Source organism: Arachis ipaensis, chromosome B7, assembly GCF_059453495.1.
Source record: "Arachis ipaensis isolate K30076 ecotype BB chromosome B7, ASM5945349v1, whole genome shotgun sequence".
In the NCBI taxonomy this organism is placed as follows: domain Eukaryota; kingdom Viridiplantae; phylum Streptophyta; class Magnoliopsida; order Fabales; family Fabaceae; genus Arachis; species Arachis ipaensis.
Genome location: NC_142442.1, coordinates 25,222,354 through 25,294,442, shown reverse-complemented (window position 1 = coordinate 25,294,442; position 72,089 = coordinate 25,222,354). Strand labels below are relative to the sequence as shown.

At 35.2% G+C, this 72,089-nt stretch overlaps 1 protein-coding gene, 1 non-coding gene and 1 pseudogene across 3 annotated transcripts; 1 reads left to right on the top strand and 2 right to left on the bottom strand.

Moving 5' to 3' along the window:
• Positions 1-24,898: 24,898 nt before the first annotated feature.
• LOC148550618 (uncharacterized) lies at positions 24,899-31,217 on the bottom strand. The gene is made up of 2 exons (XM_088494556.1): positions 29,364-31,217; positions 24,899-25,081 (listed from the first exon to the last, which is right to left on the bottom strand). Exons 1-2 carry the CDS (start codon positions 31,215-31,217, stop codon positions 24,899-24,901), a joined length of 2,037 nt encoding a protein of 678 aa, XP_088350682.1.
• Positions 31,218-56,355: 25,138 nt separating this feature from the next.
• Positions 56,356-59,185, bottom strand: LOC107609807 (APO protein 3, mitochondrial-like; annotated as a pseudogene). Its single transcript, XR_015891971.1, has 3 exons — positions 58,720-59,185; positions 56,813-58,176; positions 56,356-56,705 (listed from the first exon to the last, which is right to left on the bottom strand). The product of XR_015891971.1 is annotated as an APO protein 3, mitochondrial-like (transcript).
• Positions 59,186-61,918: 2,733 nt separating this feature from the next.
• Positions 61,919-62,048, top strand: LOC148550617 (U6atac minor spliceosomal RNA). Its single transcript, XR_015895231.1, has one exon. It is a non-coding gene; the product is annotated as a U6atac minor spliceosomal RNA (small nuclear RNA).
• The last annotated feature ends 10,041 nt before the right edge of the window (positions 62,049-72,089 follow it).

Sequence of the window (72,089 nt, the reverse complement as noted above, 5' to 3'; positions counted from 1 at the left end):
CACCTAAGGTGGAGCTTTTTAAAGTTGGCTTGTACTTTTCAAAATTTAAAAGTCTAATATAACTTCATATATTAACTAATTTTCAAACTTAACGCTTAAATTTATGTCTCTTATAGTATTTTTAAATTTTAAAAGCTATTTTACTAAACGAAATTATTATTACTTATGTTTATTGAAAGTCATTTTTAATTTAAGTTACCAAACATAAATGCTACACTTTTTAAAAAGTTATCTTTTAAAAGCTTTACCAAACTAAGCCTAACTAGAATAACTCATAATATATAACTCAAGTCTCATGTATTTTACTACTTCTTTTCTTTTTTTTTTCAAGCTCAGTGAGCAATACATGAGATATTTTTCAAAATAACATAAATTACCAAATTAAACAACTAAGCTAGAAAGACAATAAAATACTACTAATAATCTTGCAAAGGCTTCGAACAGATAACAGAAAACAAGAGATAATATAATAACCAGAAAAATAGAAAATAGATAAAGCAACAGATAATGAAACTCAACCACCTCAGTCCTGGTGGCTGCTCCCTCCTGGGAATCATCTCCAGTGCCTCAGCTCCTCCAGCTCTTGCCTCTGGCTCTACTGTTCCTCCACTAGCTGATGGAGAAGAGTAGAGTGGACCTGATGCTCGATCCTCACCTAATCGACAGAAGACGTCAACTGCCTAATAGATGTAGTCAACTGATCCCAATAGTCACGAGGAGGGAAATAATACCCGTGAGGCATCTCAGGCTGCTCCTGCTTAAGAGGGGGAACTAGCTCGTGAGGCGGTGCTCGTCCAAGCTCCTTGGCATACTACATACCCCTCTGAGTAATTGGCCTTTCAATGTCAACAGGGGTGTCTCTATCAATGCGAACTCGAACGGCCTCACATAAGCGGAAGATGAGGTGAGGGAAGGCCAATCTAGTAGAGGTGGAAGATTTCGTGGCTATGTAGTACAACTCTAGAGGGATCACACGATGCACCCCCACCTCATTACCGAGCATGATGCAGTGAGTTATCACAGTCCGGTTAATAGTAATCTCGGGCCGGTTACTCGTAGGGATGATGGAGCGCTGAATGAACTCCAACCACCCCCTAGCAACCGGCTTCAAATCATGCCTTCCCAGCTGGTATAGATGCCCTCTAGCATCCCTTCTCCACTGTGCTTTGGGGAGGCATATATCAGTGAGGATCTAGTCCAGTCTCTAATCAATGGTGAGCCTGTGATGGTAAGAGTAAGGGTCATCTCTGGATGATGGTAACTGAAGTATCGCCCTCACTCTCTTTGGACTGAACTCTAGGATCCTCCCTCGGACCATAGTACGCCAGGTTTTAAACTTAGGATTCAGATCCTTGACATGTTTGTAGGTCACCCGGGCATTAGCGTAGAACTCCCTGACCATCAGAACACCTACATCAGTTACAGGGTTGCACAAGAACTCCCAACTCCTCCTCTGAATCTAGTCCCTGATTTTCATATACTCATCCAGTTGCAAATCAAGTCGGACCTCTGGGATTACCTTCTTTTTGCTCACAATGTCATAGAAATGATCCTCATGGATTTTGGAACTGAACCAGTTACTATCAAATGGACCGGTTACGGGAGCTTTTTTCTTTTTTTCCTAGAAGAGGATTCTCCAGTTTTGGGTACCATATGGAATATGATAAAGAAGAAAAGTGAGGTACCCCAACACCAAACTTAAAGCTTTTGCTCGTCCTCGAGCAAAGAAAAGAGAACAAGAGAAACAAAGAGAAAAGGTAATAGGTGGTTAAAAGAAGAAGGTTAGGGGGAGTAAAGGAAAACAAAGTGGAATGAGATGGTGGGGGTATGGTGAAAAGGAAAGCAAGAAGGTGAAAAGAAAGAGAAGGGATGGAAGATGGTGAATGGAGGTATGGTGAAGAGTGGGAAAGAAGTGGGTATTTATAGAGAGGGGGAACTTGGTTGTATTGGAGAAGGAATGGGGTTGGGTAAAGTAAATTGGTTGGTATATAGGGAATGGGAAGGAGAGATATGGGGGAGATTTGATGAGATTTGATATGGTTATGGGGTTGGAAAATTGAATGAATGGATTTAGGGTGAAATATGATTTAATAGGGGTTGAGGGGAAGGAATGATGGAGGAGAAAGAGGAGGGTTTGGAACGGTCCAAAAGCGAGTGGGTGAGGTTGTTACCAATGCAAATTTGAATTCCCTTTGTTAATACTCAATTCTGCGTTGCCGGCGCTAAACGCCATCTCCAGCATTTAGCGCCACAACACTTTGAAATTTGTGCCCTCTGGGGCATTAAACGCGAGTGCTTCCATTTTTTTTTTTTTGAGGACGAGGTCTCGCACTAAACGCCACCTGGGTGTTTAGCGCCCTATGAGCCATGGGCTTCTTAGGTTTTGTGCCATCCAGGACGTTAAACGCCCTTCCAACATTTAACGCCAGCACCCTAGCTACCACTCCTGGCGCTAAATGCCCAGCTCGGCGTTTAGCATCCAAATCGACGTCAATCTTCACCTTGAATTGTGTGCTCCTCGGCACTTCAGTGAGCTCCTTGAGAATTGTGCCATCTCTGGCGCTGAACGTCCATTCTAGCGTTTAGCGCCAAGGCACTCGAGTAAAATACACTCCAGGGTGTTCTGTTTCTCTTCAAGATTTCTCCTGTTCCTGTTCTAAACATTTTGCATGACCACAAACATACGTAGACCAATGAAAACTATAAATAGAAGTCATAACTAAATGGGAATTAAACTGAAAACAAAATCAAAGGATACTCAGGGTTGGGTTACCTCCTAACAAGCGCTTCTTTACCGTCACTAGCTTGACAATCAGCTCTACTAAGGTGAGGGTTGGTCAAAGTGCTTAAGCTCCTCACCTCTTACTGTGAATTTTTTCTTGTGATCTCATGGATTAACTCTATATGCTCAAGAGATAGGATCCTGTTCACTGTATGAGGTAAGATTGGACTTTTAGTCAACACCACTTTCATTCCTGGTGAGAAATCTTCAATGGGGATCTTCTTGTTTCTCTATCCCTTGGGTATCTTCTTTTTGGGACCTTCCTCCTTGGTGGATAATGCACACCCAACACCAAACTTAGGTTTGATGTCAAGAAAAATGGTATTAGTTCTCCCACCTCCCCCCCAAAAGAGACTTGAACTGTACACCCTGCTTTACTTCAGTCAGGGATCCTTGGAGACTTGGGTTAGTGAGTTCACTCTTCATGCAAGTGCCTCCTTCACCTGAGTGATGTATGGGTCTAAAAACCTTGAGACCAAATAATCCTCATGCATCCTCAGAATCAATTCAACTTTTTCCACATCGATTAGAGCTCTCCCAATGGCCAGGAATGGTTTTCCTAGGATTATAGAGTGGTTTTCATCCTCTCCCATGTCAAGGATTACAAAATCTGCAGGGAGGAAGAATTTTCCAACCTTAACCAAGACGTTCTCCACTATTCCATGTGCATGTGTCAGAGATTTGTCTACCATTTGTAAGGCTATCCTTGTTGGTTGTGCTTCTTGGATTTGCAGCTTCTTCATCACAGACAAGGGCATCAAATTAATACTTGCACCAAGATCACATAGGGCTTTGTCAAAGGTGATGCTCCCAATAGTGCATGGAATCTGAAAGCTCCCTGTCTGGCATCTTCCTTGGTAGTTTACTCTGAATTATTGCACTGCATTCCTTGGTCAGGACCACTATTTCATCTCCTTTCAAGGTCTTCTTCTTAGAGAGTAAGCCTTTCATGAATTTGACATAGAGAGGCATTTGCTCTAAAACCTCAGCAAAAGGAAGTTTGATTTGCAACTTTATAAAAACTTTCAAGAACAGTGAGAATTGCTTGTCCTTGGTCTCTTTTTAGAGTTTCTGAGGGTATGGCATTTTCGGCTTGTGTTCAGGTGCCTTGGCTGGGGCGTGTACTATGGTACCCTCAGTCTTTTCTGGAGCTTCTGTTTCCTCTGATCCCTTAGCAACTTGTACTTCCTCCTCTGTCACTGATTCACTTAACAATGTGATAGTTTTGCACTCTTCTCTTGGATTAGGCACTGTGTCACTAGGAAGAGTGTTAGGAGCCCTCTCAGGCACTTGCTTCCTGGTGCGGATTTTAAAGTCCACAAACAAACCGGCAAGTGCACCGGGTTGTACCAAGTAGTACCTCAGGTGAATGAGGGTCGATCCCACGAGAATTGATGGATCAAGCAACAATGGTTGAGTGATTGGCTTAGTCAAACAAACAAAAAATAGTGTTTGGGTCTCAATTGCATCAAACAGTAAATTCAGAATATCAGAAAAGCAAGTAGTAAAAAAGTTGTGAATAATATATGGAAAAACAGTTAAGGCTTCAGAGATATCTATTTTTCCAGATTGACTTTTCTTACTAACTATTTTAATCATGCAAGATTTAATTCTTGGCAACTATAAGTAACTAAACCCTAATTTCTTAGACCTTTTTAGTCTCCTCTAAAATTCATCAACCACCAATTCCTTGGTCACTTAATTCCAATTAGAGGGTGAAGTTCAATTCTAGTTATATGCCACAAAAATCCTAAATACCCAAATATAAGAGAATTATATGTCACATATCCCGTTAAGTCCAGATAATTAGAAATTTAGGAGAAATTGTTTTCAAGTTGTTGTTCAAGTAAAGAGCTTTTCCAAGTTATACAAGAACTCAATTAGAACCAAGGTCATACTTCCGTTCCACCCAAATTCGTAAAATAAAGAACGAAAATAATTCTTGAATTATAAATTAGTACATGAATTAAAATAGAAAAATAATAGTATCAATCCATGCAATAGACAGAGCTCCTAACCTTAACAGTGGAGGTTTAGTTACTCATGATGCAGAGAGAAAAACTAGGATTCATAAAACTGTAAATTGTGGAATGAGGTAGAAGAGAAGAGAGAGCCCGAAGGGCTGATTCTTTTTCCCTTTTATATCTAATCTTAATTAATGTAAATTATAATTTATAAAACTAAATAATATCTTTTCCTATTTTAAAATAAAAATTAAGCTTAATCAGAATAAATAGGAGATTGCGTGCTGGGTTTGAGGAGAGCTGGGGACCACTTGAATCATTAATAACCCACGCCAACTTGAGAGTGAGCTGCGCCTTACTTGAACATTTGTTGCACCTTACTTGGAATGTGGGCAACAAAGAATGGCATGGAAGGCTTGACATTGGCGCCTTACTTGAGGGAATCATGTGCCTTACTTGAAGTGTGGTCCCTCCTTGTGTGTTGTGCCTAACTTGGAGGAAGTTGTGACTTACTTGAAGTGAATGAACATTACTGGCGTGTTGTTGTTGTGTATTGCACCTAACTTGAGAAATCTCAAGTTAGGCGTAGCCTAGGCAGAACTTCTTGGACGCTTTTCTTTCATCCTGGCGCCTAACTTGAGATTTCTCAAGATTTCTCAAGTTAGACGCAGCCTTGGTCAATGGAGTATAGTTTATCTTGGCGCCTAACTTGAGAATTCTCAAGTTAGGCGCCACCCTTGCTGAGTTGGTGGAGAAGAAGTATGGACTATTATACATCGTTCGAAAGCTCTGAAATTTAGCTTTTCAACGCCACTGGAATCACGTCCATTGGACCTCTGTAGCTCGAGATATTCAGGTTTGAGTGCAGAGAGGTCAGGGTTGACAGTATCATTCACCTTCTTCTCTTTTTCTGCGAAAACTCCATCAAATCCAGCCGAACGCTACCTAAAATAAATAGAATTGCACACGAATCAAAGTAGCATCCATAGTGGCTAAAAGATAATTAATTCTTGATTAAACTCAATAAATTGAATGCAAATTCACTAGGAAAAGATAGAAAAGATGCTCACGCATCACTTGCTTAACTGACCCACCTGAATCTCCAAGTTTCTGAGTGAAGCTCTAGTTTCTTGCATAAAACTATGTTGATTCTTGGAGAGTTCTGTAACAATAGATGCCAAATCAGGAGTACTCTGAGATTGAGAGGGAGCCTGCTATGGCTGAGAGGCTTGAAACTGATGGTTGTTGAAATTATTCTGATTAAAATCGCCCTGAGAATTATTGAAATTCAGTTGCCTCTGAGATTGGTCTCTCCATCCAAAATTAGGATGATTCCTCTACCCTTGATTATAGGTCTTAGAAAAAGGGTCATTGTTGGAGGGTCTAGAGGCATTACCCATAAAATTAACCTGTTCAGAAGTAAACTGGCCATAGTCATAAGTCTCACCTAGAGGAAAGCCACCACTCATGTCATACGAAGTATCTTGAGTACTAACAGCTCAGACTTGCATTCTACTTAAGTTTTGTGTAATAGCATTAATTTGCTGAGACATAGCCTTGTTCTGGGCAGGAATAATATCTAAGGCATCCAACTCCATGACTCATTTCTTCATAGATGTCCTCTCATAAGAGTATAAATACTAGTTGTTAGCAACCATCTCAATCAACTCCATTGCCTCATCAGGGATGTTCATGTGAAGTGACCTTCCTGCAGAATTATCCAGAGATATTCTTGCGGTCTCAGAAACTCCTTCATAGAATATCTACAACTGTATCCAGTCTGAGAACATATCAGGGGGACACTTCCTGAGCATCAACTTATACCTTTTCCAAGCTTCATAGAGAGACTCTCCCTCCCTCTGCCTGAAGGTATGAATGTCTGTCCTCAACTTAGCCAGCCTCTGAGGTGGAAAGAACTTGGTCAAAAACCTGTTAACCACTTTATCCCAGGTATCCAAGCTCTCCTTAGGCTGAGCGTTAAGCCACTTCTTAGCTCTGTCCCGTATAGCAAATGGGAAGAGAAATAGCTTATAGACATCAGGATGGACTCCATTAGTCTTTACAATGTCACAGATCTGCAGAAAATTAGAAATAAATAGATTTGGGTCTTCCTGTGGGAGTTCGTAAAATTGGCAATTCTGCTGCACCAGAGAAATCAACTGAGGCTTCAGCTCAAAGTTGTTATTTGCAACAGAGGTACAATAATACTATTCCCATAGAAATCAGGAGTGGGAGCAGTGTAAGAGCCAAGTGTTCTCCTCAGTTGTTAAGGCATATTGGGAGGATTAACAATATTGGCATTAACCGCATTGTTATTGTTGTTGACCTCCATAGTGGACTCTTCAGCTTCCTTCTGAAAGTTATCCCTGAGATTCTCAGTAGCTCTATAAGCTCTAGCCTTCTGCAAACGCCTTCTTGCAGTCCTCTCAATCTTAGGATCAAAGTCTAGAAGGAGTTCTTTGTCCATGTTTCTGCTCATAAACAGACAGAAAACAAAGAGAAGTGGAAAATCTCTACATCAGAGTGTAGAGAATTTCCAGTAAGATATCCTATGTAACAGAAATAAAATAAAATGAACTAAATAAATAATAATAACAATTCAAAAATCACACAGAAAAATAGACCACCTAAAATCGAAAATAATGAAAAGAAAAATCATCAGGAAAATAAAATAAAATTACCAAGGGGGGACACCAAGCTTAATTTCAGAAATTAAGGAAAAACTTTAACTAAAATAAAGCTTAAATTTTCAAAACTTTTGAAGAGCAAAACAAATAAAAATCAAAAGCTAAAAATACCTAATCTATGCAATCAGACAACGGTTAGTTATCAATCACAGTCAAATCCCCGGCAACGATGCCAAAAACTTGGTGCGGAATTTCAAAGTTCACAAACTAACCGGCAAGTGCACCGGGTCGTACCAAATAATACCTCAGGTGAGTGAGGGTCAATTCTACGAGGATTGAAGGACTGAGCAATAATAGTCGAATGAATCACTTAGTCAGGAAAGCAGTAATTGGTGTTTTGAGGTTCAAAAGCATTAAACAGTACTTCAGGGAGTAGGGAAAGCAAACAGTGAAATTGATGTGAAATATATGTGAGAAAATAGTTAAGGTTTCGGAGTTATTTACTCGTACAGATTAAATTTTTTTACCAACTATTTTAATCATGTAAGATTCATTTCATGGCAAACTGTAATTAACTAAACCCTAATTCTTCAGTGATTTAGTCTCCTCTACCCTAATCAATCACTAATTCCTTAGTCACTTAATACAGATTAGAGGGTTAGGTTCAATTCTAGTTTATTAGCCACAAAAACTCTAATTACCTAAATATAAGAGGATTATATATCACATATCCCGTTAAGTCCAAGTAATTAGCAGTTTAGGAGGAATTTACTTTCAAGCTAGTATTCAAGTGAGATAACTTTTCCAAGAATCACAAGAATTCATATAGAACAAGGGTTGTTCTTCCGATATACCCAGATTCATAAGATGAAAAATGAAAGTAATCCTTGAAACTGAACCAATACATAAATAACAATAACAATAATAACAATAACAATAACAATAATAACAATAACAATAACAACAACAACAACAATAACAACAACAATAACAACAACAACAACAACAACAACAACAACAACAATAATAATAATAATAATAATAATAATAATAATAATAATAATAATAATAATAATGATAATAATGATAATAATAATAATAATGATGATGATGATGATGATGATGATGATGATGATGATGATGATGATGATGATGATGATGATGATGATGATGATAATCATGATAATAATAATAATAATAATAATAATAATAATAATAATAATAATAATAATAATAATAATAATAATAATAATAATAATAATAATAATAATAATAGTAGTAGTAGTCTTAATCCATAGAAATAAACAGAGCTTCTAACCTTAACCAAGGAGGTTTAGTGGCTCATGACTCAGAGAGAAAGCTAGGTTTCAGAAGATGTGAAGTGCGGAAGTGAGAAGATCCTCCCGAAGGGCTAAATCTTTTCCCTTTTATATCTAACCTAATTTGATTTGAAACTAAAATAAAATAATAAATTCTAAACTTAAAAGATTTTGTTTGTAATTAAAAGTAACTAAAATAAAATAAGATATAACAACTAAATGCTAAATCCAACAAAAAATTCTCCATTTGAAAAGTGTGATTTGGACCATTTGCGCTAAACGTCAGCCCTTGTGGGCAGAAGCTCCCCCTTTGATTCTGAGTTCCTAGCGCTACACGACAGGCTTGGTGTTTACCACCCCAATGACAGAGGGCTTCCACACATTTCTGAGTTACTGGTGTTAAATGCCCAGGTCCGCGTTTAGCGCCAGCTTGGTAGCTTCCAACTCTTCTCTTTTCTTGCACATGAACTCTGCCAAACCGATCCAAACTTTGCCTGAAATAATTAAAATACCAAAGCAACTCAAAGTAGGATCCAAAGAGGTTTTAAACACTAAAATTTGATTAAAACTCAATAAATTTGTATCTAAAATAAATAAAAAATAGAGAGAAGATACTCACACATCATTTAACTACATTAAATTGAATAAATTTTAATATTATATTAAAATTAAGGGTTAAGTACAATTTAATCCATAAGGTATACGCCAAAAATTTTTTCGTCCCCAACTTTTCTTTGCATACAAAGTCGTCCCTAAGGTTTAATTTTTAATTCTTATTACCAAATTACCCCTAACCAAAAATTATAAATAAAAAAGGAAAAAAAAGAAAAGAAAGAGAACAAGGAGGGGGAGGGGAAAGGGAATCGCGGGGGGGAGGGAAGAAGAAGGAGGAGGAGAGGGGAAGAATAAGGAAAGAAAGGAAAAGGGGGAAGGGGGGACGGCGCTGGCGAGGCTTGGAGCAGCCATCGCTGTCGGGAATCAGAAACAGAGGGAGAGAGAGCTCGCGAGGCAGAGAGGAGTTTCTGGTCTTTGCCGTCACTTCTCGTCCTCGCAGCTGCTTCTGGTCCTCGCGAGGGGAGAGAGAGGAGTTTTAAAATTGCGAGGGAGTCGCCGTCGCGCTCCGCCACTACTGCCGCTGCCGCTGCCGCTGCCGCCACTGCCACCAGTGTTTCTGGTCTTTGCCGCCGTTTCTGGTCTTCGCCGCTGCTCCTCATCACTAGTCCTCCCTAGGGTTTTGATTCTGTTTTTTATTTGTTCTACTTCTACTTCTAATTTTGATTTTACTGTTCTTGTGCTTCTGATTCTGATTCTAATTTAATTGTTCTTGCGCTTCTGATTCTATTTCTTTGATCTTATTGTTGTTGCGTTTCTGATTTTATTGTTCTTCTGATTTCATTGTTCTTCTGTTTCTTTGATCTCTTTGTGTTTTGTTCTTCTGATTGTTTGTGTTCTGATTTCTTTGATCTTCTGGTGCTTTACCAGTAGAGTAAACAAGCTGCGATGCACAGTACCACATTTCTCTGAGCTTTGTATATCTGAAAAAACAAAATTAATTCTTTGTATTTCTTATTCTATTTTTTATGTTTATTTCATTGGTTTTGCTTTTGATTTTATTGTTGTTGTTGCTGGTGCTATGACAAAAAAAAAGAAAAGGAAGAAGAGATGCTGCTCGAGAAGAAGAAAAAGAAGAATAAAAATTGGGTATTTTTGTGAAGAAGGTGAATGGTATTTTGGTCTGAAGGGCGATTTTAAAACTAAGTTAAATCTTAGGGATGATTTTGTTTGGAAAAAAAGGTTAGAAACGAAAAAAATTTTTGACATATACCTTAGGGACCAAAATCGTATTTAATCCTAAAATTAATTAATTTAAATTTAATTTTAAGAATTAACTTTAAATATAAAAATAATATTACATTTATAAACAATATGAAGACTATGTCCTTGATTGATGTGAAATTTATTACGTTTAATTCTTTTTATGTATTTGGCATGTGAAATTGTGATCCCTGGTAATGAATTGTTGTTCGAAATTGATTTCCTGGCAATGGCACCAACAACGGATGCACAGAACCATGGTCTAAACATATCTTCACAACTTTGCATAACTAACCAGCAAGTGCACTGGGTCGTCCAAGTAATAAACCTTACGTGAGTAAGGGTCGATCCCACAGAGATTGTTGGTATGAAGCAAGCTATGGTCACCTTGTAAATCTCAGTCAGGCGGATATAAAATAGTTATGGAGTTTTCAAAAATAATATAATAAAATAAGGATAGAAATACTTATGTAAATCATTGGTGAGAATTTCAGATAAGCGTATGGAGATGCGTTCGTTCCTCTGAACCTCCGCTTTCCTGCTGTCTTCATCCAATCAGTCTTACTCATTTCCATGGCTGGCTTTATGCAAGGGCATCACCGTTGTTAGTGGCTACATCCCCTCCTCTTGTGAAAATGGTCCAAGATGCCCTGTCACGGCATGGCTAATCATCTGAGGTTCCAGATCATGCTGGAATAGGATTCACCCTCCTTTTGCGTCTGTCACTACGCCCAGCACTCGCGAGTTTGAAGCTCGTCACAGTCATTCAATCATTGAATCCTACTCGGAATACCACAGACAAGGTTTAGACTTTCTGGATTCTCTTGAATGCCGCCATCATTCTAGCTTACACCACGAAGATTCCGATTAAGAGATCTAAGAGATACTCATTCAATCTAAGGTAGAACGGAAGTGGTTGTCAGGCACGCGTTCATAGGGAATGATGATGATTGTCACGTTCATCACATTCAGGTTGAAGTGCGAATGAATATCTTAGAAGCGAAATAAGATGAATTGAATAGAAAACAGTAGTACTTTGCATTAATCTTTGAGGAACAGCAAAGCTCCACACCTTAATCTATGGAGTGTAGAAACTCTACCGTTGAAAATACATAAGTGAAAGGTCCAGGCATGGCCGAATGGCCAGCCCCCAAAACGTGATCACAGGATCCAAATACAATCCAGGATGTCAAATACAATAGTAAAATGTCCTATTTATAATAAACTAGCTACTATGGTTTACAGAAGTAAGTAATTGATGCATAAATCCACTTCCGGGGCCCACTTGGTGTGTGCTTGGGCTGAGCTTGAGTGTTGCACGTGTAGAGGTCATTCTTGGAGTTGAACGCCAGTTTGTAACGTATTTCTGGCGTTCAACTCTGGTTTGTGACGTGTTTCTGGCGTTTAACTCCAGACAGCAGCGTAGAACTGGCGTTCAACGCCCTTTTACGTCCTCTAAACTTGGTCAAAGTATGAACTATTATATATTGCTGGAAATCCCTGGATGTCTACTTTCCAACGCAATTGGAAGCGCGCCATTTTGAGTTCTGTAGCTCTAGAAAATCCATTTTGAGTGCAGGGAGGTCAGAATCCAACAGCATCAGCAGTCCTTCTTCAACCTCTGAATCTGATTTTTGCTCAAGTCCCTCAATTTCAGCCAGAAAATACCTGAAATGACAGAAAAACACACAAACTCATAGTAAAGTCCAGAAATGTGAATTTAACATAAAAACTAATGAAAACATCCCTAAAAGTAACTAGATCCTACTAAAAACATACTAAAAATAATGCCAAAAAGCGTATAAATTATCCGCTCATCAGTATTCCCTAGCCCATGAGGTTAAAAATTAATACGATGTGAGATCTAAATTTTATTTAAGAACTTATCGTTGGTTAATAAGTTATTATTTGTATAAAGTAGAATTTAAATTTCTGTCACTTGTTTAAACAGATGATCTGAGATTACATAAAACGAAAATGACAAAGCTAGGCCTGGATGTTATGATTCCAATGCCTGTAATAATTTCCTTGTCCACTCCATAAATCAAAGGTATCTGCAAAGCACTCCAATACTTTCGTTAGTAAGAAAGGGTATAAGTAAGGGTGTACATGATTAACATTAACAAACAAAAAACAAACCTAATTTTAGTTAACCAAAAATTTGGTTTAATAATAAGTAGATGACTTGGATTCAAGTAGGGTATGAATTGGATTCAAATTACCTAAGTATTTTAGGTATTTATAGAAGTGGAGGATATAGATGACTTGGTCTTCTTTTATAAAACCACTTTTTAATGAAAATAGATAGTTATTCTTCTTATTTTTTCCCATTAAATGTGTGGTTACTGCAGAATTTAATGATGTTCTGTACTCTGCATGTTGAACCAATGAAGTAGAGGAATCTTCTAATTACTCCCTAAATCGGGTCAGTTAACCCCCCTAAATCGGGTCAGTTACCCCGCAAAATCGATTCATATATGTTCTGGGTATATCAGTCCACCAGCTAGCTAAGGATGGTTTACGTAGTACATTGCTCAACATGTTTGGGCCCATGTAAAAATATCGGATAAGTGAACTAACCACACTTAACTAACTCAAATTGTTTTGTTTAATTTCCTTCTTACCAAACATAATATATGTTACAGTTGGGCTACACATCCAAGCATTTTCGTATCCAAATCCAACCAAGTAGGTCCAATACCAAAAAAACCAATTCTTATTAATGAAACGCGTGTTACACGCGCCGGAAACCCCCAAACATTACCAATTCAATTCGCGCTAGAATATGAAAAAACGTTCCTTCTTCCAACTCGAAACTACAACCAAGTAATTGCAAATCTCTCTCAAAATCTCTCAAAAATCATTCATATTCTCTGCAAAAACTACTGCAGAATCGGGTGGAGTATTTGAATTCATCAACGAAAAATACACAAAAACAAGAACAAAGATTCCGCAAGGTACTGCGAAAAATATTGTTATTATGTTCAATTAATTTCTCACAAATCTTGCGTTTCTTCTAGTTCAATTTAAGTTTTAGTGGATTGAGTTTGTTCATTTAGTAGATCGAGTTTCTCTAATTCCATTTTTTCTTCTTTTCTCTGTAACTAGGGCATCGAATGAAACTGTGTTGTTAGTTTATTGGCTCTGATAAATAATTCGGTTCATCACTTAGTTTAATTAAGTTTATTTGCATACAGAAATTAATTGAAATGTGCTTTTGTTGCTGATTTGTGAATTGAGTTAGCTTCACTTGATACTACTGTTAAGTATTCACTAAATTTGTTATTCCTTAAGAAATTTGGTTCATCTCTTAGTTTAATTGAGTTCATTTGCTTGCAGAATTGAATTAAAAATGTGCCTTTTTTGCTGATTGAATGTTTATCGCTTTTTATTCAAATCTGAACCGAATTAGGTTCATTTGTGAATTGAGTTAGGTTCACTTGATACTACTGTTAAGTATTCATCAAATCTGTTATTCCTTAAGAAATTCGATTCGTCTCTTAGTTTAATTGAGTTCATTTGCATGCAGAAATGAATTGAAAATGTGCTTTTCTTATTGATTGAATGTTTATCACTTTTTGTTCAAATCTGAACCAAATTTGGTTCATTTATGAATTGATTTAGGTTCACTTGATACACACCAAATCTGAACCAAATTTGGTTCATTTGTAAATTCAGTGAGGTTCACATGTTGAGTATTGACCAAATTTTTTGTTCCTTACAGTAAAAATGAAAAAGATGACCATCTCAAAAAAGGAGAAGCGTATTAGAATGTAAGCATATACACAATTAACTCTATTTTTGTATTATAGATATATCATAACATAATGTTTCAAATTCTTGCAAAAAACTCACAATCTGAGATACTCAACAAAATCAATAGCTAGGGTGTTCAAAGAATTGAGTATAAAAAAGAAAACCATTATTGAAGAAATGGGATTCGGTGCACTGGGACATATCCCAGAATTGAATGTCTCTCACACGCTCTTGAGGGAATTGATTCGTTGCTTTGATGTCTATCAGGAATGCTTGGACACTCTCTATGGCAAAATCTACAAAACCCTTGCCAAGATAAGAGATGCGTTGGGTATAAATTTCGGCCGTATAATACTTTCTATCTTTTACATTTGTATTTTTCCTTTTTGATATTTTTCTTATTGCTTAAGTAATTTAAGTTTATTCCTTAGTTTATTTGAGGTTCTTTTGAATACGGAAAATAAACTGAGTCTTTTTGACTGATTTGTTTATATTAAAATATTTTAGGAGATCATTTTCCTAAAAGAGTTGCATACAGCAAACTAAATGAATAATAGAAGGAGATTGTTGACAGCTTCAAAGGTGCTACTTTGGCATCTTTGACAAAATATGTGATTGATATGAGTGTTGAAGGGGAGGAGAACTTGCTGAAATTCAAGAGGACTTTCGTCGTCTTCATCCAGAAGTGCTTCTCATTGCCAACAACAGTAAGCACAATCTCCTCGGTTCACAAGCCGCCTGTCCTTCATGTGGAGATAGTCTAACGATGGAATTGGGCGTCTCATGTGCTGAGCTTCTTGATCAAGGGGATCAAAACCCAGAGAGCAGGAAAGAAACTTTTGGTTGAGGCTGCGCCTTCGTGTTAATATTAATATATTTCCATGAAATGAATTTTCCTCTTCCAAAAGCAGATGACGCTCCTGGGCCACCATGGGTGGCGTACTAGACACGGAGGAGGTTGGTCGACCGGATTTCTTTGGAAATAAGTAATGAAATGGTAAATAAAAAAATCATTTCTCTTGAAATTTTAGTTCAGATGCTTCTAAATTATTGTGCTAACTAAATAAATTTCTGTTTTAGGGACTTGTGAAAAAAGCAGAATTGAAGGGGGGAGATAGAAGAAAAGAAGGGAAAAAAGAAGGAAAGAAGAAGAAAGAAAAAAAAGAAAATTGTCATGTTGCATTCGTTTTCGTAAAAAGAAAGTTTTTCTGAATTTGAGTATACTTCTCACCATCACTTATCGAAAACTATCTATTTATTTAAAGTTTTATATTGTTATTTTAACAAAACTTTTTGTATATGTTGCAAAGAAGAAGAAGAAATGGAAAAAACACCGCCAAAGAAAAGAAAACAACTACAAAGAGTGGCGAAAAAATAAACCAAAAAAGGAAGATTGTTTTGACGGATTCGGAAAGCAAAACTAAATTCGAAGATGAATAAGATTCGAAAATGATTATTTTGTTGTTATAAATATATATTCTAGAACTAATTTGTATTACTTTCTTTATCTAGTCTCTTTTAATCACTAAATAATTTCAGTTTATTTGTGAATTAATTGAGGTTCACCTGATGATGTGATAAGTATTGACAATTTCGGTTCATTTATAGGGTTATTTGAGGTTCATTTAGATTAATTTCATTTGGATTTGCTGAAATTTTTCATGTGTGCTTGTTAAGTTAGTTATATACCTATGTTTCAATTTACTGCTTGACTCTCTGCTTGTTTTCGAACATGGATTGTGCGTTCAAATCATTTAATAATTTTGGTTCATTTTTTTAATTAAGGTTCATCCTTATTTTAATTAAGGTTCAAATCAAACTTTTTGTATAAATTGTTAGAAGTAAAGAAGTAGAGGAGAAACAAAAAGAAAAAAGAATGATGAGAAAAAATGATGGTGCTGAAAAAACAAATGTTGCTCCGGATGACCGTGACTCGACGGACGTGCGATATGATTTATCGCAGACGTAAGATTCAGTTTCTTATATAAAAGTTCTTATTCTTTCTCTGCTAGCTTTTCTTAAAACCTCATGTAATTTCTTTGGTTTTACTGAATAATATATTTTTTTTGCCTAGACTGCCGACTGTAAATTTGGGCAGTGAAAGTGAACCTGTGTTACAAACACAGACGAGCTTGTCACGGTTTATAAATGCGCCGAGCAATACCAAGTAATTCCTCATAACATTTATTTACTTCTTCTAATTTTAATTAGAATATCTTGGTTGATGATTTTAATTTCGTATCTTTTTTATTAGAAAAATACCCCTGAAGACTCGGTAACAGTTTTTAGAAGAAAAAATAGCATAAAAAAGAAAAATAGAGTTTACAAACTCCAACTATGTAAGTTGAAATACTTACGTTGGTATTTTAAATTTGGGTAATAATTTTTATTTAATTATTGACACAAAAATTTTGTTTAATTATCAGTAGCCCAATACCTGATCCTCAAGAACAAATCGTTGTGGTTCGAGAAGAAATTCAGTCTCAACCTCTGGATATGTGAGTTTTCTTAGTTTAATTGAGATTTATTTTGATCCAAAAATAAATTGTATGTGTTTTTGTTGATGATTGAGTCTTTATGACTACTTGTTGAAATGTGAAGTAATTTTGGTTCATTACTTAGTTTAATTGAGGTTCATTTGAATTAAAAATGAATTCAATGTGTTTTTGTTGATGATTGAGTTTAATTTTGATTTATTTCTTAGATTAATTGAGCTTTATTAGAATCTAGAAATAAATTTGGTGTGTTTTTGTTGATGATTGAGATTTCATGATTGCTTGTTCAAATCTGAACTAATTTTGATTCATTTGTTGGATTAATTGAGGTTCATTTGAGTCCAATTTACTATCATATTCTAATCAATGTGTAGCTTTCACTTAGTGTAGATTTCCAATTTACTTTCCTATTCTAATCATTCAACATTAACTCATTTCTTGTTTACCTTCATCAGAGTTCCTATTGCGATTGCTCTTCCAACTTCAATTGTGGAAGATATAAAACAACAAAAAACCTTTACCTTTGTCCCTTCAGAAACTCAAACAAAAGAAGCTTCTATTAATAAGTAAGTTTTACTTAAAATCCTTTTTATTAGTTTTGATGGCATATAATAAAAATTTCGGTTCATTATTGAACTATTTTCTGTTTAATACAGCTGCCCTCCAGAATCCCAACACCAAGCCTGTGAAGAAACTCCGGCAAGGCAATCGGAGTAAGAAGCTCCTCTTAATGTGTAAGTTCCACTTAAAATCCTTTTTATTAGTTTTGATAGTATATAATAATAATTTCAGTTCATTATTGAATACTTTTCTGTTTAATCCAGCTGCCCTCCGGAACCCCAACACCAAGCCTGCGAAGAAACTCGGAGCAAGAAGCTCCTCTTAATGTGTAAGTTTTACTTAAAATTATTTTTATTAGTTTTGATAGTATATAATAATAATTTTGGTTCATTATTCAACCCTTTTCTGTTTAATACAGCTGCCCTCCGGAACCCCAATACCAAGCCTGTGAAGAAACTTTCGCAAGGAAATCGGAGCAAGAAGTTCCTCTTAATGTGTAAGTTTTACTTAAAATCATTTTTATTAGTTTTGATGTTATATCATAATGATTTTTGATTATTACATAAAACTTTTCTCTGCCATCTTACAGTTCTTCCCGTCTTCGACATTGGAAATATGATGCACCTTCCTTAAGTCTTTGCATAAGTCCCCCGACCTCTCAACCAACAGTAACACAACTTGAAATGTTGGTAGAGGTGGTGATGGATGTTGGGGTGACAGCAGCATTGCAATATGCTGAGGAAACAAGTGCAGAACCGAGTTTGAGCACCCCTGAAGGGTACAAGACTCCGGTGAAAGAAAAAGAAATAATAGAAGAGTTGAGGGAGAAATGTTATCAGTGGATGACACAAATAAAGGTTAACAAAGATACAACCAATGAGTTTGAAACAATATTTATGTTGGACCAGAAAGCGCATTTAGAGGGGGATAGATTCCACTTCATGTCTCTAAGACCCGGAAAGATGTAGAAAATACGGTAAACTCTTCGGCTATTACATTAACATTAATGATTTTTCTAAAAAGTTTTATTCCCATATATCAAATAAATTTTCATCTTATAGGTGGTCTCTATAATGTGTATGCTCAACAATAAAGAATGTCACAAATTTGATGAAAAAATATACTGCGTGCCGATAGATGTTGTGGTAAGCCAAATTTTTATTCATTAAATAATTTCGGTTCATTTGAATCCAGAAATTAATTTCATTTATTTTTGTTGATGATTAAGCTTTTTTTACTACTAGTTCAAATCTGAGTAATTTTAGTTCATTTCTTCATTTAATTGAGGTTCATTTGAATCCAGAAATGAATTCAATGTGTTCTTGTTGATGATTGAGCGTTTTTTACTGTTAGTTCAAATATGATGTAATTTCGGTTCATTTCTTAGTTTAATTGAGATTCATTTGAATCCAAAAATGAATTTGATGTGGTTTTGTTGATGATTGAATCTTTATTACTACTTGTTCAAATCTGAAGTAATTTTGGTTTATTCCTTAGTTTATTTGAGGTTCATTTAAATCCAGAAATAAATTCAATGTGTTATTGTTCATGATTGAGTTTTTTTGATTGCTTGTTCAAATCTGAAGTAATTTCAATTTATTTGTGATTTAACTAAGGTTCATTTAAATCCAGAAATGAATTCGATGTGTTTTTGTTAATGATTGAGTCTTTATTACTGCTTGTTCAAATCTGAAATAATTTCGGTTTATTTCTTAGTTTATTTGAGGTTTATTTTAATTCAAAAATGAATTTGATGTGTTATTGTTGATGATTGAGATTTTTTTACTGTTTGTTCAAATTTGAGATAATTTCGGTTCATTTGTGATTTAACTGAGCTTCATTTTGCAGAATTTAATGTTGGGGAAGCACGATGTTAAATACATTTGTTGAGCTAAGTTTGATTTTGGGTTTTATATAAATGATGACAAACATTCTTTAGGTTGAAAGCCCAAGTTTATTTAATGTTTGTGCTAAGTGATGCAAGCCCAATGTTCACTTCTTGACCTAAGTTAATGTTGCTTCAGCAAGTTCAAATGTCATAGTGCCAAAGCTTCAATCCATTACATCTTAAATGAGAAACAAATCAGTTCCTATAAGCCAAGAGAGAGAGTTTTGAATGGTCATGGCTTGAACAAAATAATAAAAAGGTAAAGGAACATTTGGCACTATTATGGGATAGCTGGGGCTCTAGGAAAGCAACAAAGACACAAGGACAATACCAATACACAAAGGACATCAGTAAAGCAATATGCACATAATTGGGTAGAGCAAAACAAAAACGCAGAGCTATCGACAGTAGTTGGAATGGATCAAATATGGAAATGCTATGCATGCCAAGAAAGACAGCAGATCTAAGGATAGCAGAGTTAGTGGAGTAGCTCCTCAAACAAGCAGAGTTAGTGGAGCAGAATAGAAAAAGCATTGCATGCCAATAAAGACAATTTCAATGGGAAGAAGGTACAAGGAAATGGAAGAGGCAATGAAGAAGAATTGGAAGAGCAAGCTGCATCTATAAAGCTGGCCTCACTTCAACATGGGAAGACAAGGAAAATAGAGTGACACAAGAGCATCATCTCAAAATACTTGAACTGAAATCATTTTCCTGCAATTTGTGCTTCATTTGAGATTTTCTTTGTTATGGCTATCTAATATCATCTTTCTGTATTTGAGAAAAAGGCTTATGAAAATGAGTTGAAAAAGTCATGAGAGAAGAGGCAAAAGAGATGCATGAAAAAGCCAAAGAAATGTTTCTGTGTATTTAATTTTGTTGAACTAGGATTAGTTTCCCTTGTCAAGTTGGGATAGCACTTGGTGTATTTGAATCTGGTTAGGTTCCCCTTCTAAGTTGGGACAATACTTGGGTAGCTAGGTTTTGGGGTAGAAAGCTTATACTAGATGAATTAGGTTGTAATTCATTAGTATTGGTGTTTGTAATCAGTTTGATTATGTGAAAATTCTACCATGGTTGTGGTGGAGACTAGATGTAGGTTTTATGATACTTGGAAACCAAACCAGGATACATGCTGACCTCATTCTCTTCTTTCCTTCTCTGTTTCTATCTGGTTTTAGAGACAACACGAAAAAAATCTCCTACATAATTAGTTTCCGCAAAAACAGAGTATAAAACTTCATTTTTGAGTTAACTTGATTCAACCCCCCTTCTCAAGTTCTAGCAGTTCCATCAACATTGATCCAAACACTAGAAAGGCCTACCGGATCAGTAAATTTGAGGACTTCCTGCCTTTTCTAGAAAAAAAAAACTGGTATCGCATCCATTTGTAAGATGCGATTTCTAAAACTTCTTTAATAATTCTTTCGTTTGCTATCATTTAGATTGTAATATTCTATTCTTTTTCCAAACTTCAGCTGTTTGCACCAATTTTGAATGGAGGCCATTGTTGGTTGTAGATTACTGATGTTAAGAAGAAGGCCTTCCATGTGCTTGACCCCGTCAAGAAAAAAGATATACCTCAATCAAGAACAGCTTTGAAGAAATTTGTTGTAAGTTATTTACATAATACATATTTTTGTTGTAAGTTATCTCTTATTTCTACCCATTATCAATCACTCATTGTGCTTGATTGAGCGTTGTTTGTGGGCTTGGTTTTCTTCAATTATTACTAAATTGAAGTACACTTTTTGTATCTTTTTCAGGGCTTAATAGTATCTCAGATGAGGGTTTATACTGAGGAAGAACCTTTGGTGGACAATAAAGAGGGCGTTGAAGCATTGTATATTACGATCTGCAATCAACAAACATCGTAAAATCTTTCTTTTCTATAGTGCTATTAATTATTAATATGTTTTATTGTGCTATTATTAATATGCTATGTCTCTCCTATTAATCATACTTTACTTTCTTATTTCTTTCTTAGTTATGATTGCGGAATATATGTAATGAAATGGCTAGAAACAATTGATCTTAAAAATATAAAAATGAGAAATATAAATGCAAAAACTGGAAACAGGTATGTAATTTATAAATTAATAAATTTCGACTCATTTCTTATTTCACTTTAGCTCAAATTAAGTAATTTCTTTCAATTGAATTGTAGGAAGAAATAGATGCTTTGAGGCGGGAATATAGTCCAACCATTCTCTTGGACAAGATAAATAAATTGAGAAACAAAGCCGTTGAAGCATCTAAAGCGATAAGACTCCTGTTCCGAGGGTTACCTAAAATTGTAGATCGATCTCGGTCGAGATCTTCTGTACTGGTCGGAGATGACGTGTCCGGTTGGGGTAGCGGCCGGAGCTGTCATGTCCGACTTGTTGGACTGGCTGCACTGCTAATCTTTTGTCATCGGAGGGTGGGGGTACCTGCAAGAGACTCCGATGCTTAAGTTAGCATGGGTATTAAATAGGTTTTTAGTAGAATCAGAGTATGAGTTATACTTGGGTGCTCCAGTGTATTTATAATGGTTGTAGAGTGACTGCTTTTAGATAAGATAAGTTAGTTATCTTATCTTATCTTTATCTTTGAGTTGAGGTCAGCTTATCTTCAAGGGAACCGCCCTTATCCCTATAGGTTTGGATTGCTTTTGGATTTGGGTCGTATTCCTCTATTTGGGCCCTTTACTGGGCTTTTCTGTAGATTCGTCCGACCTCTTTTGAGAAGAGGTCGGATAGCCTGACTTGAAGAGGTCGGTCGCTTTATTACAGAACATCCCGGATCGGATAGCTCGAACCAGGGTGTGAACAGTGCCCCTGCTTGAGCTCGGTCTTCTGCTTTGAGGTCGAGTCTTTGACTTCGAACTTTCTATAGTGAAGCTGAACTCGAGCATTTGTCGACTCCTTTCTTTGTAGAACCTTTTTGAATATAGAATGATTTCCCCTAAAAGCGCGCGCTTTGCATTAGCGCTCTGTTCTTGGGAAGGCGCAAGGGTTTAATACCCTCATTTATTAGCTTTTAATGCCCCGTTCCCCTTTTTATTTTGAACTTTACGCACAGAAACGGTTTCTCTTCTCTGTTTTTACTTGAAACTTCCCTTTTCTTTCTCCCTTTTTGTTTTGCGATTTTCATATTTCTTCCCTGCAACGTCTATTTGCTACTGCTTTCTGTGGAAGAGGGGTGATTATGGATTTCATCTTCCGTTTCCTACTTTTGGCGAATTTTTCCGTTTGAGGAGTGATTCTTTCGCCTGCCGCTTCTGATCTTCAGCTTTCTTTTGAGGTTTTCTCATATTTCTCCAGGTTTGATTTTTCTTCCTTTCTCTTTTCCGTGTCACTTTTTCATGTCTGATTTTGAGAAAGTTTTGATTTTGTTTGGATCTTTCTGCTTTTGCTGTGCTTGATTGCTGTTGTAATGTGTGTTCTGGGAGTTTCTTCGCTTTTTTGCATGAACCTTTTCTCCTTTTCTGTTGGTTGATGCTTTTAGGGCTTTTGCATGTTATCACTGTTTTTGTTTGTGCTTTTGATGATGGTTTTGTTTGATTCTGAAAAAAGGTTGTGCCTTTGACGATTTCCTCTTGGCATGTTTGATGTTTGGCAATGTTTTTTGCTGATAGACTGTAAAAAGATAGTGGCTTTGATGACTTTTTGCGTTTTGACAATGGTTTTCGAAGTGTTTGCTATTGGAAATCTTCTTTTCTTGTTTGAGGGATGCCGGGACGTAAGCTGTAGATTTTTCCTGAAACCTTGCTTTGTTACTACCTCCAAAGGATCCCCAGGACTTTGGCTTGAGTCTTGGGTTTTTCTTTTTCTGTTTCGTTCTTCTGTATCGTATTAGTCGAGTTGTTATGCCCCTCGTCCGAAGTGATTTTTAGTAATCCAATCTTCTTTTCTTATTGTAGGATTAGTTGGCCTCATGTCTTCTCGCAATAACATTGTAGAGATGTCTTCTAAAGTTCCCGAGGGGATGTCTGATTGGCTGGACTCCCTTGTCTTAATGTGTGTCTCTGTGGTGGATGCTGATTTTTGTGTAGAGCTGAGGAAACGTCATAGGATTTATGGTAGCAGTGCCCGGGAGAGGGATTATGAGCTTGTAGCGCCCGACTCTGATGAGAGGGTTTGTTTTCCTACTTCGGTCGCGGGGGAGCATCCTTTCTTCTACGCCTATGAATATTTCTTCAGCCAGTTGGACATTACTTTTCCATTTACTGCTTTCGAGACTGACTTGTTATGGTCGTGTAACATTGCCCCATCCCAGCTTCATCTAGATTCCTAGGGTTTTATCAAGATCTTTCAGCTGCTTTGCCAAGAGTTAGGCGTAACACCTTCTCAAACTCTTTTCCTTTATCTTTTTGTTTCTGCCAAGCCTGGTGCCTCTTCCAAAAAGAAAGCTTCCTGGGTTTCTTTTAGGTCTGCCCAGGGTCATAAAGTTTTTGCCATGTACGATGAGTCTTTCAAGGACTTTAAGAATTATTTCTTTAGAGTCCGTGCTGTTGAGGGGGTTCGCCCCTTTTTTCTTGATGAGAATGATGAGCCTGCTTTCCCTCTAGAGTGGCAGAAGGATGTGAGAGTGTCTCGTTATACATGGGAGATGCTTGACGAGGTTGAGCGGGCCTTTATTATTGTTCTTGAAGATTTATGGGGGAAACCACCCCATCTTGATACAAAAAGGTTTTTGAATGACCCGTCCCTGGTTCGAACTGTTTTGGGTACACTCTGACTTGTTTCTGTACTTGTTTCTTAGTTTTGTTTCTTCTTTTTGTGATTGTGACCTTTTACTGTGGTTGGTTCTGTATTTTCAGAGATGTCAAAAAACAATGATTCCATGAAGGCCTTCAAAAAGGCCAAAAAGGCTGCTGCTGCTCAAAATATCTCGGCCAAGGCAACGGGAGAAGGATCTTCTCAAGTTCAAGTAAAGCCGCCCGTGCCGAGTTCTCCTGGGCCGAGGAAGGTGATTCCCACTCCTCGGGTTTGCCTAGCCGACCCTCCACAGTCTTTCGCAGCTACTTTTGGTGCTCCTCCCAACAAGAAGCAAAAAACAATTGAGCCTTTCAACCTTGATGCCCCTGATTTTGACGCGGTCGAGTTTGTAGATCAGCAGATCGGTCCCTACGGTGTCCTCCCCATGGATGATGTATCACTCCTTTGTCATTTGGATTTTATAACTCGAAGTAGTGTAAAAATGGCACATATGGGAGCTGCCCTGTACCGAACTGCTCAAAATCTTTCCCTCCATGCCACCAAAGCTTTTATGGAAGAGGCAAAACAGGAGTTCGATCGGATGAAGGGCTTGAAGGAGGAGCTTGAGGTGAAGGTGGCCAAACTGGAGAAGGATTTGAAGAATGAGAAGGCGAGTTCCCTTGCTCTGGCGGCTTCTGTGCAATTGGTCGAGGACACGGCATTGAGGCATAAAGACAGCTACGTCACATCCTATCGAAAGGGAATGCGTTTGAAGGAGGAGTTGAAGAATGCCCGAGCTGATTATTCCGAGCTCCAAGGTCACCTTGTCGGCAGCGTGAATGCTGCTTATGAGAACCTGAAGCAGCAGGTTCAAGTTTTGGCTCCCGAGGTCGATCTGTCTCTCTTCAGCCTGGTCAATGTTGTGAGGGATGGTAAAATTGTCCCTGATGACTCGGATGATGATGATGTTGAACCTCCCCCTGCGCTTGCTGCCAAAGTGTCAGGTTCTTCAGTTTCTTCTGCTGAGGCCGGTCATCCCGTATCCGATCCGGACTGTCAAATCCTGAATCGAGATGATGAGACCGTGGATGCGGTGCCCCTTCAGACTCGCCCTCCTTCTCCCCGTGCTGATGCTACTGGGAAGGCTTCTAATGTTTAACTGAACTTTTTCATCTTTGGTTGTGTAGATAGCCTGGCTTGTGGGCTTTTAAACTCTTTATTTTGTAGTTTGAATATTTTGCTGACTGTTGATACTCCTTCTGGTTGCTTGTTTAGCAACTTTTTATTTTGAAAAAATAACAAGTAACTTTCAAGCTTTTGGGCCTGACCCTGAAGCTTGTTATAATATTGTATTTTTATATCATGCTTGTTTGCACTTGTCTTGGCACCTTTCTGGGTTTTGAGAATGCTGGAGCCTTGCTGCTCGGCCTCTTTGGATTGCTTTGTACTTATTGCTTGTAGCTTGGATCCTTTGAGGTTGTGGATGTGTGGATCCAACTGTCATTTCGGTTTTCTCGATCTTACTTATATTTATTTTTAGCAATCCATAACCGATTTCTTTATGTTGGTCCTCTTTCCAGTTATTTTTGTAGTCCTCTTTTTTGGACCTTTGTCAAGTCTCTTTCAGGGACTACCTTTATAACTTGTTTGTGGAAGACCGACTTCTTTACGTCGTCCTTTTCCAAGTTATTTTTGTAATCTTCTTTCTTGGACCTTGGTCAGGTCTCTTTCAGGGATTACTTTTATAACTTGTTTTTTGTAGGAGACCGACTTCGTCATGTCGATCTCTTCTAAGTTATTTTGTAATCCTCTTTCTTGGACCTTTGTCAGGTCTCTTTCAGGGATTACTTTTATAACTTGTTTTTCGTAGGAGACCGACTTCATCATGTCGATCTCTTCTAAGTTATTTTGTAATCCTCTTTCTTGGACCTTTGTCAGGTCTCTTTCAGGGATTACTTTTATAACTTGTTTTTCGTAGGAGACCAACTTCGTTATGTCGATCACTTCTAAGTTATAGCAATTCCTCTTTTACAAGGTGGGCCAGACCTCTTTCCAGGAATTTGCTGATAACTTGGGTTGACTCGGTCCGACTTTTTTAATGTCGGCCAGTCTTTAAGTTATTATTTAGCAATCCATTAAGACCTCGTCAGGTCCTTTCTCCGAATCACTTTCGATAACTTCTTGCATTATTCTGTTTTCATCTTTGCTGATTTGTAGAAAGTGGATTAAATCCTCGTTTAGTCGACCTTTAGATGAATTTGGTTTTCATCTCTCTTGGTCTTTATCGTGATTGGACAGTGAATTTGTTTTTTACTTTTTTCCAATCTGTTGCTTTATAATCGGACGATGAATGTTTCAGATTAACGCGTCTTGAAAACTTGTAGAATCGTCTAATATATTTTATTTAAAAGACCATGAAAATATGTACATATATATTTTTTATCCTTTTGAATTGGATAATTTCTGGATCTCAACATGGTGCCTCATTAAAAAACCTTTTCAGGAAAAAGAGTGCATCTCATGCTGGTATCCTTTATTTCTAACTATAGTACCTTCTTAAGTTGCAGGTGTGCCACGATCTGGAGAACTCTCGCCCGTCGAGTTCGGATAATCTGTAGTAGCCCTTTCCAAGTACTTCTATGACTCGGTAGGGTCCTTTCCAGTTTGCCGCTAGCTTTCCTTCTCCGGGTCGAGTTGTTCCTATATCATTTCGGATTAGGATGAGATCATTTTTAGTGAAACCTCTTGGCACTACTTTTTGATTATATCTCGAAGCCATTCGGCACTTTAGTGCTTCTTCCCTGATCCGAGCTCTTTCATGGATTTCCGGAAGTAGGTCGAGCTCTTCTCTTTGAAGTTGAGAGTTGGCTTCTTCATTGTAGTGGACTACTCTAGGCGACCCTTCCTCGACCTCCACTGGGATCATTACCTCCATTCCGTACGCTAATTGAAATAATTCGTTTGTGGTGGAATGTGGCGTTGTTCGATATGCCCATAGGACTTGTGGAAGTTCTTCGGCCCAAGCTCCCTTTGCATCTTGCAGTCTCCATTTCAGTCCAGCTAATATGACTTTGTTGGCCGCTTCAGCTTGTCCATTGGCTTGGGGATGTTCGACGGAGGTGAACTGGTGTTTTATGTTCAAGTCGGCTACTAACTTTCTGAAGCCTGCGTCTGTGAATTGGGTGCCATTGTCTGTAGTGATGGAGTATGGAACCCCAAACCTTGTGACGATGTTCCTATATAGGAATTTCCGACTCCTTTGAGCAGTGGCGTTGGCTAGGGGCTCTGCCTCGATCCACTTTGTGAAATAGTCTACCCCGACTATGAGGAATTTAACTTGTCCCGATCCCTGGGAAAAGGGTCCGAGAAGATCGAGTCCCCATTTTGTAAATGGCCAAGGTGAGGTTACGCTGATGAGTTCTTCCGGCGGGACGATGTGAAAGTTGGCATGTTTCTGGCATGGTGGACATGTCTTTACAAACTCTGTAGCTTCCTTTTGTAGAGTTGGCCAATAAAATCCCGTCCGGAGTATTTTTTTTGTGAGAGCTTGTGTATGCTCCGAGATGATTGCCACAAATGCCACTGTGTATTTCCTCTAAAACTTCCCTTGTGTTGGAGGTCGGCACACATTTTAATAATGGTATTGAAATCCCTCTTTTGTATAAGGTGTTGTTTATGATAGTGTAGTACTGTGCCTCCTGTTTTAATCTCTTTGCCTCCTTTTCATCTGTGGGGAGTGTTTCTGTTTTGAGGTAATTAATTATGGGGGTCATCCATCCTTGATCCTGACCTGTTATGGCTAGGACTTTTTCCTCTTCCGAGACTGACGGGTTCTGTAGCATTTCCTGGATGAGGCTTCTATTGTTGCCCCCTGGTTTGGTGCTGGCTAGCTTTGAGAGCGCGTCAGCTCGGGCATTTTGTTCGCGGGGTATGTGGTGGATCTTATATTCCCCGAGTTGTCCGAGCTGTTCCCTGGTCTTATCCAAATACATTCTCATGGTGGGGTCTTTGGCTTGGTAGCTCCCTGTTATTTGTGAGGTGATTACTTGTGAATCACTGAAGATGTTGAGTTTTTGAGCTCCCACCTCCTTAGCCAGCTTCAAACCAGCTAGTAACGCTTCATATTCCGCCTGGTTGTTTGAGGCCGAGAACCCAAATTTGAGGGAAAGCTCCACTTGGGTTCCTTGGTTGCTTTCTATTATCATACCTGCACCGCTTCCAGTTTTATTCGAGGAACCATCCACGTAGATGTTCCATTCTGTGGGGGTTTCTAGGGTGTTAGTGAATTCTGCAATGAAGTCGGCTAAGTACTATGATTTGATGGCTGTCCGAGCTTCATATTGGAGGTCGAACTCGGATAACTCGACTGCCCATTGTAAAATTCTGCCTGCTAGATCTGTTTTCTGCAATATCCCTTTTATGGGTTGGTTGGTCTGAACCTTAATGGTGTGAGCCTGGAAGTACGGGCGAAGTCGTCGAGATGTCAGTATGAGAGCGTAGGCAAACTTTTCTATTTTTTGGTAGTTCAACTCAGATCCCTGCAGCGCTTTACTAATGAAGTATACAGGTTGTTGCCCTTTGTCGTCTTCTCGAACCAGTGCTGAGGCTACTGCCCGACTTCCTACCACGAGGTATAATACGAGTGGCTCTTCCTCTCGTGGTCGAGTTAGGATAGGTGGTCGTCTCAGGAAACTTTTGAAATCCTGGAAGGCTTGCTCGCACTCCATTATCCATTCGAACTTCTTTCCTTTCCTTAAAGTAGCATAGAAGGGGAGAGATCTTATCGCTGATTCGGCTAAGAATCTGAATAAGGCTGCCAATCTCCCGTTGAGTTGTTGCACTTCTTTGACGCAAGTTGGGCTCTTCATGTTGAGTATGGCCTGGCATTTATCCAGATTCGCCTCAATTCCTCTTTGTGTGAGCATAAAACCTAAGAATTTGCCTGCTTCTACTGCAAAGGTGCATTTTGCAGGATTGAGTCGCATGTCAAGCTTCCTTATAGTGTCGAACACTTGGGCCAGGTCGGACAATAATGTCTCTTCACTTTGTGTCTTTATTAACATGTCGTCCACGTAGACTTCCATGATTTTTCCGATATGATCTGAAAAGACTTTATTCATTAGTCTTTGATAAGTAGCTCTCGCATTCTTGAGACCAAAAGGCATCACGATGTAGCAGTGATTTGCTTTTGGTGTTAAAAACGAGGTCTTTTCTTGATCTGGTGGATACATGGAGATTTGATTGTATCCGAAATATGCATCCATAAATGAGAGGTATTTATATCCGGATGAGGCATCCACCAGAGCGTCGATACTTGGGAGTGGATAAGGATCTTTTGGGCAGACTTTGTTGAGATCGGTGTAGTCGGTGCACATTCGCCACTTCCCATTTGATTTTTTCACCAAGACGACGTTAGCTAGCCATAGTGGGTACTTGACTTCTCTTATGAATCCTACCTCCAGTAGTGCCTGTACCTGTTCTTCCACAGCTTGGGATCGTTCTGGCCCAAGTTTTCTTCGTCTCTGCTGTACCGGCCGAGATCCTGGATAGACCGCCAACTTGTGACACATTAGCTTGGGATCTATGTCTGGCATGTCTGCGGCTTTCCATGCGAAGAGATCGACATTATCTCGTAAGAACTGTACTAGTAATTCTTTTGCGTCCCCTCTTAGGATCGTGCCAATATTAGTTGTTTTGTCCGAGGTATCTCCGATCTGAACTTTCTCTACTTCACCTTCGGGCTGTGGACGGAGTTCTTCTCGTCTCTGAGCTCCACCAAGCTCAATTGTATGGAACTCTTCTCCTCTGCCTCTGAGGTTTAGACTTTCATTATAACAGCGGCGTGCCATCTTTTGATCTGCTTTTATTGTAGTTATCCTTTCTGCAGTTGGAAATTTCATGCACAGATGTGGAGTTGAGACTATTGCGCCAAGTTGATTCAATGTTGTCCGACCTATTAAGGCGTTGTAAGCTGAACTCACGTCGACCACTATGTAGTCTATTTTGAGTGTTCGGGATTGGTTTCCTCTTCCGAACGTTGTGTGTAGCGAGATGTAACCAAGTGGTTGCACTAGGGTGTCTCCCAGTCCGAACAGGCTGTTTGGGTATGCTATGAGCTCCTTTTCTTCTAAACCAAGCTTGTCGAAGGCCGTTTTAAATAAGATGTCGGCAGAGCTCCCTTGGTCTATCAGCGTGCGGTGGAGATTTGCGTTTGCTAGTATGATGGTGATGACCATGGGATCGTCGTGTCCCGAGATGATACCGGATGCATCTTCTTTGGTGAACGTAATTGTAGGGATGTCGGGTTCTCCTTCCTTCCCCTCGACATGATATACTTCCTTGAGATATCTTTTGCGAGATGATTTGGAGATTCCTCCTCCTGTAAATCCGCCGTGTATCATGTGGACGTGTCTTTCTGGTGTACGAGGTGATCGCTCAGCTCGTCTGACATCTTCATCCCTTCTTCTCTTTCTTTGCTCATCATCTCGGGTGGACAGAAACCGATCTAGTTTTCCTTCTCTCACTAATTTTTCTATGATATTTTTTAAGTCGAAGAATTCGTTGGTGGAATGTCCTCGGACTCGATGATATTCACAGTATTCGTTCCGATTTCCTCCTCCTCTTTTGCCTTTGAGTGGTCGAGCTGGGGGTATCTTTTCTGTGTTACAGACTTCTTTATAAATATCCACAAGGGACACCCGAAGAGGGGTGTAATTATGATACTTTTTGATTTTCTCTCCCGTTCGATCTTCCTTCCTCTTGGATTCTTTATCTTTATCTCGGTAGGTGAAATCGGATCTCGAGGCTTTTCCAAGTCGGATATTTTCTTCCATGTTGATGTACTTCTCTGCCCGCTCTTGCACCTCATCCAGAGATGTGGGGTATTTCTTTGATATAGATTGGCTAAAAGGTCCCTCCCGTAGGCCGTTAATGAGGCCCATGATGGCGGCCTCTGTTGGTAGGCTTTGTATGCCTAGGCATGTTTTGTTGAATCTTTCCATGTAGTTGCGAAGGCTTTCCCGATCTCCTTGCTTGATTCCTAAGAGACTGGGGGCGTGCTTAGCCTTATGTTTTTGGATTGAAAATATGGCCAGGAACTTTTTGGCTAAGTCGTCAAAGCTTGAGATAGATTTTGGAGGTAGGTTGTCGAACCATCTGATGGCAGTTTTGGTAAGGGTTGTTGGAAAAGCTTTGCAACGAACTGCATCTGAGGCGTCAGTGAGGTACATTCTACTTCTGAAATTGCTGAGGTGATGGTTGGGGTCTGTGGTGCCATCATACAAAGTCATATCTGGGAGTTTGAAGTCTTTTGGAATTTTGGTCTTCATGATCTCCCTAGTGAATGGATCTTGATCCTTGCGAGAGTTATCCTCAGGGGTGGATCGAGTAATTTTGGCTTTGAGATCGGCTTCGATTTTTAGAAGTTTATCCTCCAATTCCCGGCGTCGCCTTATTTCTCTTTGCAGATCCTTTCCTGCTTCTCGCTGGTGTTGGGCTTCTTTCTCAAGTTGCTTTAAATGATCTTGAAGCGTCTCTAACGGATTTGATGAGTTTTTGTCCCCGTTTGGGTCCGGAGTGTCCTTTGATGTAGCGTCCGCATTTTTGTGCGGCGTTCTATCTTCTAGATCTGAATCATGGTCGTTGTCATGGTCGTCCGCCATGGTGATGGGATGACTTCTAGGTTCCCCGGCAACGGCGCCAATGTTCCGAGGGTTACCTGAAACTGTAGGTCGATCTCGGTCGAGATCTCCTGTACTGGTCGGAGATGACGTGTCCGGCTGGGGGTAGCGGCCGGAGCTGTCATGTCCGACTTGTTAGACTGGCTGCACTGCTGATCCTTTGTCACCGGAGGGTGGGGGGTACCTGCAAGAGACTCCGATGCTTAAGTTAACATGGGTATTAAACAGGTTTTTAGTAGAATCAGAGTATGAGTTATACCTGGGTGCTCCAGTGTATTTATAATGGTTGTAGAGTGACTGTTTTTAGATAAGATAAGTTAGTTATCTTATCTTATCTTTATCTTTGAGTTGAGGTCAGCTTATCTTCAAGGAAACCGCCCTTATCTCTATAGGCTTGGACTGCCTTTGGATTTGGGTCGTGTTCTTCTATTTGGGCCCTTTACTGGGCTTTTCTGTAGATTCATCCGACCTCTTTTGAGAAGAGGTCGGATAGCCTGACCTGAAGAGGTCGGTCGCTTTATTACAGAACATCCCGGATCGGATAGCTCGAACCAGGGTGTGAACAACTCCCAAAGCCATCCGCTGCCTTCTCAAGCCTTTTTTGTAAATTCTCATCTAGAGATATAGAAAGTAAATAGGTTATAGGTTAATCTTTGACTCGTTGTAAGGAATTGTAATTATCACTAATTTGTAAGGAATTGTAAAGAGGTAAATACTTTTTTCTTTGACTCGTTGTAAATGTTAATGTATATATTTAAAAATCTTTTCTTAAATTCCTTTTGATTTATTTGTTGAAAATATCTGGGTTGTATTAACATCGCATTAATTTGAATGAATCTAGGTTCACAGTGAATGGATTCAATGTATTTATCAAACCTCAAGAGTGCCAAAAACACAAATAAATCGAAATTATTACACAAAATGAACCAAAAAAATGACCCCTCATTATATATGACTATTCAATTTCAAAAATACCTAAACTGTTTGACATAACACAATTGCAAAAGCTAATTTGAAAAACAAAAAATACTATTCAATAAAATAAAATATAAATAAAAAATTCACCCTCATTATATGACTAGAATCCAAATGAACCAAAATTTAGTCATACATGAATCAAAATTTATATTAATATAAAAACTGAAACTTCTATAATCTTCTCTGGGATAATTCATACATGTGCATGATAAAGGCTGGAGTTTGACTAAATCATTAATCCACCATCTAAAAGGTTCAACTGCAAAAAAAAATAAATAAATAAATCATATATTAGCAAAATGACCAAACGCATTTTTTCCTAATCAAAAGCAAATTAATGTTACCTCGCTTAGAGCTGGCTTTTTCTTTTTCTTTGTTGCATTTGCGATCTTTTTTTTCATATTTGATCCGAGTCTGTTCTTGGAACGTCCTCTTGTTCTAATACGTGGGGGGCTTTGAAGATCGTTAACATCACTCAATGTAGCGTCTTCGTGAGATAACGAACATTTTCCTTTATTTTTCGCTTGATATTCTTGCATCTCAGCCATGACATTATCAAAAGTCTGGTGCAGATTTCCAGTCAACTTCTAGGATTCTAACGCAAATTCGTAAATATTGTGCGACCGAAACACCAAATCATCAAACCTCTTGCTTCTTGTCTCCAATAGAAGCTCATATAGGCTGCTCTTGATATGTGTGTGCCTCCTCTTTACGTTCTTACTCCAACATTTCAATATATATTTTGGTTCCACTTTATCCACTCGCTCAAAGCTTAAAGCACTCAGAGAATGACGACATAGTATACTCCTTGACTCAAACAACAAGCACTGGCACTTTATTTCGCGTGATAATGCGTCGTATGTAACAACAAACTTGTTAAATACTGAGTTAGAAACCTGCTCTACAACTTCATATGATGTAAAACCTATAGTGAAATTCGTTGATCTTGTGATGCAATTCACCTTGTCTCTTAATTTTGCTTGAACTTTTCGTGAGTATACCCGTGCTGAAATTGAGCCTCTATTGGTGATTTTTGTTGCACACGGTATCACGGTATAAAAATTTACAGCATCAAATTCTCTCTCTCTTTGCTCTCTACTTCCTAGGCAATTATCATATTGCTTCACAAATTGAATCAATGAGCTATTGCGTGTAATAAACTTGTTAAAAAAATATGCATGCTCTCGCACCTTTGTGTGCTTCTCATCCCGGCCCAAAAGTGGTAATCCAGATAAACTGGAATCCATAAATGACAATCTTCATATAGCTTTGCAAATGAACTGAAAATCAGACATGAATGAACCGAAAGTTATACTCATTTTCACCAAAAAAATAACAACATCAATTAATTCGAATTAAACCTCAATTATCTGAAAGCCACTTATTGCCTCCAACACCATAGTTCATGATAAAATCATTCCAATTTCTGTCAAATGCATCTTTTGTAAACGAGTTCCAAACAACATGACTCATCTCTTGTTCGATTTCTTCGTGTCACTTGTTGCCGTTTAATTTGCTCGGGATCTTTTTCATGATATACCAAATACATCACCAGTAAATTATTGTTGGCATACAAGTCTCAATAGCCCTTTGCATCGATGCGCATTGATTGGTAAGAATGCCTTTTGGTGCCTTCCCTCCCATACAACGATTTAGCGACTGCATTCCATTCCATTCAATTCAAAAGTGAATAATCCAAAACCTCATCCACTTGATTCGATTTAGAAGAATAATCCAAATCTCTCTTAATCAACTTATTTGAACTTGAATTATTTATTGTAATGCATATCAAAATCTGAAAACGAAGAAGATTTATGTTAAAGAAAACGAAAAAAAAATCAAAGAAATCAGAGCAGAAAAGAACAAAGAAAAACTTTAGATTCGGGAAGAGAAGTTCTACGTTGAAGAAAAAGATGTTGAGGAAGAGAAGCTCTACGTTGAGGAAGAAGAACAAAGAAAAGCTCTACGTTAAACGGATTTACATTAAAAAATGGTAGGCGCATGAAACAAAAATTACTTGGTTGACTTAGTTAGAAAATTACATAAATGCGGAATATTATTGTTAATTATATATATTATATTAAAATTAATAATTGAAAATACTGAAATATTTTAGATTTTATAATACTGAATTTTTTTTTAATTTCTTACAATATTTTTTAAGATTAATTCATAATGAATTAATTTTTATTTAATAATTTATTATTAATTAATAAATTTATATATACAAAATAAAATTTAAATTCTGCTTATTTAAGAAGTTAAATAAACTAATTATTAGATTAATTCAAAACTATTAAAATGCTTCCTTTATGTTATATCTGTAAACGAAGGCAATGCAAATTGCAGATGGGGAAGAGTGATGTGGGTCCAAAATCCTTTGACAGAATGCTTCTCAAGTCACCGACAAAGATATCTGCGAATTAGATTTATTTACTGACGCGTCGTGTCTCAGAATGGCATCGTTCATGGTCATTCTCACTCATGCATTAAGGTACTCGCAACATACTACTGTTACTCATACTGTTATGCATATGTCAACCCCCACCCCCACCGTTATTAATGGAATCACCATGTACATCTCTTCCTCATCTTTGTTTCACGCCATAGTACGTAGTATACTTTAATTTTATTCATGGCACCTTTAATGCATTTACATCTACTTGCAACAAACCAAGCCGTGAACTGCTTTAATCGCCACTTTGATTTTTATTCACTTGTTTATGTTTCAGAGCGAGCTGTGTTCGGGCTCCATTTGAAATTCGAATCCAAACCTAAATATACGAATGATATTATTAGGTATATATTAAAATTAATTATTAAATTAATTATTTATTTAAAATATATTTTAAAATAAATTAAATAATATATATTTATATATAAATATATAAGAATTAATTTTTAGTGAATATTATAATAAAAATTTTATAATTATTTTTATATAAAAATATTTTTTTTAATAATAGATTGTATAGTTAGATTTTGATATATTATAAAAGTTTGTATTTGTTTAAAATGTAACTAAATAAATAAATTATATTTTTAAACAAAACATCTTCATACGAAAATATTTTTATCATCTTTATTTGAGTAATTACCTTAATTTTTTAATGTGTATCTAACATTTTTAAAAAACTATTTTATTGAAGAAAAATTTGTCTTTTTTATCTGATATAATTTTTGAAATTAGTTTATTTGAATTATATTTTAGATAAATCTAACCCAGATGTTCTATAATTAAAATATATATTTCATAATAAAATAGTATATCTTTATATTTCAATTTTTTATTATATATTGTAATTTTTGTTTTAGAATAATTTATTTTTATATAAATATTATATATTATTTATTAAATTTAATTTTTAAATTAAAGATAAAATGTGATTAAGTTATTATATAAAATTTATAAAATTATATACACTAATTTTACATCGAATTGATTCAATTTATTTTGGATTTAAAATCAAATTTAAATCTTTAAAGTAGATTTGATTTAAATGTACGAATAAAATATATTCTTCTTCTGTATTACATTATAAAATGATGATTTTTAATTTTTTATTCATTTATAGTTCCTCTCTTGTTCTTTTTCTTGTATATATCGGTCGGTCTTTAATTAGTTTCTCTGGCTTTGGTAGGATCATACTTGTCTTCATGCTGTTGAGTGATTTATATGAAAAAATACTAATAATAGTCAGAAATGTTTATGGGACAATAATAAATAGTCAAAAACAGTTTAAATTTTCTATTTTTAATATTATTTATTAAAGTATTTAGTTAAGTTAAAAAGTGAGTCAAATCAACTCATGAATTACTTCGAATTCAACTCGTTAATAACTCAATAAATTAAACTCGTGAGCTTGCGCTATATATATATATGTATTTGATTTATTTATTGTAGGTTGAATGGATGTTGAAATAAAACGTGATAAATCTAGTTAAATTATTTATAATAGAAAGAATAAAAGAGACGTATTTGTATATTAATATTTTTAATTATTTAAAATTTTATAATAATTTTTTATATATAATTTTTATGTAGAACATAAATAAAAAATTATAATTGATAAATATGCAATATATAAAATTGATTTTTTAAATATTTTTAATATATATAAATTATAATTTATTGATATAAAATTATAGATTATATTCTTATTATTTGAGCCCGCTCGTGAATTCGAGCTAATTTGTGAGCTTTCGATAAATCAAATTTAAGCTTAAGAAATAGACTCAATTGTTGATCAACCAAGCCGTGAATCAAACTCAATTTTCATGAATCGAACTTAAATTTGATCTAACTCGACTCACTTTCAATCTTACACCTAGCATTTAAAACTTAATTTTTTCACGTGCCTCGTCAATGGGATATATCCATTGATATAACCATGGTTAATTGCATTAATTGGATTATGCATGTTAATATATATTACCATTAAGGCTGGAAGTGACTCAAACCAGTTCATAAGCTAGTTTAAGTTCGACTCATTAATAATTTGATTAGTTGAATTCGTGAGCTGATGAATCGAATATGAGCCTAAAATTAAGCTCATAAATTAAATGAGCTGATCTTGAGTTTGGATAAGCTCAATTCACTAGCTCGTGGACGGACTTGATTTTATATATAGTGCTACACATACAAGTCATTTTTGTTTACAAATCTTACAAGTTGAGCCTAACACACGCGTTACTGAACCATCTTCGCGTGTTTTATCTTCGTTTCCTTTTTTACGAAAAAGAAGAAAAAGAGACACAGAGAAAGAAAAGAAGAAGAAGAAGAGGCACACAAAAATGTGAAAACGGCGTGAATATAAATGACTTGTATGATTTGTATGGAAAAGCGTTCTCTCTTTGCCTTCGATCTTCTTCTGTTTTTTTTTTTTTTCATGGTTTCTGAAATCAAGCTTTGAAATTATTTTGAAGATGATGAAACTTCAGAAATACACCCGAACGATTACAAAAATACACCCAAACGATTACAGAAATATATCCAAAGGATTATAGAAATACCCCAAACAGTTACAGAAATAAACCAAACGATTACAGAAATACAACCAAAGGATTACAGAAATACACCCAAAGGATTTAAGAAATACACCCAATATAGGGGGAGACGGTATATTTCTTCTTGAAATCTTTTAATGTTTTGTTGGTTAAAGATTAGGCACATGACAGAGACAATCTAAAAAAAATCTAGAAGAACAGTAAAACAATACCTTGAATAATATTTCTTCGTTTTTTCTGGTGATTTTGATGAAAGAGAAAGAGAAAATGAAAAGAGGAGAAGCAATTTCAATAAAAAAAAGAGGGAGAAAGAGGTGGTGTTGATGACGATGATAACGAGAGAGAAAAATTGCGAAAAAGAAGAAAAAGAGACACGAAGAAAGAAGAAGAAGAAGAAGAAGAAGAAGAAGAAGAAGAAGAAATGACTTGTATGACTTGTATTGAAAATCACTTGTATGTAGAGAATTACTCTAAATAAAATTATTAATACATATATTCTATATGCATTTAATCTATATCTTTAATATTGGGTAAAGTACTAAATTGGTCCCCTATGTTTGGGCGTAATCCTGTTTTGGTCCTTAAGGTTTAAAGTGTCCTATTTGAATCCAAAAGAGTTTCATTTAGCTTTAATCTAGTCCCACCGTGAGGTCAAAGTTAAATAATTAATGGAATATCCTACATAACGGAATAAGAACAAGGTCAATAATATGGAGAACAAGTACAGGCTCAAGAGGTACAAAATCAACCGTGGATGTATCAATACATTTATTTATCATTCCCTTTAGTTCTATAGAAAATATTTCATTTAAATTGTAAGAAGAATGATAAATAAATGTATTGATGCTTTCACAATTTATTTTGTGTCTCTGGAGCTTGTACTTATTCTCCAAATTATCGACCTTGTTCTCGTATTACTGTCATGTAGGACATTCCGTTAATTATTTAATTTTGACCTCATGGTGGGACTACATTGAAGCTAAATAAATTTTTTTTGGATTCAAATAGAACACTTTAAACCTTAAGAACCAAAATAGGATTACACCCAAATGTAGGAGACTAATTTAGTACTTTACCCTTTAATATTATATATATACATATAAAATAGTAATATATAATTCTATATATATTAATGATCTTAATTATTTAAAATTTTATATTTATTTTTTATATATAATTTTGATGTATGACATAAATAAAAAAAATTATAATTTGTTGATAGATAGACAATATATAAAATTAATTTTTTTAAATATTTTTTAAAATATATAAGTTATAATTTATTGATATAGAATTATAGATTATGTTCCTATTATTCAAGCCAGCTCGTAAGTTTTCGATGAGCCGAGCTTGAACTTAAGAAATATGCTCGATGGTTAATGAGTCGAGTCGTGAGCCAAGCTCAATTTTCATGAGCCGAGCTTGAGTTTGGTCTAACTCAACTCAGCTCGGCTCACTTCCATCCCTATTTACCATATTCTGTTTGAAGGAAGCGCTATCAAAAAGAAACGCAGACGAAATTGTCACAAAAAAACACAGACAGAACTTCTGGAAGAGTGACCAATTGCTGGAAGAGTGACCAACTGCCAAAAAAACTGCTGAAAAGATGACGAACTGCCGAAAAACTGCTGAAAAAGTGACAAAGTGTAAAGAGATGACAAACTATCAGAAGGTGACAAAAAATATATGGTTTCTCTATGACAATAAGTAAGTAGTGAATGAACTAATCGATTAGGTGAGAAAGCATCAAAACATTGACAAAAGAGAATGAAAAAAAATCGCACGAAAAAAATATGAAAAATATAATGATTTCACCAGAAGAAAAACAACATATCCTCCTCAAGGAGGATACCATAGTTCTGATACCATATTAAAAATAATAGACTAAACTGGAGAAAGAATTTATGTATTATTGAGTATGTTCAAGTTGTCTGGAATGATACAATATAAAAAAATATTTATAGGTGCTAAAAGAATCATAATAATAAAGACGTAATATTCTATAATAAATATTCAGATATACTAAATAATTCTAATAAATGCTAATTGATTTTAACATATTCTGAGAATCACCATCGAAAAGACAAAAAAATATAATATTTTATAATAAAAGACAAATCTCATAATTTTAGTTTGATAATTAATGCACTGTAAATATAATTACTGGTTCAAATCTTCAATTTAAATTTCAACACTTAAATAGAAAATTGCATATGTGATCTGCCGATAAATTGGAAAAAAAAAAATCAGCACCCATATCCATTTTACAAGTGCTGAATACAATACCTTGGTTAAAAAGAATCGAAAATTTTGAACAATTTTTAAATTCATATCATGAGAATGTTGTCAATATCCGATTTTCAAAAGTATTGGAAATTCACACGAGCAATAATGCAGTATGATTTCGATTAATTTGATATTTATATTTGTGTTTATTTATTGATTCCAATCTTATCTGTTAAAAATTTTATTTAAAAATTGGTTTGATAATTTTTTATATTATATTTTTTATTTTATTTTATGGAACTTGGTATATAAAAATATGAGTTGTATTGTAAAATTTGTGAAAATATCTTTATCTTAACATCTATTATTTTACACGTATAAAATATGTACTTTGAGTTAAGTACTTTTTTCGTCCTTAATATTTTGGGTTAAAATTAAAATCAAGAAAAGGAACAAAAGAAGGAGAAGAAAGAAAACGAAAAGAAGAAGAGGGAGGTAGGGAAGAGGGCGACCGCTGCCATCGTGTTGTGGCTATAAGACTTATCGTGATGGGCTTGTCGTTCTTTATCTCTCTCTCTGCTAGGGTTTGTCGCGCCGCCGACGCTGGTGTATCGCCGCCGTTGCCGGGGTTTAGCTGCTCCGGCGCTGCTAGGCCAACCATTTGCTGCTCCCCTCATCTTCTCTATGCATACGCGAGCTTTCTCTTCGCCGTCGCGGGGCCAGGGCTCTGGTTCCTCTCCCGTCACGCTATGCTCTTCTACGCCGCTATTGCTAGAGTTTCAACCGCTTAGTCATCGCTGGGCAAGGGTTTCGTTGCTCTCCATCATTGCTGTAAACCTGCTCTGTCTCTACTGTCGCTGGACAAGGGTTTCGTTCTTCCTTTTTTTTTCTTTTATATTTTTTTAATTTTTGAAGAACATAAACATCATTTTTTCTTTCTAATTTTTTAAATTTTTGTTGTTGCTGATTTTGGATCTGAAATTACAGTTGATGATTGCTGAATTGTTGTTTAATTTAAAATTTCTGTTAAATTTATTGTGTGGTTGTTGCTGTTGTTGAATTGTTGCACAAAAAAAGGGTTTAGGTGAAAAGAAAAGGGTTGGGGGGTAGTGGGTGGGTGGTAGTGGTGATGGTTATGGTGGCAGTGGTGATGGTGATAAGAAAAGGGAGAGAGAGATGGGTAGCGATGGTGATGATGATGCAAAGGTTAGTGGTGAGGGTGGGGAGGGTTTTTTAATTTTTGTTTAAGGACAAAATTATCCGAAAAATATTATTTATGGACAAAAGGATGATTTTATAATATTTTTTTAACGTTGAGGATGATTTTAATAAAAAAAAAGGTTGGAAACGATTTCGATTTTGACTCAAGACGTTAAGGGCGAAAAAAGTACTTAACCCTATGTACTTTCATCCCATAACATATGCAATCTTATATATATAAAATGTTCATAATTAACATATTTTTACAACTAATATTATCCAATTTCAAGCTATATCTTATTGTATAATTTAAATTATTAGCTCACATATGGGCTAATGAGTCATGATTTTAAATTATTTTATATTTTGTATTTGGTATTCATACGTATGTTTATTTTAAATTTGGATCTTCTAAATTTTAAATTTGTATTTTAGAGGGTAAAGTGTGATCTTCTATCCTTGAATGGTTTTTCTCTCATATTTATTTTTGGTCCCACCTATAAAATAAATGATAAAAAATCATACTTTACTTTCTAAAGTGAAATTCAAACTTTAGACAAATCCGTTTATTTTATATTTTAATTTGATCAGTTAATAACTATATTTAAAAATTTGTTTCATAATTTTCTTTCATACTTTATATTTATATTTTTTTTATAATAATCTGTGTATAAAAATATGAATTGTATAAAGAAATTATTATAATATCTCTAATTTAACATCTATAATTTTATACGTATAATATTTATAATTTTAAACATATAATATTCATAATTAACTAAGTGAAAATAATTTATTATTTTTTATTATTTATTATTTATTTTGCCGATCACAAATCAATAATTTTTTTATGTTTTTTATTTTAAATAAATTGATGTTGATCGAATTTCAAATGTTTGGATTTTTTTATAAAATGTGTTATAGTGATTTTGAAAATCTTTTTAGGGTTCATGATATCAAAATTTAAAAGAAATTTATTTAAAAAAAATTTGTATCACTGTAAATGTAATAATGAAAAAAGTTTTTGCGATTTGATTTATATAAATTTAAAATTGATTTATGGTATAATTAAATGAAATTATATAATAATAAAAAAGTAATTATGTTAATTTAATTGAAAAAGTAATTTATACTCTCTTATGAATGAAAATATTATTAAATTTGTCTTTTTATTTATTATTGGTAGTATTTTTTTTTTAAACTATTATTGCTAGTATTTTAGCTATTTAACATTATTGTTAATAATTAAGAGAGTAAATGCTGTTGACAGTGATGATGATAGATCCTTCCATTCAATTTTATAGATTTAGCACCAGATAAGGTAATCAAGGCAAATTATATGTGCCTAATAGAAATTGCAATATTTATTATTTCTTCCAGTTTGTTTGAAATTTTAGCCCATGCATCTATACATAAAACCATGGGGTCCCTTCCTTAGTATGATTGCCGACAACATTATTGTCAAGATGCTTGTTTGCATTGACTAAGAGCGAAGACCAAAGTTGGTTGAACATTAGTTATCTCATTATTAAGTACAAGAATTTAATTTCCATGAAGGTATAAAAGAATAGGTTAGGTAATATGTACTTTTAGGACATATATTAAAATTATTATTAATTAAAATTTAAAATTTTAATAAATACATAATAATACAATAAAAAAGTTAAATTTTATATTTTCTATACATTTTCATTAATAATTTTATTATGATATTTAATTATGTATTATTACATCATCTAACGTAATTAATTTTAAAATAAATTACTTAAAAAATTATTTAAATATATAAATTTAATTAAATAATTATATAAAATACTTTTATATCGTCGATACATTAAAAAAATTAAATTCTAAATATAAATACTTCTAAAAACTTAAGAAAAAAATTGATGGTGGCTAATATTCTGTTGAGATGTAAATTGTGAAAGGTGGGTTGGAAATACTTGGTTTTAATTTCTTAATTCTAAGACTATCCATATTAAATCATTAAGAAAGAAATATTTGAATGTGAAATCGTACTTGAATTTATGAGCATGATTAGAAGAGTTTGATTCTTTGATCTTTCTCAATTAAAGCCTTCTTTATCCCTAATAGGGCTGAATTTCAACTCCTCTTATGGAAAAAGAGTTACGGATGCGACTTTGATGTGTTGGAGACCAAAACTCTAAAGTCACTATTTATATTTAAGTGTGACACCCATTAAACCCTCAAATTCGAATAAAATAGTATATTTGATTTTAATCTCATTTAATTTCAAATTAAAAGTAATAATGACTTATTCAATTCAGCATTTATAACAATAAAAGAGATCATCACTGTTATATAAGTTATTTAATGCGAAATAGCTTAATTCTGTGATTATGATTGATACATGTATCCCATTTGGACTATACATATATATTTTTCTAACACAATCACATCTTATAAACTTTATGCGCGCATCAAAATGCTATTTTTTTATTACTTAAACAATCTGGTATGTCTCATATATCAGTTATGGAATTACCGCAACTTTTATCACATTAGTGTCGCGACAAAATCACGATAATTACCATACTAATATACTCAACGACATAGATCAAATTTAGATGAGAAAATTCAGAAATTACATGCGAAAATAATCTCATACATGCTTATTTTCAACTAATCCAACTTTAATACCTTTATGAAATCATGAATCAGAGTGAAAACAAAACTAAATGCTTTATTTCTACAAAAATATATATATTCATAAATTTGTCTAAACCATATGAGCATTCAAATGTACTCTCTTACTGAAATAATATATCATAAAATGATATGACACTCATATGACACTACAAGAGAAATGGAGCTTTGCGGCGGTTTCTTTACCAAATTGCCGTGGTTTCAAACCGTCGCGAAATAGCACGCCAGCGAATTAGGGACCGCCGCCCATAAGGGTGCGGGAAATGCATTTTGCGCCAGTTTTCAGCAACCATTGGCATAACCTCCGCTAAATGGAAGAAGTTATTTGCGTCGGTCTTAAAACCACCGCTATTTGGAAAACATGATTTTTTTTAAATTGCAGCAGTTAAAAAACCGCCGCAACTTTGATGTGGGTTTTTAAAAAAAAAACTGCAACGGTTTAAAACCGCCACAATTTTATGCATGAATTTAAAAAAAAAATACGACCAGCAGTGGTTTGTTCCATTTTTCTTTACTATAAAAATCCATACAAAACTTGTAATACAACTTTCATTAAAAACTATATCCACGTTTGGATTGTATATCTTCTCAATATTCTCATTCATTTCTGACATATAAACATTGGTTTATCATTAAAAATAGAGCTGATATTATTTTACTTTTTTGGCACTAGCCTACAGAATAATAAAATAAAGCCAAACTATAAATATTTCAAGCTAGCAAAGTGAAATACAAAGGTAAAGTGAAAATATTAACCTTCAAATGTGATGAAACCTTCTCTACTTTTATGAAAACTCCTGAAGATTCAATAACAAGAGTAGTCCAAAATCACCCAAGTGATCTCCACAAGATCTCTAAATAGTAAAATAAATAATTACTCAGTTAAATCAAATAATCATATAAAATGAGTAACAAAGCAAAAACAGGAGATAACAAATTACAAAACTACCTCTAATGGAAAGGACAAGTGAAAAACACCATTAAAAAAAAAAAAACTAGTCTGGTGTATATCCTTTCTAAGGGTAAAATACTGCTCTATCTTAGAAAAAAGTATAATATATAAATTAAATTAAAACTTAACAAATAATGCACTACTTAATAATATAAAAATGAAACATGGTTCAATTGATCAAAAAGTACAAAAAATTTACTTGATATAATGACCAATAAGATCATCATGGATCATGACTCATCTCTTCACATAATTTATGGAACCACCGCCAAAGCTAAAAATAAATAAAAAAATAACTTGTTGAATGAATAAGTGAAACAAGGAACTCCCAAACACACATAAGATAAAGAATCTTGTGGCACATTACCATCTTGAGAATCAGTATATACGAAGACATGACATGAGTCTCGGCCCAAAAGATTCCCAAAGACAACAACAAACACAGGAAATATTTTCATCTTAGAAAAAGACATAGTTTCTCAACATCTCTCAACACTTGTTTCTTTTTCTTTTTTTATTGTACAAAACAATTTAAAGCATCAAAATATAATTGAGTATGGTTAATGGTCATGTTGAAAATAGACATAAACAGCTAAAATGGACATAAACAAGCACATTTAACATTTAAACTACACAATCAATTAAAACCTCCAAAGATAGAACAATTTTCAAAAAGAGAAAAGAAAAAAAATTCAAATAAATTATGGAACTCTGCATCTTTGCTCCTCTTTGAAGAAGAACGTGGATATACTAATAGGGATATACTAAAGAGAATTGTTACCTTTTATTCCTCAATTGAAAATTCTTCTTGAGTATTCTGTATTTCTATCACTTAGACAAGAGACTTAGAAATTAATGATGAGAGATCTATAATTTTGACAATAGAGATATACCTGTAACAAAATAAAATTAGATTGTTAAAATTTTAAATTTATACAAAATACTAAAAGGACAGTATTAGTGTAGTTTCAAACACACTATTTTTATGATATTAGAATAATTGAAGAGAGGCAAAAAAGACAGGAGTTTCATTGCACTCCTTTTGGAATAATAATACTATACTTGCATCTCTCCTTTTGGTAGCTGTTGATTATTTAATGGTATTCCATTTTGCTAATCAAACTAAGGTGTTAGTTTAAGACTTCAATAGTAAAAAATATTAATTAAAAACTAAAACTTTCAATTTTTAACTATATGCAATGAATTAATACTTTGCAAAATTTTTACCATTAAAAGACAATAAAAAAAGTAAAGTATTAATTAGGAGGTGTACCTGCTAAGTCTTAATCCTGACACCATTAGTAGTATCCTTAATAATTGCTGTATTTAAAATCACTTTCATCACTATGCCAGTTGAATTGTCTTCCCCAAGGCTCCTAATGTTAAAAAAAGTTTAGATTTTTGGGTAATAAATAAAAATTAAAAAAAGTTAAAATGTCAATTAATTATCTTGTTAAAGTGACATGAAATTTTACACTAATAAAATTGTCACATAGAAATAAATTGATAACAATTTAAAATATAAGATTATAAGCGAATAAACTGAAAATATGAGCCTAAAAATATAAATATTTTAACCTAGCAACTAAAAATAGTGACACGAATTTGAATTAAATGCTGTTTTGAAGATTAAATGATACCTAATTTCATGTCCTGGTCCACAAAAAATTCAGCTCTGGGTTGTAAACCAGTTTTATTTTCATTTGTTTAGATTCTTCAACTGTGGTAGTGTTTAGCTTTATCCCAAGTTCAGCTGCAGTTGTCACAATCTCCATGGAAAATAATAACCTATTTATAGATCAGTCAACTAAAAAACTTTATATTTAATATTAGCTCAAACCTTGACAATTATTTTCATGCATATCCAAAGAATTCAACGCCCATTTGCATGCAGATATAGTATATATAGATAAAGGGTCAAAATGAAGTACCATTTAACTTAATTCAAATGGAAGCATGCAGAGAAGAGTGATGCTCAGAGAAAATTTGAATGGAAAGTTAAGAAAACACTAGCAACCAAATGTACCTGTAATTAGTTAAGGTACAAAGTTAGCAAGCTTTCCACATTCTGGATCATCCTCAATACTTTGTGTCAAGAGCAACCTTCTAGACCTCTCCATCATGCCAAACAACAACATCTATGACATACCCTTTATCATCATAGCTCTAAAACACTAAAATGAAGCATAAACAGCAAATAATAAATCACATATCCTACTTTTCCCCTTCAACCAAAAAATAATAATAATTCTCATACAAAATATAGCAAAACATTGTCGAAATTGTTCATATCAGTATGGTGAAACATATTCAAAACACTTCGTATATTGTCGAACACTTGGCATGCAAAAGCATAAAACAACACAAAATAGTACTAACAAGCATTCTTTGCAACACCAAATCAAAATTTAACACTAATGACATGAAAAATTAGTAGCATTTTGCAGTAACTCAGCAAAGTATCAGTCATTCAATCCAAACAAATTGAAATTCAAACTCAAGAAGCTCTTAACATCATGTTTAACTATATATAAACTAACACTAATTCTAATCAGAAAATCCTGATTCTAACATAAACTCAACTAATAGCGACAAATAATCCTAACCAAATCAAATTAATATTAGAATCAACATATAACTAATCCTAAATTAACTAAAATAGAGAAGAAAAGGTGATCTGAGAACCTGAGTCAAAGAATAGAGCAAGAACTTAGGAGAGAGGGATGTAGTGGCAGTGACCAGCCGCTGCCGCGTCTGAACTCGCTAGAACTAGAGTGGCTATATTCTGATTCTGCGACTGGGAATGAGGGAGGCAGGGGCGAGTTAGAGAGCCATAGTGTATGGTTGTGAGGAGGGGAAAAAGATGGTCGTGACGGCACTGGATGGTAGCCGGTGGCGAGACAGAGAATGCAGAAAACAGGGGAAGAGAAAGAGAGAAAGGGTTTTTGCGATGGTTGTTCGGCGAAGGTGGAAGAAGAAGAAGAAGATGATGACAGTGGTGATTTTGTGGTTCTGACGGAAAACTTGAGTTTGATAGGATCTGAAGGTTTGAGGATGAGAGATGGGTTAGGGTTAAGTTTGGTTTGTCTTGAGAAAGAAAAGATAATGAGACTGAGGGACAGAGCGGCAGGCGGCGTTTCAAACAGATTGGCAGCGTTCCCCAGATTTGCCGCTACAGCTACCACAAAATTGAGGGATAGCAGCAGCTCGACCAACCACCACTAAATAGCGGCTGCTATCTACTGTCTCTCTTGTAGTGTAAATAGTATCCACACGAAAGACCTTGTTGTGTGTTTGTTTCTTATAAACTAAATATGCATGTATTTGTGGAGTTTGTGTTAATTTGCTCATTAGACACTACTTAAACAATCTAAACTCTCTTGTTTAATAATAATTTAAAATATTAGACTACTAAACATTATCACAAAATAACTCAAGTGGTCTTTTAAATATATATCTATAATTTGTGACACGTATTTGTAGTCACCTAATAAGTGTCTTTTGGATACCTTTAAAAGGTATTTTATATTCAAGTACTTTAGTAAAAAGAGTAATAAGTGTCTTTTCAACACATTTCTAAAAAGAACTCTTCCAATGAGCATATGAATATGCCTGTAATGGATCAAAATTGTCTTCACATCCAATAAAGTCAAAATCTGAATACCAAATTATCTCTAACTTTAGTTTGTGACTTCATATATGTGAACATGTAATATTTTGTTATAACAAAATTTATTTGTCTACTATTTAGTGATCCATTCTTAACTGACTCAAATATCTACCAAAGATACTAATAAAATACATAATAATTGTAATTATATAAATTTATTATCCATCATACTACTACTAAAGCATAATAAACCTTATGCACTTTTGAAAAAATAATTTTCTTAAGGCACCTAATGAGACTATACTTGTCTCTATTAGAGTTGAGTAGACATAACTTTATTTATAATTTTGCATGTCGCTGATATGAAAATATACTTACTCTCACTGAACTAATATAAGTTAGCAACCACATTTATTTCAAAAGGTCATATGAGATAATAATTTAATGAAATACAAGTTACTAATGACAGAAAGTCTCCCTTTTCTAATTGCAAAAAAAAATTATTAAATAAATAGATTAACATTGACAAATATAACTTTAAAGAAAAATAAAATATTCACACAAGTTACATATCATATGAATAAAATTCATATAATGGTGGGTCCATTACAAATACCCAACACAACATTAATATTTAGTCTTTGGACAAAAATATTAATTTGTAAGCGGTATTTTAATACAATAATCAAACGTTGATAATAAATTCTGCCAAACAATAAGTCTATCTTTGGACAAACTTATTGTTCACATGGAGCCAAATAAGTATTACATGTTTATTACCACAAATGTGCATGTAATTTGGCCAAATATAAACTTCCTTTGAGTCGATCTGTACTCGCATAAACTACACACACATAAATTCATTTAGTGCAGCTTACCAAATATTATCAACAAAATTTTGTCAAATAATAAGCCTATCTTTGAATTGAATCATTGTTCACATAAAAACTTAAGAATTATACCTATTTATTACCGCATATATTTTCTATCAATTGGTCAAATACCAACCTTTCTTTGAGCCGATTAGTGATTGCATACTTAAATAGAAAATAAACACAAAGTTTAATATTTATTATTTGGCTAAACAATATACTTTCTTTGAGCGAATTATAATTTGCATAAATAATAAGTATTGATTTATTCTTAACTAATTACCGAAACATATATTTACCATTAATATGCATGTATAATTCTACGAAATATAGACATTCCTTTGATCTGACCAATATTCACATGAATGATGTATTACCATATTTTTAACGTTTTAAAATAAATCAATTTTCATTAAAAAAATTACTTTGACAATATTATGTTCAATTAATTTATTTTAAAATAAAATTTTATAAAATATATAGGTATAATATAACCTAAGTTGTTACTCATTTTTTTTATGTAACAAAACCAAATGCTTATTTAGTACAAAAATAATAAATAAAATAATAAAACAGAATATATAACAACCATATAATATTGAGTCCTTATTAGTCAGTTGTTAATTTTTTAATTTAATATAAAATTAAATCTACAAAAAAAAAATAATAAAAAAGTCACAATAATTCTTTTATATAACAAAATTACAAAAAGAATATTTGTGCACCTCCATCTATTGTTAATATAGAATGAAACACTTTGAAACATAAAGATTAACTTTATTTAAGATGAGTTTAATTCATTCTTGCCAATGTATTATTAGAAATCAGGGCATTCGAAATTGTATGATGCTGTTGCTTCCGTATGTATTCGATGAAAAAAAAAAGAAATACAACAACGAACAACCATACTTTGATCCATAAAAAAATTAAAATTAAATATTCTCAATGACTTAATTATGGATAGCTCTGATATTACTTATTAAAATTTTTTTATTTTTTTAATCCTAAAATTATTCATGTTAAATTATTAAGAAAGAAATATTTAAATACGGAAGCGTATCTGAATTCATGAATATAATTAGAAGAGTTTGATTTTTTGATCTTTCTCAATTAAAACCTTCTTTTTTTAATAGGACTGATTGTAACTCTTCTCGTAGAAAAAGAGTTACAGATAGAGGCAATTTTAATGTGTTAGAGACCAAAATTCTAAAGTCACTATTTATATTTGAGTGTTACACCTATTAAAACCTAAAACCTAAATAAAATAGTATATTTAGTTTTAATCTTATTTAATTTCAAATCAAAAGTAATAATAACTAATTTAATTCAACATTTATAATAATAAATGAAATAACCGTTATATAAGTCATGAAATATCATAATTCTGTGATTATGATTGATATATGTATTGTCCATAAATAAATTAAAAAAATAATGTCCTAACAAGGTAAAGTCTCAAATTCGTTGAGAATGGTTAAATTTATGTCTTTATAATTGTGTCTAAATTAATTATGGCAAAAATTTATCATATACAGTTGTTTTCACATGAAGTTAACAGTTGAAAATTGTTAGATAATAATTTAATGAAATATATTAAATTATCTAACAATTTTTAACTAATAATTTAATATAAAAATTATTTTATATAAATTTTCACTTTTAATTATATTGATTCAACTATTGTAGTTTGTTCTAAGATTTTGGGGTAAAAAATATGTAAAAAATAGTGGCAATATTTACAAATATATTTGTGTATTTGTATATATTTATACATATTATTTTATACGTATAATCTTTTTGAATAAAATATAATCACTAAACTAATCAATTTTTTTATAGGAAAATTATTAAACTTTTCTAAAGTAATATAATCAAAATATGATGAATAACAAAAAGCATTCATCACTATATTTTGATGCTTCTATTCATTTTTCATTATAGATATAAATATAGTTTAATTATGTTATCTATAAAGTTTGATTATAAATGTGAATTAAATTTAATTATAGTCTGATTGTATTTTTTATAAAGTTTGATTATAAATATAAAAGGTGTTTCTTTCGCATTCTAACAATAAAAATATTAGGCGGTTAAGCATATTTTTAATTAAGTCTAAGTTTATTTTTTTTATTTTTTTATTTTTTATTCTTTTTCTTCCTCCTCTTCATTCATTCGTCATCATCATCATCCTTTTCCTTTCTTTTTTTATCTTTCTTTTTTAAAATTATGTGTTATGTACTAAAATTTTTTATACTGTATCCCTAAATTTTTGTGTTACGTGCAAAAGTTTATATGGTATGTAAAAATTTTTTCTGTAATTTTCTGTGTTTTTTTAACAAAATTCTGTGTTATGTCAATAAAAAATGTGAAGAAGAAGAAAAATGTATACATATTATGTAAATAGTTTTTGTTAAATTTAAACTAATTTGATTGAATTTATTTACCAAAAATATTTATATGTGGAACACTGTTCTTTTATTTATATATATATATATGGGATTGATTTTCTATTTTTATGTCCATATAATTTGACTGATATTTATTTTGTGATTTCTAAGTATTCGTTTGGTTAAATAATGTTTGAATCAAATAATGTTTGAATCGCTTACAAAAATTAGCAGGCCACCACTTATATAAAGATGGCAAAAATAACTGATTGTAAAGTTATTTATTTGGGTAAAATTAAAAAATGTACTCAAAAAAACATGAGTTAATAATAAAAGCGTAAAATATGAATAAAATTGAATCAACAAATAAATTAGAATATCTAAGAGGAAAAATAATTAAATTATCCAAATTAATAGACCAAATATTTATAATTCTAACTAATATGAATTTAAATAAAACTAAAATTTTAAAATTGAATACAAAAAGAAACAATCTACTTTTAATCCAATTTCTTGATACAATAAGAGAGGGACTCCTCAATCTAATTTGTTCACGCCATCGTTTGAGAATTGAATGGACCTTCTAACCAATTTCCAATGCAACAAAGAGAGGGACTCACTCAACCTCACTTGTCTACATCATGGTTTCATCACGAAACCAAAAAGTATTTTGGCACCTCTAATCACTCAATACTCCGACTATAATAGCTAAAGAGGTATTTAAAACATATTATTATGTTAAAATAAAGAAAATCCTAAAGCCCACAAACATAAAGTCCAATCTAGGAACTAAATAAATAAAAATCAAAATACATTAAAATAAACTAATAACTTTTAAGTAATATTTGATCTCTTCACATTACGAATATTAGAAGTACGTATTATTCTCCTCCTTTACAAAAAAAAATTCGTAAGAAGATAATTTTTTTTGTATTTTTCTCTTTTTTTTGTATTGTATATTTTTTATTTAAATATAAAATCAACAAGAACGATAAGATAATAATGAAATACAAACAAAAAAGACTAAAATATAAAGAAGGACGTGAGAGACACTAAACTTTTTTTTTTGAATAAAAGAAGAACAAATATAGATTAATAAGCTAACACCTGAATTCTGATACCAAATGATAAAAAAAAGGATAAACAAGATATCAATTGAAATTGAATAAGAAAAATACATTAAAATTGAAATCGAAATAAAATAGATAGATTGAAATTGAATACAAAGAGAATCACTCTACTTTTTCCATCTAATTTCTTAACATAACAAGAAATGGACTCTTCAACCTAACTTATTCATGTCATAATTTGGGAATTGAATCGAAATGACTCCTCAACCTTCTACCTAATTTTCGATGCAACAAAGAGAGGGACTCACTCAACCTCACTTGTCCACATCATGGTTTTATCACGAAACCAAAAAGTTCTTTGGCACCTCTAATCACTCAATACTCCGACTACAATAGCTAAAAAAAGATATTTATAACCTCTTATTAGGTTAAAACAAAGAAAATCCTAAAGCCCACAAACATAAAGCCCAATCTAGAAACTAAATAAATAAAAATCAAAATACATCAAAATAAACTAATAACTTTTAAATAATATTTGATCTCTTCATATTATGAACATTTGAAGCACGTATCATTCTCTTCCTCTTCAAAAAAAAAATTGTCCTCAAATCTTGTAGTTGGAAAAATAGTATATGAAAAGGGACAAATATAAATAAGATATTTTTTTATATTTTTCTCTTTTTTTTTTGCACTGTATACTTTTTTTTTAAAAATATAAAATCAACAAGAACAACAAGATAACAATAAAACACAAACAAAAAAGACAAGAACATAAAGAAGAACGTGAGAGATATTAGACTCTTTTTTATTTTTTTAGATACAAAAGAACATACATAGATTAATAAAGGTTAATCTAATATCTGAACTATGATACCAAATGATAAGAAAAAACAGAAGAAAGATAAACAAGACATCAATTGAAATTGAATAAGAAAGATACATTAAAATTCATCAAATCGAAATAAAAGGGATAGATTAAAATTGAATACAAAGAGAATCACTCTATTTTTCATTCAATTTCTTGACGCAACAAGAAATGGACTCCTCAACCTAACTTGTTCACGCCATAGTTTGGGAATTGAATTGAAGGTACTCCTCAACATTTTACCAAATTCCTGATGCAACAAAGACTCATTCAACCTCACTTGTTGACATCATAGTTTCATCACGAAACTAAAAAGTGTTTTGGCACCTCTAATCACTCAATACTATGACTACAATAGCTAAAGATGTATTTATAACCTCTCATTAAGTTAAAATAAAGAAAACCCTAAAGCCCACAAACAATGGCAGAGTTTGAAACAAAATTTTGGGAGGGCCATATTTAACATAAAAATTTAATAATAATATTTATATCAAAATAAAATTTATAAATATAATTATTCTTTAAATTTGTTACTAATAAGATAATAAATAAATAATTCTACAGATAAAAATATATAATAGTTTATAATGATACTCTTCGAGTCTTTAGTGACTTGAATAGAGAGTGTTGCTTGTTGAATAGAGAGATGCGAATAGAGAAGTAAAGCAACGTATTTTTTTGAAGAAGGTGCTTTAAGTTATAGTAAAGCATTTGAGTCAATTGAACTATTCTTTATTTTTTAAAGAACTACTACTAATTTTTTTATAAAAAGTTTGGGGAAACCATGACCCATTGTCTCAATTAAATTCCGCCACTGTCTACAAACATAAAGCCCAATTTAAGAACTAAATAAATAAAAATTAAAATATATCAAAATAAATTAATAACTTTTAAATAATATTTGATCTTTTCATATTACAAACATTTGATGATTTGAAACATGTATCAAAAAATTATTAAGAGACTTATAAAAATTGTAAATGAAAATTCATCAACTCTTAAAAAGTTATTAAATTTGCAAAATAAAAAATATCAAAATGACAATGAAATAGAAGCAGTAAAATAATATTATAAAATTTATAAAAAATAATAAAAAGATAAAATAGTCTTCTAATAAATTTTTTGTTAAAAAATTAAATTTTAAACAAGTTAAAAAATTGGCGTCAAAATAACGATTCTAAAAATATAAGAACACTTTTTAATAAAGACGACACTTTTAATTTATATCACGTGCCAAAAATTTAATATATAATAATTTATTAAATAGATAAAATCAAATATTTTTATTTAAAAATATTTTAAACATCTTTGCTTAAATCTTTGCCGTAAGGTTGGTGCTATTCGTATATGTGACAATTGAATCTTAATAATAATTAATAACTAAATTATCATATACTTGTGGTTTTCAATCTGTTATCTTCTAATGTTTGATTCGCTTCCAAAAATCAGTAAGCTTGGTGATATCCATTATATGTGATAATTGAATATTAATAATAATTAATAACTAAATTATCATATACTTGTGGCTTTCAATTTGTTATCTTTTAATAATGTGAGATTGTGACATATCCAAGATTATGTTCACCAGTCCAATTTATTATGAACTTGACTACGCTGGAGGGCCCCAGATTCATGTATGTACGTTCATGAATCTCTCTTCTAATTAATTCTCAACTCACATTTATATTCACATATAGACTTTTCAGTTTTCACCAATAATAGTAATTGATAAGCGTCACGCTTTTCTTGCTAGTGTATTCTTTATTTCTCAGGTGAATTCTCATAATTAACTCACAACTAGTCTTTTGTTGGTAGAGCTGTGTTGTGTCAGCTGCAACATTAACTGGAAGAATTCTATGAATCTAAGTGATGAATTGATTCTTGAAAGGGAGTTAAAGAGATTTGAAAGAGACTGCAGAAGTCATGTGAACTATTTTATACATGCATTTGAAACTTGAAAGTGGTCTTCTTTCTTTTTTATAACTAGTTAAAAATATAGTAGTTACACACTAGCTACTCGTTCAATTAAGGGGAGGGCATACTTAGGTTCTTTGTCTACTAATAGAAGTATTTAGAATTCATCGTTACGGCAACCTTCATGCAAAAGTAGTGAGATTCAAACTTGTATTCTTATTTGATTTGATATGAGGTGATTTCTAAACAATTATACCAACCATTTAGTGTTGTCTCCCAAATCTACAATGGTCCATCTTTCATTGGCCTTGGATGAACAACATAAAAATAAAAATAAATAGTTCTAGATGCTTCTAAAACAATTCTTTTTCTTTCTTTTTTTTGTTGTCATATTTCTAAACCACACATTAAAATATGTTTATAAAATACCCAATGATTTCTCATAAATAAAACCCATTGATACGAACAATAGGAACATAAGTTTCTTTTCTTATTTTTGTTTACGAGTTCTTTTCTGGGCTGGGACATATAAGGTGTTAATCCATGTAATGTTTTCCAATTCTGGGCCTGCTGGCCCATTCTTAGAAAAAAATAACGGGCCACATAATGAACACTTAAATTCGGGCCATAAAGCCAATGAGCCTTGGCTCTAATGGCATATCTCCCCCTCCCCACCTCAAAGGTCTACGGTTCAAATCCTAGGGAATGCAATTGAGAAAAAAATGTGATAAAATATGTGAAGAGTGTGTGGGTGTGTTGTGTACTTAGAATTGGGATTGTCCAATCTATTGGGATACTTAGGATTGAAGGTTGTTAAATCCACCGACCCAAAAAAAAAAAAAAAAATTCGGGCCATAAAGCAATTTACTATATAATAATCATCATTATCATCACCTCTCTCCTAAGTCCTAATGCACTCATTCTTCATAGTTGATTCCTTCTTATCTTGTGAATTCACTCGTCCACATCTTTCAGCATGGCTATAGCTCAAATTATAAAGTAAAAACAAAAATAATACTTGAAATAAACTATGAAATCCGTGAAAAGAGAATCAAAGTTCAATAACTATTTCCATAGTCAGGGGCAGAGAAAAAAAGAATGCAACATTCAACATACATGAGTAAGTATTCTGTTAATTTCTCTCTAAGATAATAAAAAATTGAGAAAATTTGGTAAGGGGTAAATACAGACCAAAAATGAAGTAATTACATGAAATTCTTTTCTTATTGGTTCCAAAATAAAAATGCATTTGAATATACAATGCGGGGTGTGGTAACTTAAGGAGTTTCACAACATCTCTGTGTGGAGTCTACAAATTCTGTGTGATAACAGAACGACTTCCATAGTCTGGATCCTTCCACAATCTTACCTTTTTCAGCAACCATTAACCTAAAAGTAAGTGCAAGGAATCATGCTCAATAAATATTAAGGGAAGCAAACTCAGGTGACTTGGGAACCAGAACAAATTAATAAGCATCATTTAGAGAAGACTATACCAATGGCATGCTTGAAGTTTGTCACCGAAAGATGAAAGTTCAGGTTTATTTTGATGGCTGCTGCTAGAATTTTCATTTATGTGCATTGAAGTTTGCACTATGTGCTGTTTGGTCTTTCATAGTATCAATTCCAGTGTCGATAGTCAACACTTTTTCACAAGAAACTGCACAGTTTGAGCAGAAAGCATGTCAATTGAGACCCACAACATGATAATGCAATATCTTATATCTGTTATACCCCTCTTTAAGCTATGTATCTTTCTCCAAAGATAGAATATGCTGCTAACTATCAATTATTATGTATAAAGATCAAGAATTTTGACCTAGAGTAGTCACAACAACAGAAAGAACAGCAGTGGGGACCAAACCTCAGCTTTGATCAAACTCAATAGTCCAAGATCTTATCTGATTGAGTTCTAAATCTTGATTGAAAAATATATTGTCTAACTTCAAAGGGGATTATGATGTATCAGGCAACAAGGTCAACTTCGTCGCGGTCTGGGGAAACAACATCTAATCTCATCATGCTCTTATACTTATTCGGAACAAGAGCCCCTCCATGCACACAGAGTTCCACCACAGCTGGAGCCTTGCCATAATATCTTTTCAGATTGTTATTCAGAGGAGATCCATTCAGATCGTCAACATGCCAGACATAATTCGGACCCACAAGATCATCTATTATTGTTGCCTCTTGCCACACATGTAAACCATTCCGAGACTGATGCTTTGAAGCCTTGCGCATTCTCAACTTATGTCCCTCCAGACCAACCTGGACCTTGGGAAAATATCCACAAGTATTCACACCGTACTTCTCCATCATCTTCTTTGCACCTGATATCATCTCAAACCATGCCTCTAGTGTATGACTACTTAAATCCCTTACTTTGTTCCGTTCTTCCTCAGTCAACCCATCAAGATTGCTATTGTTCATCACTAAATTTGAGAGATTCTCTACATGCCTGGCCAGCTCAGGGGATGCATAGAAAAGTGCTTTGGTATTTTTAGAAGAAAGTTCTATTTTATTTTCAACCTCTTCCACAACAGATTCAAAATCTACAATTCTCCCCTCAATGCAATATACAGGTTTTGTTCTCCCTTTTGTGGGATACTTTGCAAAATCTACACCGGCCTGTATACAGAGTTCAACAATGGCAGGGATGTGAGGGACACTGAACCTCTCATCGTGCCCGACTCTTGGCTTACCGACACGGTCATAAAGATGGAAGCACTTTGGGAAGAAGACCACATCCCGAGCCCCTCCCCCTCTCCAGACATGCATTGTACTCCTCGAACCACTCCTTGGTCCAATACATGTTCGAATTTCATGACCAACATAAACAATGTGAACCTCATTGCATAACCTATTATGGAGAAACCAGTAAAAGCAAACCAGTTCGGATGAAGAAAGAAAAAATAAAGAAGCACATACAATCCACAAGACCACAACACCATTTAAAAAATAAAAAAAATAACACTCTTTTTTCTCTTTTCATCTCTCTAAATGTTAAATGATAACAACTAGAAAGCCTAGAATGCAACTCAACACAAACTTTCCTTAGAAGAACATATCCATCACACAATGTAAATGCACACAAAAATGTACACTTCCTAACTTATACTCTCAATCTCAGCAAGTTCGAAGTGTTCTATATTTTAGGGAAATCAAAATAATCTATCATTACCATAAGTTTTTCACAATCCATAACCGAAGTTTGACCTTCAAAAGTTTTATGACTGAATGATTGTGCAAAAGGAAACAAAAAATTGAAACTCTTACTGCATCAAAAATCAATTTTAACAGAAACCTAACTAACTGGTTCCTCAATTTTTCGCAACATCTGGCAAATTTTCTAGCTTAGAAATTTCAGAATCAACATAAAAATAAAATATTCACAGCAACTTACTCGCAGCGCAACCCGGGAATGGCTCGGGCGAGTTGACTCAGACCAGATACGAGTGAATTTCGAGCTACATATACTCGGTGAGCCACCTCAACAAGTTCCGCAACCAGCAACCCTACAGGGCTGTGCCTTACGCGCTTCTCTCTCCTTCTTCGCCCTCTCTATCAGCACCTTCATCGGCGTCACATACGGCTTCCTCTCCGATTTCCTCCGGCAAGGCCTCGGCACGTCAGAGTACGTGGATTCTCTGTCGTCCCCGAACGCCACCAGCGGTGAAGTCTCTGACGAGAAGGAGAGGGTTGCATTGAAGCGGTGTGGTAGTCGCTTAAGATGAGAAATTATCTCCGAAGAGATGGCGATGGCGCGCATATCCGTTAAGAATGGTTGACGGTAGAAGTGGTGGGAACCGCCGTGCTAGGAAATGGAGCAAGGGGTGTACATGGCCCGGCCTGGTCCGAAGACCCGGCCCGACCCAAAACACTTTAGGAGCTAATTTAGTGTGATTTCATCGGATCTAGGGTTAGGTAAGGGGTCTCAAAAATAGACCCGGTCATTATTTCGAGTCGGGTCTGTGCTATAGCTCGGGTCACCCGAACTCGGCCCGATAGCCCGATCATCATACACAATTAATATTTTGTGTTATTAGTGATGTATGATGGCTATTCTTATGTGAAATTTAAATATTGTAAACCTTAATATTTTGTGTTATTAGTCATTATAAGATTATAAGTTAATGTTTTATGTTTAAAATGCATAAGATTTTAGACTAATGCATAATATTGTGTTAACTTATTTGTATTGATTTAAATATTTGGTGTTATTAGACAATATTAGTATTGATTATGGTTATGCTTTAATTTTAGAGAAGGGTTGGTTCTTGTTACATTTTTTAAGTGAATTTTACTATGTGAATTGTGAAATAATGGTTGGAGATTAGGTGATTTTTACATGCTAAAGATCGGTTTTTACCCGGTTTTTACCTAGGTTTTATCCGGCCCGAAGGTGCGTAGATTTTATCGGGTCTAGGATCGGGTTAGGGTCTAAAAATTAGGCCCGATCTATATTTCAGGTCGGGTTTGGATTAAGCCAAACCCAGTGTGGCCCCGCCATGTACACCCCTAAATGGAGCATACGATCGAAGCTAGTAAGCTTAGCGATAGTTTAGGAGTCCAGATGCTCAATATTGGGCCTAGTTTGGGCCTCAAACCTGTAACATGACAAGCCTGTGGAATAAAACGCAAATTATTTTGGGCTTAAGCCCCTCTACCAAAAAAAAAAAAAAACAAATTATTTAAGTTTCTAGAACTAATAAATGGCAGTGAGCCTTAACTCATATGGCATATATCCCTCTTCCCACTTCAAAAGTCTAGGGTTCAAATTCTAGAAATTGCAATTGAGGAGAAAATTTGGTAAATATGTGAGAAATATGTAGGTGTGTTGTGTACTTAAAATTGGAGGTTGTCCAATCTACTAACAAAAAAAAACTGATATCGGCTTAACTTTTTATTTTTTTAAATATGGTGATTGGTGGCGTTATTGTGAAATGTTAAGAGTTAATTGGTTCCAACAAAAAAAAAAAAAAGTTAACTGGTTTGGCCATTTTTATTTTTATTTTTAATAAAAATAAAATAAAATATAACAATATATTTGATTAAATATTTTAATATTTTTAATTTTAGTTTTGTACTCTTTTTTAACAATATTTTCGCTCAAAATAAAATTACCTTAAATGATCTAAATAACTATAATAATTTTTTTTCACTATAATTATAATTTCCTTATCTTACAACCCGTGAAGAACAACAATTCATTCTTCCAAAGCTAATATAACATCATAAAATACAAGGATCCAATGAAAACATACAATAAATTGATATAAAAAAAGTTAGAAAGGTTGAATCCTAGTCTAAGAATAGTAGAAAAAAGTAATGAGGTAGTGAGCCAAGAAGCAAGCCAAGCATTCTAGTGTAAAATACTTCGTAAAGAAGTATTGAAAGAAAGAAGGCAGAATTAGGACCGATAAGGAAGAAAAAAAGAAAATAAAGAATAACAGAAAAGAGAGAGAAAATAAAGAGAGGAGAGAAAGAATACCATCATTCTTGCTGAATGTAGCCTTCCATTCTTTCATTTGTAATTCTTTCCATCATGCTTCTCCCATGTCCTTGAATCTCTGCATGTCATCTGTCTTGGCTCTATAACAGAATTTGCTACTCTTTTTTAATGTGGATGTGTTTCTTATGCATGTTCCCACTCTTATCAGCATTGGCTAATTTCTTCCTTACATTACTCCTCCTTTTAACCTCAACCTTGTCCTAAAGGTTGATTGTTGGATAAACATTAAGGAAGCTCTCAGCAACTTTCCAAGTGGACTCAACGTGAGGTTCTGAACCCTGAACCCCATTGCACCAACAATTGATGCTCTTTTTTGCCATTCTTTAATATTGTTCGCGACTGAAGGACTTTTTTCGGTGTCAAAATGGGACCTGCCTTATAACAGCCCAGACCACCCGCTAGCACGATATTGTCTGCTTTGGCACACAAGGCCTCACGGTTTTGCCTTTGACGATAGGGATGCTAGCCGAAGCCCTCCACACTCACTTGTCAAAACGCGTCATGTTAGGGAGAGGTATCCACACCCTTATAAGGCATGCTTCGTTCCCCTCCCCAACCGATGTGGGACCTTACAATCCACTCTCTAAGGGAGCCCAGCGCCCTCGCTGGCACATCGATCCGGGTTCCGGCTCTGATACCATCTGTAACAGCGCAGACCACCTGCTAGCACGATATTGTCCGCTTTGTCACACAAGGCCTCACGGTTTTGCCTTTGACGATAGGGATGCTAGCCGAAGCCCTCCACACTCACTCGTCAAAACGCGTCATACTAGGGAGAGGTATCCACACCCTAATAAGGCATGCTTCGTTCCCCTCTCCAACCGATGTGGGCCTTACAATCTACCCCCTAAGGGAGTCCAGCGCCCTCGCTGGCACATCGATCCGGGTTCTGGCTCTGATACCATCTGTAACAGCCCAGACCACCCGCTAGCACGATATTGTCCGCTTTGGCACACAAGGCCTCACGGTTTTGCCTTTGACGATAGGAATGCTAGCCGAAGTCCTCCACACTCACTCGTCAAAACGCGTCATGTTAGGGAGAGGTATCCACACCCTTATAAGGCATGCTTCGTTCCCCTCCCTAACCGATGTGTTCGTGAAAAGGAGAGATGGTTGGCATCTCCCCTGACAGGGACGGGAACAGCCTTCGGGCTTTCCTGTTATACACACTCGGTTAAGGCTTACCATCTCTATAGATGGTATCAGAGCCAGGACCCGGATCGATGTGCTAGCGAGGGCGCTGGACTCCCTTAGGGGGGTGGGTTGTAAACTCCCTTAAGGGGGTGGATTATAAGGCCCACATTGGTTGGGAAGAGAACGAAGCATGCCTTATAAGGGCGTGGATACCTCTCCCAAGCATGACGCGTTTTGACGGGTGAGTGTGGGGGGCTTCGGCTAGCATCCCTATTGTCAAAGGCAAAACCGTGAGGCCTTGTGTGCCAAAGCGGACAATATCGTGCTAGCGAGTGGTCTGGGCTGTTACATGCCTCACAAGATTCCAGTGACAGTGGCAAGTAATGCTCCTGAGCAATTCTTCTAAACCTTTTGAGCAATGAAATGTGGAACACATTATGAATTTTTGCTTCCTGTGGCAAATCAAATTTGTAAGCCATTGGGCTCAGTTTTTTAAGAACTTTAAAGGGACCAAAGTATCTCATCCCTAGTTTTTTAGTCTTTCTCAATGCAACAGAGTGTTGGCGATAAGGTTGGAGCTTTACTAACACAATGGCGTCTTCTTCAAACTCCAAATCCCTTCTTTTCTTATCAGCATAAGTCTTCATAAATTGTTGATACTTTCTTAGAGTACCCTTCAGTTGACCCAGAAATTTATCTCGAGTCAACAGGAGCTCTTGAAATAATTGCTCGTCAATTGGATCCGCATTGTAATGTATCAAGGAAGAGGGCTCACACCCATAGAGATCTCAGAAAGGGGACATTTTGATGCTGCAGTCAAATGTGGTGTTATACCAAAATTCAGCCCATAGAAGCATGTCCACCCACAATTTAGGATTGTCAAAACAAAAATCCTTGAGGTACATCTCAAGTGTTTTATTTAGAACCTCACTTTACCCATCTGTTTGAGGGTGATATGATGAGCTCAACAAGATAGTGCCTTGGGATTTGAATAATGACGTGGCGAAAATTGGCGAGTTACGAAATTTATTATAAGAGACACGTTGCAAGTACAGTTCTTAACCAACCAGAAATCCGCTTATCAATTTAGAAGGGTTGTCACAAAATTTAAATTAAAATACTGGGAGTATGAGTCCCAGGTCGTCTCCCAACGAGTTGCAGAAAAGTGTGCTATTTTATTAATCAGATGTTTTCAAAAAATGTTTGAGTTGAATAACAGGAAATTAAATTAGAGAATTTGTGTAAATTTAAATAAAAGCCTTGGCTGGGAGTAGATTAGTTGGAAGCCCTATTCTTGTTGGAGTACTCTCAAGATTAATTGATAATTGAGGGTTGTTCTGTTTAGTTATCCCTTACTAGGTAAGGGAAAGTCAAACAAGTTGGAAAGCTATTTCTATCCACAAGTCCCAATCCACTTACTTGGAAGGATTGGTGTCAGTGACTAGAGAGCAAACCAACAATAAACCCAATTACAATTTTTCTTTTAAGCATTCCAACTCAAGGTCTTCCTTTCAATCAACTCCCATCCAAGTTATGGAACTACTCGCTCATTGTAAATGTAGAATTCATAACATAGGAGAGGGAATTAAAGAAAGACATGATAAATAATAATTAAAGGGATCAATTGAAAATAAAAATAATTCTTGTATTAATAAATTCTAAAAATAATCCAATAATAATTCTGAGTAAATAAAGGACATGGAAGAGTAAGAGACAGGTAAAGAAAAGGGTTAAGTACTGAAATCATCCCTAACGTCTTGGGTCAAAATCAAAATCGTCCTGGACCTTTTTTCGTTATTAAAATCATCCTCAACATTCAAAAATGCTTTAAAATAATCCTTTTTACCAATTTTATTTTTTTTATTACCAAACTACCCGTCATTAAAAAATTATAAAATAAAATAAATATAAAATAAAAAGGAAAGAAAGGGATAGATCAAAGAAGGGGGGTGGGGAGGAAAGAAAGGGGGGGGGGGGCGAGAAAAAGGGGGCGGGGGCGGGGGTGGAGGGGGGAGGGAAGGGGACCACCGCACCACCGCACCGCCGCCCGCCGCCCTGTCGCCCTGCCGCAACGCACCACCACCACCTTCTTCTTCTTCTTCTTCTTCTCTCTTCGCCGCCGCCACCGGTCTTCATTACCGCCGCCGTTCTTCGTTGCCGCGCGCCGCCGATCTTCGCTGCTCTGCTCCTCGAGGAAAGGGGGAAGGGAACGCGAAGGGAGAAGAGGGGGGAGGGGGGTTTCGGGAAGAAGAGGGGGAAGGGGAAGGGTCCTCGCCGCCGCCACCGGTCTTCACGGACGCCGCCGATCTTCGCTACCGCCGCCACCACTGCACCGCTGCACCGCCGCACCACCGTTTCTACATTCCTTCTTGACTCTTTGACCGCTTGACTCTGTTTATTGTTTCTTACTCGTAAGTGTTGCGGTAGTACTACTATTCATTCTTTCCATATAGAAACCCCAAATTTATGCTGCATCATGTTGGTGAAAGTTCGCAACTTTCAGTTGTATTGGCCATCTTGTTTCTTTGCTCTAAGTCTGTAACTCCTAATCCTAGTTGATCCAGAAAGAAGTAACTGATTTTTTTTTCTCCCACAAATGTAGGCACTCTGAATTGTTTGCAAATGATGAAGAGTGAAAGTTGTGAAGAGACTCTGAGGAAGCTGAGAAAGATAATAGTGAGCCTTCAGAATGAAATTGACAAGAAGGATCACAAGCTATTCGAGATGGAGTGTAAACATAGTGACACACTTGATTGTTTGCTAAAACTCATTATGAGGCTTATAGAGAAAATTAATTACAAAGAAAGATGTCTGCTTGAAATGGAATGCAAGTACAATGAAGCTTTGAGCATGGTTGAGAAGTTGAAGAACGACAAAGATGAGCCCCGTGAGGGATGTTGCAATGGTATTCTATATTCTGGTATAGGTGAAATGTGTTTGTGATGGATCATCATCCTTTGTTTTGGAAAACTTGCTGGAAAGTCAAAAATATTCTTCAATCTACTGGGAACTGAGGGAGTGGGCTGAGGGGGGAGGCGGGAGGGAGTGAGGGAGGGCGGAGGGGGGAGGGTTGAGGGGTAGGGGGTGAGGGAGTGGGCTGAGGGGGGAGGCGGGAGGGAGGGGGGAGGGGGGAGGGTTGAGGGGTGGGAGTTTGGGGGTGGGGTTTGTTTTAATTTTTTAATATTATTTTTAATTATTTTTATTAATAATGAAGGGTAATATGGTAAAAAAATAAAATTGAAGTGGAAAATGACGATTTTATAACGTTTTGTAACGTTGGGGATGATTTTAATAACAAAAAAAGGTCGAGGACGATTTTGATTTTCACCCCAGACCTTAGGGACGATTTCAGTACTTAACCCTAAAGAAAACAAATTAGAATGACGAAGTCTTGCTGAGGTAATAACTCTTCTCAATATCCCAATGCGAAAAGCAATAAAAATAAAATCCTAAGAACTATGAATGTGTAGAGAGAAAACCTAGATGAGGAGTAAAACTAGATCTAAAACTGAGAATTGTCTGTAATGAATTGTTGTTCCCTGGTTTCTGCATGTTCCTTGGCTCTAGTATGCTTTTCTGGGTCGAAAACTGGGTCAAAATAGGGCCCAAAATCGCCCCCAGCGAATTCTGCACATTCTGCAGATCGCGCATGTCACGCGATCGCGTCATTCATGCGGACGCGTCATTCGGCGTTTTGCCTTGCCACGCGTGCGCGTCGTCCATGCCTCCGCGTCACTTGTGCAGTTCCAATCCGCGCGGTCGCGCGAGCCATGCGTCCGCGTCACTACGATTTCCTCTATGTCGCGCGGTCGCGTGAGCCATGCGTCCGCGTCACTTCTCGCTGGTCATCTCCTCAATTTCTTGTGTTCCTTCCATTTTTTCAAGCTTCCTTTCCATTCTCCAAGTCATTCATGCCCTATAAAGCCTGAAACACTTAACACACAGATCACGACATCTAATGGAATGAAGGAGAATTAAAATACATAATTAAAAGTCTTTAGGAAGCAAATATTCAATCATGTAATGATTTTAGGAAGGAAATATAAATGCATGCCAATCATATGAATAAGTGGGTAAAGAATTGATAAAACCATACAATTAAGCACAATATAAACCATAAAATAGTGGTTTATCAATCTCCCCACACTTAAACATTAGCATGTCCTCATGCTTAGTTGAAGGAGATAAAATAAATGAGTAGGAACATGTAGAACTCATGTAATGCAATGCAACCTATATATATATGAATGCAACTATATGATTCTTGTCTACTTGATCAAAAGTAAATAGGTTCTTCAAGACAATCACAAATCAAACTCCACTAATTCAATTCTTATACAGTAAGAACAGATAAAAATGCAAGAAGGTAGCTCATGAAAGCAGGGAACATAGAATTTTAAGCATTGAACCCTCACTGATGATGTATGTACACTCTAATCTCTCTAGTGTATAGGGTAATCACTCTATCCTTCTCTAATCATGCTTTCTAATTTTTTTGTTCTCCACCTAACCAATCAACAACAATTAATATATCAATGCAAACATCATGAGGTCTTTTCAAGGTTGTAATGGGGCCAAGGTAAGGGTAAGGATACATATATGGCTAAGTAAGCTTACAAATTGAATCTTTAATTAACCCAAGCTTCAACCCAATATATACATATTCTATATAATTTAAGATTCACACCTAGCTACCCAGATTTTTTCTTTCACATTCCATACTCATGTATCAACTTTTTATTTTAATTTTATCATATATGCATTGATCCTTGAATTCTTAACTTAGCATTGGGGTAATTTTGTCCCCTTATTTATTTATTGAATATTTTTGGATTTTTTTTTAGCATAAACATAAAAAAAATAAACATAGCTAATCAATGCACATAGATTTTTAATTCTTATAGTTTCACATGAGTAGGTACCCAAATTTCCATTATATTATCATGACACATTCCCTCATTATCTTTTGTTCCCACAATTTCCTATACTTAATTAACACACACAATTCTATCTTAAGCTAACCAAAGATTCAATTGGGGTATAAAATTATTTTTTCCGCTTAAGGCTAGTAATGTGGTAAAATACAGAACAAATGGGATTTAAAGGCTCAAAGTGGTTAACAAAGGTAATTGAGAGGGTAGGCTTAATTTGGATAAGTGAGTTTAAACAAATAATGGCCTCAATCATATGCAAACATATAAATATATTAAACATTGGACATATAGGATGAAACAAAATGTAGATTACAATCATAGAGAAGTAAACACACAAGAATAAAATAATTATGGTTAAATAATGTAACCATGCATTTGGGCTCAATTCTCACAGGTTGTGTGTTCTTTAGCTCAAAAATCATGTTCCAAATACAACTTCAAGCAATTTTCAACATAAGAGTTTTGATTAAAATTAGTGGAATTTTGTTCTAAAGATAGGGTCTTAGAAGAAACTTATTGTCTTTTCAATCAAGTAGAACATGCATGCAACTAATCTATTACTATACAATTTATCCTATTCTACAAAAGAAAAACTAACTAAGTATCCTAATATATTGGTGTTAGGGAAGAGAAATTACCTCCAGAAGTCAGGTACTGACCGACCTCCCCACACTTAAGGCTTTGCACCGTCCTCGGTGCCATCTGTCAGGAACAAAGGTAGGCTGGTGGCAGTATCTCCACAGTCGGGACCATCATGGCTCCCTGTGCTGGTAAAGGAAGTGGAGTCCGGGGTGTCTGAGTCCTTGAATTTTCCCATAATCAGCTCCTTAAGGTATGTGAATCGGCGCTTGTTACAGCGCTCTCTTAGCTTAGCTTTCTGTTCCTGCCGATCCAACTTTTCAAGTATCTAATGGAGCAGTTGGGTTGTTGTAGGTGCTTGTGTTGCTGATGGAGGGATGTCCTCAGCCGGTTCTGTAGGCTGGCTAGTAGTGGCTGCTGAAAGTCTAATATACTTCCCGTTAGGGACGTACTGATCATCCCGTGGAAGCATGACTTTTGTATCCCCAGCTCTATAGGAGACTCCGGCTGCTGAGACAAGATCTGAGATCAAGGTGGAAAAAGGTAAGTTGCCCGCAATCTATACGTGTCCCATGGCATTCCGGATATGTCTTGGTAGGTTCAGAGGCTGGTCTGTAAGGATGCACCATAGTAGAACGGCCATGTTTGCAGTGAAGGAGGACTCGTGAGTGCTCGAAAAGACGTAATGGGACATGATCTGTGCCCATACGCGAGCCTCCAAGGTAAGTGCTGAAGCCGATATTCCCTTAGGGCAGGAATGATGGTATCCGTAGATCCATCTGCTGCCAGGTAGTGCGATAACTCTGAGAACGTCGTCCCAGTCAAATTGGTACATCTGGCGCTTGAGTGAGGCTTCTTGAAAGGCGTCCAATCCTTCTAGAGCAGGGGGAAGATCTAGAGTTTGTTGAATGGCCTCTTCTGTAATGGGGACTTGCTTTTGACGTACATAGACAGACTGTAGGGTTGGCAGGTGGAAATTAGAGTAGAACTCAACTACCCAAGAAAGATTAACCTGCCTTGGCTGTCTCTGTAGGAAACCCCATTGTCTTCGTTCAATTTGCGGCTCAACAAAGGTAGCAATATTGGGCGGGAGGATAAGAAGGTATTCGTTGTTGTAGCTCCGTTCTGCCAGGATAGGGAACATCTGCTCATAGTAGTGATTGGAAAATCGTGCAGTGTCCTTTGCTGGGAAGGCTCTCTCTTTCTCATCAACCTTTATAATCCTCTTAATTCTCTTTGTTGAGGGCATGACTGCAGTTGAAGAAGGCTCTGCCACTAATGCTCTTTTTGTTCCTCTCCTTGCTGTTGATTTGGAAGTAGCTTTCTCTTTTCCTTTCTTGGTGGCCATCCTCAAAAGGGAAAAAGAAAGTAACATGAATTCAAAGGGATAGAACAAGGAAGAGGATGGTATAAGTGATAATCAATGCACGATAAAGGGGATGTCATTAACACATGGTCATGACTACATGTGAAAAGTTCATCAATGGAAATATAGTAGGTGCATTTGATGACAATTAAATGCAAGGTGTTTATAGGCATGCAGGCAAAGGCATGAGTAGCATAGATCAAGCATTTAATTTGTAAAATATGTTATCACTCGTAACTAACCATCACGTTTGTATTGACAATTAAAATAAATTAATAAAATAGTAAAGGGAATTTATGAAAAGCAAGCATTGAATAGTAGAATAGAATAATGTAGAAAATGCACAATGCCATATGGGCTTTTTCACAAATACGTAGCATGCATGATGAATAAACTATTGAAAATAATAATTTGAACATGCAAGCAACCCTTTAAAAAGTAATATATAATTGCCAAATAAATTTGCAACAATCCATAAGCATATAATGAGAAATAATGACTCAAATAAATTCTAAGACCAATTAAAAGAAAAAAAAAGAAAGAAAAAGAAAGAAAAAGAAAATATAGATAATGAAAGTAAAAAGAAAAGAAAAGAAGAAACATAAAAATAAGAAAGATAATGGAAAAGAAAGAAAGGAAGAAGAAAAGAAAAACCTTGTTAATGGTGGTAAGAGAGAAAGTAGAAAGTGAGAAAGAAGGAAGAAGGAAGAAGAAAGAAATAAGAAATAAGGAGGGGAAAAGAGAAAATAGGTTTTGGGGGAAAAGAAAGATAAAATATTTGGCAATGTAGGGTAAGCTGTGCGGCGCAAGCGATGCGAACGCGTGGGTGACGCGTTCGCGCGAATGCGCTTTAAGTGAATCGACGCGGTCGCGTCGGTCACGCGGTCGCGTGACTCGTTTTGTGCTACTGGCACGAGGGCAGCCTCGCGCTCGCACAACTCTCTATTCAAAATCTTATTTTGCCAAATTTTGGGTGACGCGATCGCGTGGGTCATGCGATCGCGTGAGTGGCCAATATTGGGATATGACGCGGACGTGTGGGGCACGCGTTTACGTGGTAAGGACTGTGCGTCTAGTACTAGTCTAGCACCACTCCAGCATAACGGCTATGCACCCTTTTCACGTCGATTCTGAGGTCACGCGGTCGCGTGGGTGACGCGGTCGCGTGGGAGGCCAATGTTCCCACCCGACGCGGACGCATCAGCGATGCGGTCGCGTGGGGTGATTTGTGCCAGGGGCACGCCTCCAGCCACGCTCTCGCGTGACTCTCTGTTCGTTTATTATTCTCTCTAAACCACCTGCGACGCGGATGCGTCAATGATGCGGTCGCGTCACGTATTTTATTTTTATTTTTATTTTTTTATTTTTTTTAAATAAAAATAAAAATATGCAAATGCAGATGCAAGCTAAATGTGCAAATAAGGAGAAGAGTTATTGAAAAAGAAAACTAAGAATAAAGAAAAGAACGATCATACCATGGTGGGTTGTCTCCCACCTAGCACTTTGCTTTAACGTCCGTAAGTTGGACGCTCCACTAGCTCAGTCTTCGGCTATGTGTGGATCTTCCAAGAGGAAGATCTCGAGCTCCTTGTTTTTCTTCAACTTCTCGCCATGGTACAGCTTTAAACGATGTCCATTAACTTTGATGAGTTCAGAGCTTGAAGGATGACTTAGGTGAAAAGCTCCGTACGGCTCGGCCTTCTCTATTCTGTATGGACCTTCTCATCTTGATCTCAACTTGCCTGGCATGAGCCTCAGTCTAGATTTGTAAAGGAGGACTAAGTTCCCAGGTTGGAACTCTTTCCTCTTGATGTGCTGATCATGTACAGCCTTCATCCTTTCCTTGTACAACCTTGAGTTCTCATAAGCTTCCAGGTGAAGGCTTTCTAATTCTTGCAGTTGCAATTTTCTTTCATCTCCGGCTGTTTCAAATCCCATGTTGCACTCTTTTACTACCCAAAAGGCTTTGTGCTCTACTTCAACTGGGAGATGACAGACTTTTCCATAAACTAAGTGGAAAGGACTCATCCCAATGGGTGTCTTGTATGCTGTTCTGTATGCCTAAAGTGTATCTTGTAGCCTGGTGCTCCAGTCTCTCCTATGAGGTTTGACTATCTTCTGCAATATACGCTTTATCTCTCTGTTTGACACCTCGGCTTGCCCATTTGTCTGAGGATGGTAGGCTGTTGCAACTTTATGAATTATCCCATGCTTCTTCATTAATCCTGTTAGTCTCCTGTTACAAAAATGGGTTCCTTGATCGCTCACGATTGCTCGTGGGGATCCAAAGCAACAAATAATGTGGTTTCTAACAAAGGAAACAACAGTGTTAGCATCATCAGTGCGGGTAGGAATTGCTTTCACCCATTTGGAAATGTAATCCACAGCTAACAATATATAAAAATAACCATTAGAATTTGGAAATGGACCCATGAAGTCAATGCCCCAAACATCAAAAACTTCATAGAAAAGCATAATTTGTTGAGGCATCTCATCTCTCTTGGATATATTGCCAAATTTTTGGCATGAAAAACAAGATTTACAAAATTCAGCAGCGTCTCTAAAAAGATTAGGCCACCAGAATCCACAGTCTAAGATTTTTCTAGCTGTTCTTTGAGGGCCAAAATGTCCTCCACTCTCAGATGAGTGGCAGGCCTCTAAAATGGACTGAAATTCTGATTGAGGCACACACCGTCTAATTACCTGATCAGCGCTACATCTCCATAAATATGGATGATCCCATATATAATATTTAGACTCGCTTTTCAGCTTGTCTCTTTGATGCTTAGTAAAGTTTGGAGGAAAGGTGCGGCTAACTAGATAATTAGCTACAGGTGCATACCAAGGGACTACCTCAGATACTGCTTGCAGGTTATCAAATGGGAAATTATCAGCTATAGGAGTGGAGTCATCTTTGATGTGCTCAAGGCGACTCAAGTGGTCTGCCACTAGATTCTGGTTACCACTCCTATCCTTAATTTCTAAATCAAATTCTTGTAGTAGCAGTATCCAACGTATAAGCCTTGGTTTGGACTTCTTTTTAGCTAATAGATACTTTAGAGCTGCGTGGTCTGAGTATACTACTACTTTCGTACCAAGTAAATAGGCTCGGAATTTATCTAGAGCAAAAACAATAGCAAGAAGCTCTTTCTCAGTAGTAGTATAATTAGACTGAGCGGCATCTAAAGTTTTAGACGCATAAGCAATTACAAAGGGGTCCTTACCTTCACGCTGAGCCAGTGCTGCAC

Coding starts and splice junctions, on each gene's coding strand:
- LOC148550618 (XM_088494556.1), bottom strand. CDS start 31,217: ATGAAGACCAAAATTCCAAAAGACTTCAAACTCCCAGATATGACTTTG. Junction 25,082..29,363: donor CCCAAGCTGTGGAAGAACAG/GTACAGGCACTA, acceptor CCCACAAGCCAG/GCTATCTACACAACCAAAGA.